A 68,922-nucleotide genomic window follows, 5' to 3' on the forward strand; every position below is an offset into this window, starting at 1 on the left:
GCCAAAGACCTTAAGAGGAGGGAGAGCTCCGGATATTTTTTCAGGAAGAGCAAGGTAGCTGGGACCCAGCGAGTGAAATCATAGGAGAGGATGTCCGGGTTTCGTTTATGGATTTTGTTGTTGTTTCCTTTTTTTTTTTTTTAACGAATTAATTACTTTTTAAAAACTTACAGAAAAGATTAAGATCAAATAGTGTCTTGGTTCCAGGTCAAGTTCCTGGACTCAGACTGTCGTTCAGAACTCATTTTCGACTTCCTGTAATCCTGAGGCAGCTAGTTCATGCCTTTGAGCCTCAGTTGCTTTATCTGTAAAGTGGGTATTGATAACACGATAGAGTTTTAGTGAGTATTTAGTGAGACAATGCAAAGAAAGCATTTGGCCAGGTGTGCGGCACGTACCCCACTAACTCGTTTTGGGGTAAGGTGGGACTTCTACACGAGGATAGTCATTTCCCCTTTAAGAACCCGATTGGGCGGGGAGCCAGCTTCCCCCGCACCCTTTCCAAATTTTCCAATCCCCGCTTGGCATTTTCTGCCCGAAGGTCTCCGATTGGACAATCTGCGCCAATCAGAGGCTGGAGCGGGCTCTGCCAATGGCCCAGCTCCGCCCCTGAGCGGGCCCTGCCCCCTGCCCGGTCAGCCCCGTTGCTATGGGGACTGGTGGGCGGCGAGGGGGGAAAGCCCCGGATGTTCGTTGGGGATTTAACATGGCGGCGGCAGTGGCCGCGGTGGCGGCGGCGCAAGAGAGCTGAGGGCGGTGTGTGGGTTTGGAATTCCCGGTCAAGCAGCTAGGCCGCGAGCGACTGCAGCGCCGAGCCGGTAGGATCAACGGTCTGGCCAGGGGATTGGGGAGGGCCGGGCGACGGCGGTGGGAGAGCGTTCACGCAAGTAGGGGGCGGGGCCGGTGGGGTCAAAGTTCATTCGAAGAGGGAAGGGTCGCCTCGGAGAGGTCAGGGGTCAGTGCTGCTGGGGACCGTGGTGTAGAGGAGATCCGGAGGTCAAACTAGCGAAGGGGGGCGTGGCAAAGGGGACCACAAAGTTCGAAATTTGAAGTGGGGCCCGTTCGAGGGGGTCGGGGCGAGTGTCAGAAAATGGGGATCAAAATTAATAGTTTGAAGGAAGGGTGGGCTTCCTAGAGTCGGAGATCGCAACCGTGAGGGCGGTGGGTTTGGAGGTTTACCCACAGCAGCCAGCGGAGCAGATGCATGAGATTTGGGGGTGAGGGGAGCACCTTTTGAAGGGATCAGATGTGGGGCGTGTCCAAAGGGGGCAAAGGTCCCAATCTGACAGATGTTATACCTAAGGGGTCAATAGTTAAAACCCTAGCGGGAGGCTTTGCTCCGGAGGAGGGGAGGGATGCCCGAGAGAGATCAAGGGTGCTTCCTGTCCCGGCAAAGGGGAGCCCCCTCCCACAAATAGTGAAAATAATGGCAAACACTCATAAATCACTATGTGTCAGGTCATTTCAATGCTTTACATATATTTAATCTTCATTGCAACCTTATGCGGTTGGCCCAGGATCATCTAATGAGTAAGTTGTGGGGTTGGGATTCAGACTCGAGTTCTGGTCCCAGAGACGTACTATGCTCTACTGCCCCTCAAATAATCACAATTCTGACTAATATTTAATGAGGGCTAACGTTGCACTCAGTGCTCTCGTTTCATTATACCACAAGTTTGTGAAGTGGGTACTGGGTAAACCCACTTTCACAGACAGGAAAACTGAGGCTCAGGTCCATCTGCAGAGTAACACGGGCAGTTTCCAAGCTGGGTCTGATGGATTCCCGAGCTTCTAACCCACAGTTGTTACACTGTAGACTGGAAGATCTGTTCCTGGAAGCAGGGGCCTGGGCAAGGCCGAGCCACTCCCTGGACTGGAATGGATTGTCTTTGGGCTCCATGGAAGGGTGTGATCTGGGAAGAGAAGTTCTCATGGACCCATGGGAGTAGGGTGTTTGTGGGTGGCCCAGAGTCCAAGTGAGTCTGATGGGCTTCTGACTGAGAAAGGGGTCCCTGAGTGGGATCCAGTACAAAGCCCAGTGTTCTCTGTACTTAAGACCCCAGTCTCTCCTGGTGGTCCCAGATCGCTCCCACCTCATTTCCTACAGCTCTCCTTGTCCCTTCTCAAGCTCCAGCCCCACCGGCCTGTTTGCTGTTCTTCAAGTCTGCAGGCATATGCCACCCTCTAGGTCTTTGACCTCCCCGTTGCCTCTGCCTGGAATCCTCTCCCTGGCCCCAGCCCCGTACTCACGGTCACCCACGTGCAGCACTTCTAGCATCACCTGCCTCTCCCTGTCCCTCACACACTCTTTATCTCCCTATCTGGTTTTCTCCCCAGGCCCTTGTGCTTACCTTGTTTGTCAGGGCACCATGTGTTGTCTGCCTCCCCCCACCCCAAGAATGTGGGCCCCATATGGCAGGAATTTCTCCATGTTATTTCTTCCCCGAATCCCCCCTGGAGCACTGTGGGGCCAGTGGAGGGTGTTTGGTGGTTGAATGTTGGACACTGGGCTGGGCGCTGAGACTCCAGCAGCAGACAAGACAAGGAACCGCCAGGCCTCCAGGGGCTCTTGGTGTCCCTTGGTGGGAGCAGACTGGAACCAGACCCCCAGCCAGTGATCCACAGCTACATATGGACCCCTAGGGTGCCCGGCCTGGGGGTGGGGAGGGCCCGGGGAGCCGGGGCTGAGGGGTAGCTGCCCATATCGGTGGGGCAGCGCTAGGGACTGGTTCAGACCCAGCTCCGTCACTCCCGGGCCGTGTGACCATGGGCCAGTTGCTTTACTTCCTGGGCCTCCATTTCTTCCTCTGCAAAATGGATATGACAGTGACCACCTCATGGGATGGCCGGGAGGGCGCAAAGCAGAAAGCACGTGACCCCAGACCTGGCCCCCACTCTGTGCTATGTTGGCATTAGTCCTGCTGCCTGGGGAAGACCTCAGAGATGGAGGAGGGCCCCTCTCCACCTGCCTCTTGGCTCTCCCAGGCAGCTGCGCCACCCCCTTTTGCCTCTGGCAGGGTCACCGGGTGGGCACACTGCCAGGCAGTTCTGTGAGGCCGGCCCAGCCTCTCCTCATGGTGCCAGCTTGCTCAGCATCCCGGGCTTGGCGCAGATAAGGACAGCTAGGGCTTTGCCGTCGGAGACCTGAACTCAGGTCCCTGCCCTGTCCCCAGCTGTGGGACCTCAGGCAAGTGCTTCCTTACTTGCCACTTTTGATCCTTAGGATACATTTTAGATGGGGGGGGGGGGCGGGCGGAGTAAAGCCTTCAATGAACAGAATCCCCCCACGCCTCCAGCATCTGGCCCCGGGATGGGACTCAGGGGGTGGATGGTGTTCAAGGCCCCGCTCCCTGCCTGCTTGCCCCGGTGCTGGATTTGGATTTGGTGTGTCTGTCTCTCTGCAGGTCTTCCTACCGTTACGACCTTTGAATTCATTCACAGATGATAGAGCCACAGCTCTCAGTCCTGGCTCCCCGCTGCTGTCAAAACTTTCAAAACTGCTCCAGCCCAGGCCCGCTAGGGAGCTTCTGACTTGGTTGGGGGTGGGGCGGGCCTCAGTACATGGTTCGTGGTTCTCGGGGCCAGCCAGGCGGGACCACCACTGTTCTACAGTTTGACGGCTGATGGAAGTGGTGTCTTGGGAGACGACTTGCTCTTTTCCACTCAGCATTCGAGTTTGCATTTCTCTCTGCGAGGACGTGCGTGTAGCTCTAGGATTCGATGTCTCTGCTGTGAGTATGTCTTCTTGTGCTTGTGCCACCTAGGACTTACCTGGTCACCCGTTGGTGGACATTGGGGTGGTTTCCCATTGGGACACTGTGACAAGGCCACATTGAACATTCTAGAGCGTGTCTCCTTGTATACTGTGGCCAGAGTCTGTCTTGGGCATGTGGCTCACTGTGGACATGCCAGGCCTTCCAGATTGTTCTCCTAGGCAGTGGTACCAGTCTGCTGTCCCACAAGGCTCCAGGGCTCCCCTCACTCCATGTCCTGCTTTGGGGCAAATCCGTAGGCCTTGCTGAAGTGGTCTACTCAGCCACGAGATGGTGGGCTTATGGCCCCTCCGGACTGGCTGGAAACAACTGGGAAGATGGTTCACGTGTTGGGCTTGGCGGGGACCTGACACCCACAGAGCCCCCACACCCAGGCTTTTGCCCTCGAGGACATGCAGGACAGTGACCACAGCTTTGACCCAGCTTTCCTCGGGAGGCATCTCTCAGGGCTGACAGTGGGTAAGGAAACTGTACTGACTTGAACCATGTACCGAGGCCCGTCCCACCCCTGACCAAGTCAGAAGCTCCCCGGTGGGCCTGGGCTTGAACCTCCTTAGGAAGGGGGCAGGAAGGAGGTGGAATGTGGAAAGGGAGGGGTCCCATGGGTGACCCACACAGCCCCAGCCCTGCCTGCATGGATTTTAGTATACAAAGGCGACAGACCCCTCCTGAGACAATGACAGCCCAGCAGTGAGCCAGGCCCAAGAAAAGGAAGTGGAAAGAATAGAGCAGGTAGTGGGTATGGGAAGTGCAAAGATCCTGAGGTCCAATTGAGCTTGGGATGGTCAAGTACTATCAAGGAGGCCAGTGTGGCAGAGTAGGCAGCGAGGTCGGGAAGGTGGGGAAGACGTGGCAGATAGGCCAAAGGCTGACAGGCTGAGGTGAGGAGCGCGGATTGCGTTCTATGTATAATGGGGAGTCACTGGAAGGCTTTCAGCAACATCTAGTTTCCCTTTCATAAGGATCACCCATGGTGCCATGTGGGGAGCGGATCGTGGGGGCGGCAGCAGGGAGACCCACAGGGAGGCTGCTCTAACGGTCCGAGCAGGAGACGAAGGTGGATAGGATGAGGGGGGCAGTGACGGAAGACGGATCTGTGTGCTGCCAAGATTGTGAGGTCTTAACTGATAGATTTCTTTTTTAAGATTTTATTGTTTTTATTTGAGAGAGAGCATGCACGCGTGTACATGAGGGTGAGGGGCAGAGGGAGAGAGAGCATCTCAAGCAGGCTCCATGCCCAGTGCAGAGCCCAGCAATGGGGCTCGACCTCACAACCCTGAGATCATGACCTGAGCCACAATCAGGAGTGGGATGCTTAACCAGCTGAGCCACCCAGGTGCCCCAGCTTTACCCATATTAACCCATTTGATCTCCACAACAATCTACAAGGTGGGTACTGTTGTTATCCCCATTTCAGAGATGAGAAAACTGAGACCCACAGAGGTATGTGACGCGTCTAAGGTTACACAGCAGGCAAGTAGGAGAGTAGGACTTAAACTCCAGGCTTTCGGACTCTAGGGTCACTGGCTGTGGTGGCTGCCCCCCAGTGATTTAGAAATGGTTTGGATAAGACAAGGCCACTTCCTGTCCAGTTGGTTCTGACCCAGGCTCCTCTTTTAGACGGAAGCTCCTTGGAGGTCTGGTCAACCTGGGGTGTTTCTGGGCACTGGGTCCCTCCCTCCCTCAGCGCCCCCCCACAACCCCTTCACTTTCTTCTCCACAGCCTCACCCCTCCTTGTCCGGCTGGCTCACAGTAAACCAGACTTCCTGGCCAGACGCCGGTCAGGGTGTCCCCAGCAGCTGTTTGTCCCATCACCCGAGCCAGGAGGCCACAGATGCTGCCAGCAGGAAGCAGCCTCCTTCCAAGTCACAGCCGGGGAAATGGGACCCTTCCCGCCCCCGCCACCCTTTCCGGGGCTGGGGCTTGTTTTCTGCCAGATGCCTGGGCCCAGAGGAAGGTGTTCGGGGGGGGGGGGGGCAAGGAGGGTCAGAGGGGAGCTTTCCCAGGTCCCAGGGGGAGTCGGTGATGGCAGATGTGACGGAAGCCACCACTCACAGCAGCCTGTCTCCTGGGGCCCTCTGGTCCTGCCCTGCCTTTCCCCGGGTGCCTCGGCCATCCTCAGGGGCAGTAGTAACTTCTCTGCAGGGGCCACGCAGTCCTCTCATGTCCCCAACCCGCTAGCTGGGGTCCATGGGGAAGAGCCAGAGCCTCCATGGGCCTCACATTCCTCACCTGTTAAATGGGCCGTCCGGAGGATCTTAGATCGTGCGGGGAAGAGCTCCCCGAGTCGCCTGGCACACAGTAAAGCTTGTGGTAACAATTTAATAATTCAACAATTTTAACAATTTCCGTTTTCTTGTGCCATATCCCCTCTGGGCTGCAACCTCCCCTTCGCCAGCTCCCAGCCTCTAGTGATACTGTACTCACCCGCGGCTCACGGCCCGCCAGGCGCGGGCTGTATGCCCCGTGAGCATCAGCTCGGCGGCTCTGCCCAGAGACCCTGAGGAGGAGGTGTTATTAACCTCATTTCTCTTTCCCAGCATTTTCATTTCAGGAAGGCACATTTTTGCCCTGGGCGCGTGCATTACCTAGTCCCCTAAATAATAATTGCGCACAGCATAGAAGGGTAGTATCCAGCGACAAAGACATCCCTTCCCCAAGACAGCCGTTGTTCCTGGCCTCTCTTCTCTGTTTGTCCCCACGCTCTGCCCCCTTTTGTTTCTACCCAGATGGAGCCCGACTTCCCATGTTTGCACTTGGCCTTTGCTGGCCACGTAAGTTTCTCCCAGCGGGGAAGTGGAGCATCTTCGTGTTGTGGAAAGCCCCCTGGGCTTCCTTTCCCCGGAGCTGGCCATCTGTGGGATTTGTACTTGCCCCAAGAAGGGGAAACCAGGGAATGGGCTGGAAGCCCCTCAGCAAATAAGGGCAGATCCAGGCCTGGGACCCAGGCCCGCGGGGCTCCAGTCTGGGGTTCCTAACCTGTGTAACACCGTGGAGGCCGCGCGCTGGGCTCTGGGGCCAGCTGTGTGGCTCCAGACCAGTCACGTCACTGCTCTGTGCTCTGGTGTCCTCGTCCACGGGATGGAGATGCTAACGGTGCCTCCTCAGGGTGGTTTTGAGGCCATATGGCATCGTCTTCAGGCAAAATGCATAGTAAGTGCTGACGCTCTTTGCCTCATTCTGTGTGATCGCTTTTAACAGGCCGCCTCCTTTGAGCTAACTGATCGGACCCTCCCAGCACCCCAGAATGTAGGTGTTACTATGACTCCTCTTTCGTGGGGGGGAGGTGGGGGGGCGCGGGGATTGCGACCGTGGGAGACTTGCCTGGGGTCACTCCCTCTGCCATTCCCAAACTAGCCTGAGGAATTAGAAGGCTCTCCCCATTGTCTTCCTTCTGGGCTTTGGTGGGGAGCACCTGACAGGTGGGGGCGTCAGGCCAGGGTCCGGGGACAGAGCGCTCCCTCTCAGGCCCTCCCTGCCCCCAACCCCAGGTGGCCTGCCCCGCCCTGGAAACTCCTGATAAAGGGGAATTGTGCTCCCAGCGGGCTTCCCCAGGCTGGTTTCAGCCACTCCCACAGGATGGGAAGCACTCTCCTCCCGCTCCCCTCCTGCCCTCCCCTCTTCTCTCCTCACTCCCCTCTCTGTCCTGTCCTCGTGGGGAACGAGAGAAAGTAGGACATGCAGGACATTCGGGAAGGCAGGGCTGTTCAGCATATCTCCCCCCGGGTGGACCCCCAGGCACTTCTGCCTCCTCTATCCCTAGAGTCCCCTCCTCTGCGGCCCACCAGGGCCTCCGCAGCCTGGTCCTTCCGAGAATCTTCCATGGCGGCCTGCCCCCCACCCCATGATCTGACTCTGAGATGCCCTGTTGTGTATATATGGTTGTGTACATTGATGATCCTTCTACTTTTAAACCTTTAAAAGTGTAACGTGCCTCCGGAAATGGGCCTAAGTGCACATATCGGTTTAACATCAGTGTGCGATGAACAAACACCTCGCCACGCTTAGGGGAAGAGCGAACACTGCGCCCTGGGAGCCGCATCCCCCCCTCCCCCGACACCATCTTGATCTCGGCCCCAGTAGTGATCACGACCCTGACCTTGGGGGTCACTGTGTCCCTGCCTTTCTGGAGAGTCCCTGCCAGGCGTGCATCCCTGAATTACTGAATGCCACCTTCCCTGCTTTCGAACTTCACAGAAATGGCTGCCTTCTTTCATCCCTGGTCTGTGGGGTCCAGCCACGTGGCCGAGTGTGTCCGTAGTCTGTCCCCCCTCATTGCTGTGTACTCTTCTCGTGTGAAAACAACCCAGAACTGTTCTGTCTCCTGCTGTGTGGGTGTCAGTGTCCTTGAACGTCCGCCCCGGGGCGTGCATGGAAACATTTCTCCAGGGAAGCTGGGGCGGGGGGTGCAGGGTGGCCCTTTGTGAGCTCTATCAGGCAGGAGACCGAGACCCTGCTCCCAGACCCACACGCAGACAGGTAAAATGAGCCGGACTCCCAAGCCCCCATTTCCCCCAGCTGCCAGTGACCCTTCCTATTAACAGGCACCATCCATCCTCTCGATGGGGCCAGCAGTCCCGTGGCATCCTGACTCCTCTTGTCCTCTTCCTTCGCGCAGCCACCGTGTCAGGAAAGCCACCTGCTCTACCTGCAGAGCTCCTCCCGTGGCAGCCACTGCTTAAGCCAGCCTCCTGTCTGTCCCGCCTGGACTGCCTCCCCCTTCACCCCTTCCCCCGTTGCCTCCCCCCCCCACCCCCGCCCGCAGTCTGTCCTCACATGAAGCCAGAGGGAGCTGGGGTCAGTTCGCATCGCTGCCCTGCTGGGACGCTCCTGTCGCTTCATCTCCCTCAGGGACGGGTCATGCGATCCTGGCGGAGCTTTCCTTCCAGCTTCCCCTCCTCTCCTGCCATGCTGTTCTTGGAACATTCCAGGCTGGGGCCTGCCTCAGGGCCTTTGGCTCAGGCTCCCTGGTCTGGGACTGGTCACTCTCCCTTTTCCACCTTCCCCAGGCTTGATTTTCTTTGTGGCTCTTACCATTGCTACTTACATTACATTACGATTCGTGGGTCAGTTGGCTTCTTGTCATCCCTGCCCCTCCTAACTTGGCTTCATGGGGTGGTGGGTAGGGGGGAACCCTTACTGTGTCCCTTGCTATAACCTCCGCTTGATCTGTATGCTCCGGAGTGGCCCAGTAAGTGCTGGCAGACTGAACGTGATGGGGAGGGGGCGTGAATGAGCCGGTGTCGCTGCTGCAGTGCATGGTGGGGACCTGCCCCGAGTGAGGAGGAATGCCACTGGAAGGGTGAGCCCAAGCTGGCTGAGGGAGGGGAGGGGGCAGCACAGCACAGGGGCCTCTGCGGAACTGAAGGGTTGCTAGCATTGCCCTCGACTCTGTGGTTCTGCGGTCTGGATTTGAACACAGACAGCCGCTCGGGGCCTCTCCACGTCTTGCTTGTCCTTCTCTAGAATCGAGGCCACCCGGTGTTCTAGGGCACCTCTGAAGCTCTGCTCCTAACATACTTACACCAGGGCCTGCAGTATAAACATGAACGTGATTGTTTCCGTTCTTCTCCTGCACACACTCCGGAGTGGCTGGCCCTTCGTGGCCTCTGGGGACACAGCAGTTGTTGGGTAAACAGATCCAGTTGCTACCCATTTGGTGTGTGTCTCCTGGACTCTCGGCCTTCTGGGGGCATCCCTGCTCCGAGGAAGGGGAAGACCTGAAATGAACTCGGGTCTGGGGAGTGATTAGTCCTCAGGCTGATTAGTAGGAAAAACTAATGGAAGGTTTGTACCTTGCCAGGCCCAGTGCCCCACTTAGTGCTCCCCTGCATCTGCCCACCCGGGATCCCAGAAGGGGGCTCTGAGCATTCAGTCCATTCCACAGACGGGGAACGGTGGCACTCGTGCTGAGTGGTGAGTGCTAGCCTGCCCAATGGGAGCAGATCTGGCCAGATCTCCTCAGGGTGCCATTTGCATTTCGCTGGTGGCCGGTTGGTCACTGTCATGTGGAGCAGCTCTTCCCCTGTCTCTTGGAACATCCGGAGCTCCTCCCGAAGATGAAGATGAGAGCTCGTTCAAGTCACTTGCCTATTTCCCATCAGGCTGTCTGCATTTTTACTTGTTACTTCTTCGAGTTAAATCCTAGGTTCTGCGTGAGAGCCTCTGTTTCGAAGTTGCTGTCATTCTTCCTGTCTGCTGCTCGTCTTTTCAGTTCCTTTATGGTGGCTTTTGATGAACAGAAGCACTTAATTTTAATGTGGTCAAATATATCACTCATAACCTGTAGAGGTTTATAATTCTGCCTCTCACCTTTCTTTGTTCTAGAATTGTGTGTGTGTGTGTGTGTGTGTGTGTGTGTGTGTGTGTGTGTGGTGTGAGGTAGGCATCCAATTTCATATTTGTCACCTGGATCCCCAGTCATCCAAGGACCATGTACTGAAAACAGGCTGACTTTTCTCCGTGGCCACCCTTATCATAGATCCCGTGTCTGTGTAAGTGGGTCTGGTGCTAGATGCCCCGTCCGTTTCTCTTTCTCTTTGGGCGTGTTCCGCGTACTACCACCCCGCTCTCGCTTCTGTCCTTGATAAGAAGCTTTGATCTTGGGGAGAGCAAGCACTCCTGCTTGTTCTTCTGCCCGAGTGTCCTGGCCGTTCTTGGCTCTTTCAGTTCTGCTTCAACATTAGACGTGCATCTCGTCACGCGCATGGACGCAACGCTGAGTCTCCCGGTCGATGGACATGGTCCATCTCTCCATTTATATGTCTCCTCTGATGTCTCAGGAGAGTGCCACACTTTTCCAACATCCTCCTTGCCCACTTCTTGGTGGCTTAGTGACTATTCTGAGGTAGTTTGTGACATGGCGCGGGGGAAGTCTGTGCCCTATCCTCTCACGAGGCGCCTTGCACCCTGGGTTGCCTTTGCCGGGTGAGGCTCACATGAGGGGCAGGAGCCCCCCGCCCTCCCCCCCCCAACTCTGCTTCCTCCCTGGCACCATTCCTAGTCCCTGGCAGAGGGTGGGCAGGGTGCCCGGAGAGGAGGTTGTAATTTTCCTGAATGATTTCAAGGGCTAATTAAAGGTTTTCCTTGACTAATCAGCTTACAGTTTAATTATCGGGGAACAGGCTCAGGGCTGCGGGAAGCATCTCTGGTGGGGTCTCCCCACAGCGTGGCAGGGAGGAGCCACGGCCAGGCCCTACCCTGTGGGGGTGGCAGGACCTGGGGATCCCCTGGCACTTTCCAGTGGGCCAGCTGGTGTTCTCCATCCCTGTGAAAGAAGAAGGGTGGAGGGCAGCATGTGTGGCCGGAGTCAGTGCATGCGGGGTGGGGGCCCCTTCTCTGCTTGAAATCCTCCCGTGTTCCCCACTGCCTGGGGAGAGGGCCCAAACCTGGTCCCTCCCCTGCTGGACCTGGCCCTGCCCCGGTCTGTTTGTACTTTAGCCTCACTGACCTTTAAGTGCTCTCCTCTCGTGTTTGCATCTTGATCTAAGGGTCCGCTCCTCTGGGAAACCTTCTTGCGTCACCCCTGCCCACCGGAGCAGGTGGTAAGCTCTGCGGGCTCCTTGTGGGCTGTCAGGGTCACTCACTCCACCACTGATAAGCACTCAGTGGAGGGGACCCCTGGACAGGGCCCTGTGGTCCAGCATTTGAGGTGGAGAGGACCCAAGAGGAGAAGGGGTTCAGGACTGGCACTTGGAGGAAAAGGCTGGGAGTGGGGATTCAGGACTGGGAGACCTCAGCCAGCTGATGCCTTCGCAGAGGAGGCTTCCCCCTGGACCAGACACAGGATGGGCTCCTGGGAGTTTGGGAAGGGGGAGGGGACCCAGAGATGGCTGTGCCAGGCCCAGGCTTCATTCCTTGGATTCCTCAGCAGGCCCCAGACTCCTGGTGGCCCAAGATGGGGGAGGGTAGGCAGGCAGAAGGGCCCCTGCCCCTCCCCGTGGGGGGGACCACCATACAGAACCCCAAGCCTAGACCATTTGAAGCCCAGTCTCTGGCTGTGGGGCCTGAGCATTGATTGGGGGTTTTGGGTCTTTTGGGTTTTTTTTTAAGCTTCCTGTGTGACTAGCTGGGATGAGAGCCCCTGGCCTCCAAAACCAGCATATGCGTTCACTTTCACCACGTTTGGGGTACTTTTTGAGGCTTCTGACATAGTGTGACTGAGCCACATCACCCCCACAAGCACACGGTGGCATTGCAGACAAGGCAGCTGGGGCCCAGAAGCTTGCAGGGGCCGCGCAGCCTATGCCGCTGTCCTGTCTGCCGCCCCTGGGTCCTCCAGGTTCCCAGTGGGCTGCCTTCTCTGTCTCCCTCCTCTCCTCCTCTCTCTCTCCATGTCTCTGCCTTTGGTCTCTCTCCCTTTTTCCCCTGCCCTCAACTTCTGCTTCTCTCCTGCTCCCCCCGCCCCTGCCCCACTTCCCCTGTTAGCCAGGATCCCGCTGTAGCCACAGAAGGGGATGGTTCCCACAGGCCCCAGGACGGGGGGGGGGGGGGGGGGAGGTGGGAAGGATGCCGGTGTCACCTTGTCAGCCTCTCTTGCTTCTCCTGGCACCTGGAGTGGGGGCGGGGGCACACCTCCCGCTGACATTTGGGGGCACAGGGGCCAGCTTTGCGACCTCGAGGGAGGACTGTCCACGCAGACCCTGACATGACAGATCCTGTGACCCAAGATCTTTCTTTGGGCCCAAAAGTCTGCTGGTGTCATCTGTGACCGGTCACCATCTCAGGCTCCGGTGGGACGGCCAAGGGTTTAATCCTGGCGGAGGTGCACGCTGAGATGTGAATATTGCATTGCTAGAGCTGATACTGTGGGAATGAGGGGGAGTGAGGCCGGGGCTCCTGGTCGTCCCCGCTTGCCGGGCTCACTGACCTCCTCTCCCACACCCGCTCGGTACAAAGGCTGCCCACCAGGGCCTCTCCAGCTCTGACAGAGCGCCTTCTCTGACCTCGGGCTAGGCCTGGGGCCCCACATTTCTCAGCATTGGTTCCCACAGGTTCCTTCCACCTCCTGGGGTCTCTGAAAGGAATGAGTGAGTTAGTGGCGTGTGTGACGCTCAGCACAGTGCTGCCATCATTATGTCATTATGGTCACCTTGACCATGATCACTGTTCATTATTAGAGGCAGGACCCGTGTTCGGATTCAGTAACCAAGGTTCACCCTGTGAGTGATCCATAACTCTTTGCTGTTAGAATTAGGTCACATTTCCTTTCGCAAAATGTTGAAATCATTTGTATAAATGGAAGTGTTCATTAATGCTTGGGAGAATAGTCTCATGCCTTCCCCACGTCTGTGTCCCCGTCCCCATCCCCATCGCTGTCCCCAGTGTCCCACAGTCAGCACCGATGACCAGGCTTTTTCATCTGTAACCCAAGCCCCACCTCCCTGATTATTTCAGAACAATTCCCATACATCTTGTACTTGAGCCATGAATTTTTCAAATTTTTCTTCTCTAAGAGATTAAAGTCCAAGAAAAACCCCACAATACTATTGTCACGGGAACAAAAGAGCTAGTGATTCTTTAAGATCCTCACGTTTCCCCAGTTGTCTTATCATCCTTTTCCAGCGTGTTTGTTTGATTTGGAATCCAGACAAGGTCTGTGCCGGGTGTTCCCATAAGTCTTCTGTAGGATTTCTTGTGTCTGTTTTTCCGTGTGCTTGCTGTTCGCCTTGTGTATCTGCCAAAGACGCTCAGACTTTGTCCCCTTGACTTTTCCATGGTCGGGATCCAGGCCGTGAATCCTTGTGGTGTCATTCAACTTGTTCCTCTGTCCCCCGTGTTTCCTATAAACAGGGACTCGGGTCTGGAAGCTCGATCATATTCAGGTGCTGTTTCTTTTACGAGTGGTGCTGTGTGTATGAACCTCAGGTCAACATTAGCATCTGGGTCACTTTTGAAATAAATGTAGGCGGTGCCTGGCTGGCTCTGTCGGTAGAGCATGCGACTCTTGCTCTTGGGGTTGTGAGTTCGAGCCCCATGTGGGGTGTCGAGATCACTGAAGAAAATAAATAAAATGTAAAATAAGATAAATAAATAAATTAATAAATAATAGTAATAAATAAAGTAAATTCCATTAAATTTTAAAAACTCAGTAGATGGGGAAAAATGCTTCCCTTGCTTGCAGTCATACCGGTACCAGACTGAGCAGCGGGGGGCCTGAGGACCGAGGGCTGGGAACTGCGGGGGCGCCCGGGAGGCACGGGTGGAGTGTCAGCCTCCAGCTTCCAAGAACCGTCTGTCGGAGGAGTACATGGCTTTGGGCTCCTGCTTTGCTGGGATCGTGGGCCCTCAGCCACGAGCCCCTTCTGCCCCCCAGCCACCCCATCCTTGACTCCAGCCGCTTCAGCTGGCCTGGTGGTTATCCTGCAGGACAGAGCTGCTCTCCTAAACCGGCTGTGTCTTTGACCAGCAGAGCTGCCCTGGGGAGCTTTCCCCTGCCCCACCCACTTCCCCCTCCAGACAGTGATGGGGGCAGCACCTCCCTTGGAGGGCTGTGGTCAGGACTCCAGCAGACGGAGAGCGGACAGAAAAGGGCGTGATGAGTGGCGCACGCTGTTCCTCCACATTTAGCACAGGCCTCTTTTGACCTCAGCTCCACCACTTTCCCCTCCTAGCCTCCCTCCTGGCCACGCTGGCCGCTTGCACATTCTGGCACATGTCAGGCTTGCTTCAGTCCTTGGGCCTTCGCGGCGGCCCTTCCCTCTGCCCTGATCTTGCTTCCCTGGCTCGCCCCGCGGCTTCCTCACGGCCCTCTGGTCTGACTCCAGCATCATGCCCCTCCAGGCCCTTCCAGTGCTCTCTGTCCTCTCCCTCTGGTTGCACACCCTTCTGTTGATTTGTGTATTGTCTCATTTCCCCCACGGGAATGTCAGCTCTGAGAAGGAGCCACTGTCTCCTTTACTGATCTGTCCCTGGTGCCTAAAACTGTGCCTGGCACACAGCAAGTGCAGAATACAGTCCTGGAGCGCGTGGACAAGCGAGACAGGAACATGGTTAAGTGAGCAGACTTGGGCCCAGGTCCGACCTACCACAGACTCCTGGCTCCAATACACACTGTGTGACCTGGGGTTGGCACCTGCCCTCGCTGAGCCTTGGTCTCCTCCCCGGCCACATGGGGGTGTTCACAGCCCCCTGCTCGCTGCCTTGTTTGGTGCCAGCACGGTGCCCGCACAGAACGCTTTGTAGCTAGTCTCGCCACCAACCTGTGTCTCCAGCGTCCGGCCCAGCCGAGCCAGCCAGGGGCTGCCCCTACTGTGGGGATACTTTAAATCTTAAATAACTCCTTCCACTCTGTGTGGTGGGCTGCTGGGGCCCCAGGGCAGGTCGGGGCAGGGACACCATGGATGGGTATGTTCCTGTGGCCTGACAGGCTCCTTGAGGAGTGTGGTTCCCACAGGACACAAGAGCGCCCAGGATGTGGAGAGGCATGGGGCTGTGGCCACGTCGGAGGGCTCCAGGGCTGCCTGCTTCCAGGCCTCCATCTCCCTGGTAGGAGACAGGCCGAGAGCTGCAAGCGGCCAAAGAGGACTGCTGTTCTGATGGTGGTAGCAGTTCGTGGCTCTCGGCTGTGCGTGTGTGTGCGTGCATGTGTGCATGCATGTGTGTGCATGTGTGCTGAGAGATAGGGCTCAAAAGAGAGAGAGACTGAAGGTACACGCGTGTAGAGACAAAGCTCCCAGCTGTCGGAAATGCTGCCCCTGGTGTTTGCTACAAGTGTCAAGTAGGACACACGTGGAGAATATATGTAACTCCCCGTTGAATTTCATGAATTTGAAATTTCATGAATTCATGAATTAAATTTCATGATTATCACGATCAAGTGTACACCCATCTAATAACCACCCAGATCAAGAAGACAGGCATCACCAGCACCTCAAAAGGCCCCTACTTCATGTGCTCTTTCCAGCTTTGGCAAATAAATTCAGCGCCCCCTTTTTTCCTTTTAATTGTCGCCTCTATTTTGGTGACTCATGAGAGATGTCCAGTTCCCCCAGGGGGACAGAGAGTCACCTGACGGACCCCACCTTAGAGGCTTTGACCAGCTGCGGAGCCCTCCTTATGCACTCTGCCCAGCTGTGGGAGAAGACACTCCTGCCCTGGTTAGAGCCCGCGGTGCCCATCTGCAGGTGTGCGCGCCTCCCCCCTGCCCCCGCCCTCGCACTTCCCTAAACCAGCTCCCACGTTGCTCAGCTTTTGATGGTACCAGACCACGAGCACTTGGCTGTCACTCACTCTGTTTTTCTCTCAAGGTTTCTCCAGATGGATAACGGAGACTGAAGTCCCATGCCCATAGGAATGTTCCCCAGTGTGGGTCAGAACCACATCCACCCAACAGCCAGATGAAAGCAGCCCAGCCCTGGTGGGGCATCAGGAGGGAACTCTCTGGGGTTGAAACTGCCGCCTCACGTGACAGTGGGCATTTTCTGTCTGATATAGGGCACTGCTGGCTTTCCCGGTCGCCAAAAGAGATTCGGTCACAGGCCCTTGACACATAAGGGGTCCTCCCCTGAGCACCTGTAAGGGATAAAGGGGGCTCTGGTATCATCCTGGGTCTGCCTGTCCCTCCATGTGGGAATGGATGGGGGCTGGGGGCCGGGTGATCTCTTTCTGGCCTGCGCCCTGGACCCCTCTGCTTCCCCTCTTAGCCAGGCTCGTCCAGCCTTTCATGGAGAGGCCCTCCGAGATGGAGAGTACTTGCAAAGGCTCTGTATGCGGAGGCTGGGTCTGCTTCCCGGCTCTGCCACCTACTAGCTGGGTGACCTTTGGCATGTGGTGGCTTCCCGCTGTGGGCCTCAGTTTCCCCACGATAAATGGGATTGTATAAAAGTTATTTCATTCACGTAGAGCACTTAAAAAGAGAGAGTGGCACTTAGAAACCTCATCATGAGTGCTAGCTGTGGGTATTATCCTCTGCCTCCAGCTCTGTCCTGGCGAAGGGCTGGTGACCTGCCATGCTCTTCCCTCATGGAACTTGCAGTCCAGTGACGGAGACAGACAGACACAGCACCGGTGGTGACAGCCCAGAGCAACTTCAGGGGGACCACAAACCACTGTCACGGCTGTGGTGGAGGAAGTCCAGAGGACTGGGCCTAAGAAATAAGGGAAGCCTTCCTGGAAGAGGAGACAGCTGAGCCGAGGGCAGAAAGGAGCAAGAGTTAGCGTGTGGAATAGTGTTCCAGGGAGAGTGAATAGAGTGTTCAAAGGCCAAAAGGTGGGAAAGGGTCTGGTGTATTTCATAAATTACTACTATTTTAAGTGAAACTTCTTATTTCGAGGTAACTGTAGATTTGCTGGCAGTTTTAAGAAATAACACAGAGAACACCCCTGTTTCCCCCATGGCAACATCTTGCAAAACTCTAGTTAGTATGAGACCACAACTAGGATAACGACATTGATATAGTCAAGAGACAGAACATTCCATCACAAGGATCCCTCCCAATGCCTTTTTATAGCCACGTCCCCTCCCTGGCATGTCCCTGACTCCTGGCAACCACTCCCCGTTTTCATAATCCTGCATTTCGAGAATATGAGGTGTTATGGAACAGTTTTCACAACCATAATGTGAAGAACTATAACAATAAGGAGAATTTAAGATATAAAATGAAGCATAAAAAGTTTAACATTTTTTAAAAAATGGTATTAAGTGGAGGCTTTTTTTTTTTTTTTTTTTAAACTCAGTAGCTTCATTCTCTGGAGATTTCATCCAGGTCATTGCCCGATTCAGTAGTTCAGTCCTTTTCTTGCTGAGTAGTATTCTGTGGTATGGACGTACCACAGTCTAACCATTCACCAGTTGAAGGACATCTGGGCTAGTTCCCTCTGGGGGGCGATGCAGATAAAGCCACCGTAAACAGTTGCTTACAGGTGTTTGTGCGAATACAGCTTTTTGTTTCTCTGAGACGAATAACCAGAAACGCAGTTGCTGGTGTAGAGAAATTGCCAGACCGTTCAGCTCTACCATTTTTCATCCCCCGCAGCAGCATGCAGATGAGCCAGTTTCCCTGCACCATCACCAGCATTTGGTGTTGCCACTGTTTTTTATTTTAAGCTGTTCGACTGGGTGTGTAATGATAACTTATCGTGGCTTTAACTTCCGCGTTTCTCATGGCCCGTGGTGCCTCCCATCCTTTCACGGGCCCATCTGCCATCTGGGCATCATCTTCGGTGAAATGCCTCCTCATGTCTTCTGCCTGTTTTCTACCTGGATTTTTAGGGGTTTTTACTATGGAATTTTAAGAGTTCCTTCTCTCTTCCAGATACTAGTCCTTTGTCAGATAAGTTTGCAAATATCGTTTCCCCAATCCATAGCGCCTTTCCCCGCCCCCTTCTCGTGGACTTCTACAGAGCAAAAAAATTTCAATTTCGATGAGGCCTGCATTACTAATTTTTCCTTTTATGGATCTTTTGGTATCAAGTCGAACAACTCTGTGCCTAGCCTTAGACCTGGATGGTTGGTTTGGTTGGTTGCTTTCAGAAGATTTTTTAGTTCTGGGACGCCTGGGTGGCTCAGTTGGTTAAGCAGCTGCCTTCGGCTCGGGTCATGATCCCAGCGTCCTGGGATCGAGTCCCGCATCGGGCTCCTTGCTCGGCAGGGAGCCTGCTTCTCCCTCTGCCTCTGCCTACCACTCTGTCTGCCTGTGCTCGCTCGCTCTCTCTCTAACAAATAAATAAATTTAAAAAAAAAAGAAGATTTTTTAGTTCTATATTTGAGTCTGTGCTCCCATCATAAGTTCATATTGCTACAAAGTGTGTGGTTTAAGATCAGGGTCTCTTTGGGGGCATGTGGATATCCATGGTTCCAGCGCTCTGGAAAACGCTCGTTCCTCCATCCAGTTGCTGATACCTTTTTTTTCTTTTTTCTTTTTTTTTTTGGCCAAAAGTAAGTTACCACAATGAGATACCACTTCATACCTACCAGTATGGATGTTCCCCCAAAAAGGGAGAATCACAGATATTGCTGGCGGCCTCCTGCATCGTGGGCGGACACCTAAACCGGTGAAGCCGCCGTGGAAAACAGGCTGGTAGTTGTTCAAATGGTTCAATACAGAACTACCCGATTACCTAGCAGTCCTCCTCCCGGGTGTACCTCCAGATGCATTGAAAGCAGAGACCTGGACAGACCCTCGTACCGGCGTTCGTGTTGCGTTACTCACTAGCTAAGAGGTGGAAGGAACCCAGCGTCTGTCAACAGATGGGATGTGACAGACATGGTGGAGCATCATTCAGCCCCAGAAATGAATGGGCTTTTGAAAAAACGCTACAATATGGGGTGGACCTTGACAACGTTACGCCTGGTGAAGTAAGCCAGACAGAGGAGAGATGTTTGTAAGCCCTCACTTATGTGAGATAGCTAGAATAGGGAAGTGCACAGAGTCGGGAGATCAGAGGTTGGGGCGGGGGGAGGGGGTTGCTGGGAGCAGGAGGGAATGGGGAGCCATTGTTCAGTGGCTGCAGGGTTTTTGTCGGGGATGCTGAAAAAGTCCCCTGTGTAGACGGTGATGTGCACGACCCCGCGGCTGTCTTTAATGCCGCTGAATTAGGCACTTTACCAATGGTCAAGATGATAAATATCCTGTATGTTTTAAGAAAGAAGAAAAATCAGTGTTTTTAAAACCAGCGTGTATATCTGTGGGGGTCTGTGGGCTCTCTCTTCTGCTCATTGACCCGCGTGTTTATCCACACTGTGTCATTACTGTAGCTGGGGCGGGGTGGGCAGGTGGGGGGGGGCAGGTGACACCTCCACCTTCTTCTGTTCCTGAACCGAGCTGTTCTAGGGCCCGAGGCCCTGTCATTTTTGGAGTTCCTCGCAGGCTCCCTCGTGTGGCAGGTGGTGCCGTAGGTTTACCCGGTTTCAGGGTCACCCCCGGCACCTGCCTCGTCCTCAGCCCCCGTATCTGATTCATCAACAAGTGTTGCTTTTCTTGGCAGACAGAGCTCTGGTCTGTCCCCCACCCCCCTCTCCGTCCCGCCGTCCCGGCCGCCTTCATCATTTTCTGGGAGCAGTGCTGCCTCCTGTCACTTGTCCCTGCACCCACTCAAGCCACCTTGATCTGGTCCTCTGCGGACAGGACAGCCAGAATTGTATTTCCAAGTGCAGGCCTGTCCTCGGCCTCTTGGCTGGCTCCTGGCCCTCTCTGGCCTGGATCCCCCGCACCCTCGTCCCTCCAACCAGCCCTTCTCTGCTGGGATTTCACATTTCATTGGTGGGATCCTCCAGGCAGGGACAGAGCTGCACCCCCTGCCCTGGGGGCATTTGGTGGCCGAGCATTGGAGTTTCTTTGGACAGTATGGGTGGGGTGTAGTAGGAGAAGGTTGTATGCCGCAGCCACCAAGGACCCAGGGAAGGGAAGGTGAAGGAATGAACCCGGAGAGGCAGGGAGAACTTGGGGAGTGGGGGTCCCTGGAGAGGAGATGGCTTTAGCTGTGCGGGCCCTGGTAGGGTTTCAGCAGGAGAGGGACATCAGTTGGATTTTACAAAGGTCTCCCTGGCCCCTAGAGGGAACTCGGCTTTGTGGAGACACTTGGCAGGCAAGGACGGCCTGGGCAGGGAGGCCAAGGGGCTGGGGCGGGGGGGCAGGCAGCCCTCACTTGGGCAGCTTGGCAGTCACGATCCTGGCCCCAGCAAGGCCACTTCTGGGCCCGTGGCCCATGGCCGCACTGGCCCACCCGTGAGGTGACATCTGCGCCCAGGTGTCATGGCCGTGCCATTTGTGAGAGCACAAGGCCGGAAACCACCTAGCTGGCCCTGTGGGAACCGGCTCCAGGCACAGTCGCCCCTCCACGCCGCTGCTCGAGCAGCACCACAAGCGCTTTCAGAGACAGAGTAGGCTTGGAAGATCACTAAGACGTAGATACTTTTTTCTTTGTCTTTAGCATTGTAATTTTAAACTGTTCGCATGCACGTTGAGTATAAAGCATGAATGTGCAGTATGACTGGTTACTCTAGAGAGAAAACCCACGCAGCCGCCTCCCCCCAGGTGAAGAAGCAGGGGGTGCCAACCCCCCCAAGCCCCCCCCCCAAGGCCTCCCCTGACTCTGGAGGCCCCACTGCCTGGCACTTCCCCTTGGTCTTGCCAGCTCTGTGCGCAGCCCCAAACAGTGTGTTTCATTTCGTCTAGCCTTGAGCTTTTTCTTTTTTTTTTTTTAAAGATTTATTTACTGACAGAGAGAGAGAGAGAGAGATCACAAGTAGGCAGAGAGACAGGCAGAGAGAGAAGGGAAGCAGGCTCCCTGCTGAGCAGAGAGCCCGATGTGGGACTTGATCCCAGAACCCTGAGATCATGACCTGAGCCGAAGGCAGAGGCTTAACCCACTGAGCCACCCAGGCGCCCCGCCTTGAGCTTTTTCTAAACAAAGTCACAAGACGTATCCTTTCACGTTTTCCTGCTTCCGTTTTGGTTTCATTCACCTGTAGCTGTGGGTCGTCTGTTCTCACTGTCGTGCACCATTCGGGGGAGCCAGGAGATCCCTGATCATCGTTGGTCCACCTCGGACCAGCACTTGGCTTGTTTCCAGTCTCTCTGGCTGATTCAGCCCGAGTTGCAGAAACGTCCCCATGCATGTCCCCGAGGCAAGCAGGCTGGATCTTTCCGCTCCATACCCAGGGGGGCGCTTTTCTAGGTTCGAGGGAGTGTGCCTGGGAGAGCATTCCCGAGGTCCCCAGTGTGTGTCCTCCCCTCCACTGGAGGCTGCTAGGCTCCTCCCGGGGCAGGGGTGCGGGGGAGCCAAGGACTGTTTTGGAGAAAAGCGAGGTCAGAATAGTGTGCGTGGTGTGCTGCCATTTATGTACTTAGAAGAGGTGTGCAAGCGTGTGTGTGCACACGCACCCATGCACACGCACATGTAGGCTCTCTCGGAAAGGAAAGAGGGGAGAGATGGAGCCCAGATGTGGCAGCTTGTTAATAGTTGAGAAGCCAAGTGACCAGCTTTACATGGGTTTATTGGTTTAGTCTTGGTTTGGGGGTATGTTTACAAAGTTTCGTAACTGTCTGTTCCGGTGTGAGATGATCCTAGGGCAAGCTCTCCTCCCTCCCGAAGCCTGGCCCCCAGGAGCACCCCTCACTTGTTTCCACTGCGACTTCTGGGGAAAGGGTACTTCCTCCTCCCCCCCCTCCCCCATCCCTCCCCTTGGGACTTGGTTTCCCTTGGCTCAAAACTGCCCAATCCTGACTGCCTCCTGAGCCAGAGCCCAAACCTGCCTGTCCGGTTTGGGAAGGTCTGGGGGCCCACCCACTTGGCTCCCGTGCTGGTGGTTGCCTGACCAGCGCTCCCCCACCTCCCCAGAGGAGGGAGTGGCCTGGGATCTAGGACTTCGGGGGTCTCCTAGACCTGCCCTGCTGTAGCCGCTGGCCCAGCCTAGGCCTGGCTGGGAGCCCCTGGTTGGATGGGCAGGTGGAAGGCAGAAGGAGGATTTCCGGGACCTTGGAGCTGGGGCTCCCGGGTCCCAGTGATAAAGTCCTCAGGGAGTTGGCTGCAGTGGGAGTGGTCTCAGTGGACGTGCCAGAGCCAGGGAGGGGGAAGGACACCTGCCTGCCTGGGCCACTTGCTGCTTCTCACGGACTCACCATCGACTGGGCACCTGTCCTGGGCCGCCTGTGAGAACTTGAGAACCTGGTCCCTGCCGCTCACAGGAGTTCTGTCTAGTTTGCTCACCGCTGAACTATCAGGGCCTCCTAGCGGGCTCGCCTGGCAAGTGCTAGGAGCTCAGGAAATATGTGACCGAACAGGGGAGCCGGACATCAGGAGGGCTCAGCCCTGGGATGGAGTCTAGAGGAGGTACCAGACCCAGCCTGGTGTCAGGGAGGGCTTTCTGGAGGAGAGGGTGCCTGAGGCAGGCCCTGAAGGGTGACTGGTGATGAACCAGGCAGCCCCACCTCCCTGCCCCCCAAGTCCCCTGTCAGGGGCAAGACAGACAGATAAGTACAACCCAGGGAGCCCTGACCTGGGCCCGGGGAAGACTTTCCCGAGGAAGTAAGATCTGGAGGGGGAGGGAGGTGTGAGGCAAAGGGGCAGCGGGGTGTGCACACCCCTTCTAGATGACTCCTGTCTGAGCATCTTTTTCCTCTGTCTGGAATGGGGGTTCTGGGTAGGCTAGCCTCATGCTCAGAGCAGCTGCCTGGGAAGCCTGGTGCCAGACCCCCCCCCCCCCGCAGGGTGCCTTGGGCAAGTCTCTCGACCTCTCTGGGCCTCAGTTTCCCCCATTGTAAAGTGAGCCTGTTAAAACACCTGTCCCTTAAGGGCCCTGCTGGGGGGAAATGGCTTAAAGCGTGTCAGTGCTAAGAGCAGGGCCTGGCCCGGGGAAAGTTCTCTGCGGAGTTGGGCCCCTCACTTTCAGGTTAGTGGCATCCTGGCCTGGCTGGCAAGATAGAGCCAGCCCTCCCACCTTTCTTCCTCCCCGTTTCCACCATTCACCAGTCCCACTTTCACATCTGGAGATGGCTCTGTCTGGGGTGCACTGTGACCTGCCCCGTGTCTAATGAGAGAGTGAGATGGAGTGGGGAGAGGCCCCCTTCATGCACCCTCTTGGGGTTCTGGCTGGAATTACCGGGTGGGGGACCAATCCGGCAAGCTCTGGCTCTCCAACCACCCAGCCTCATCAGAGAGCCCCCCCAACCCCCTCCCTCTGTCCAGCCCCCCCAGCCCCAACTGTCATTTCAAACCTGGCCGCCCTGCCAGCCACTCTCAGCCACTCAGCCCCATGTGGTGTGGCCCCTGCTGTCCTGGCTCCTGGTGCCAAGTCTGGCCCTGGGGGTGCATGGGTGCTGGCGGGAGACGGACCCTGTTAGAGCAAGGGCTGAGGTTCGTGTCCCCTGCTTCTGTGTCCCTGCCCAGCCCTTCCCTCTGCCAGGGAGTGGTGGCCCGGTGGCCCAGGCTTTCCGGGCTCAGCCCCTCCTTCCCTCTGTTCCGCCCTCCGCCCTCGCCCTCCATGGACTGGAGCCACAGGCAACCCAACTCCTGCCAGGGCAGGGCCAAGGCACCACCCACAGTCAGGGAGGCCAGAGTGTGGGGCCAGCGAGCTCCCCTAGGTGGGTGGCTCACATCCAGGGCCAGGGGAGCCCCTTGCTCCCCATTCCTGCCCTGCCAGCTGGAAGCCTGTCTGTCCACTGCCCTCTCCCACTGACAGTGGCCCCAGGTCCAGGGAGGAGGATGGCGGAGGTGAGCTGACCCTGGCCTCGGCGGGGCGGAGGGGGGAGGAGGGAAGGAGAGGGGAGGACTGCCCGTGGGAGGGTGTCAGCCTATGCTCGGGGACCACCCCTTTCTTGGTCAGGGCCAGGGGCGATGTCGCTGTGTTTCCGTGTGTTCCCAGGCAGGTGTTTCGTCTGCTGGCACTTACCACGTGCCTCTGCCCAGGTCCCTGAGTGCCTCCGGGGGAGCTCAGTCCTGGGGTCTGGTTCTAAGAGGGGTGACTCGGAGGGGCTGTGCCTTACTGGGTCACCCTGGATGACCCAGGAGTTGGTGGTGGGCGTGCCGAGGTCTGTTGTGGGGTCTCCTTTCCTCCTATGTGTGGATCTAGGGTGTGTGGGTCTCGTGGTCTAACACTGTGGCTGGGGAAGTGTACCTGGGTGTGTGTGTGAGGTCCTTTCCAGGCACGTCGAGCGGTTAGGGAGCGTCTGGGGTTGGCTGTATGCACACACGGGCCTGCGTTCTGAGCTGGTGGCTGGTGTGTATCATGTGTATTGCTGGTGTGTGTTGCGGGTCTCTTTCAGGAGTCCGCGCATCAGGGGTGTGTGTGTGGGTCTTTACACCATTTGTGGAGGGGGTCCTGGGTCCACGGCTTCTTCAGGGACCCAGCTGTGGGCCACCTGATTGTCCTGGCCTTTCTGTTGGGAGAGGTTCCTCTGAGCCAGGCCCCTCTTTCTGACTGCTTCCCTGGCATTCTCGCACTGAGGCCACAAGGCTCCAGTGGGCTCTGCTGGGGCTGGTATTCCAGAGGCGGGACCTAGGGCTCGGTGTGGGATGTCCTTTTCTGGGCCAAGGCTGCTGTGTGGCTTCGGTGGCTTCTCATGCTTCAGAATTGAGGACTCCTCCGTGTGTGTGTGCGTGTGTGTGTGTCTGTGTCTGTGTGTCTGTGTGTGTCTGTGTGTGGAGCAGGGAGTTGCATGGCGGAGGAGGGCTGTGCCTCTTTCCTGTTACCCCCCACCTTCCTGCCCTGCTTTGGGAAGAATGAATGGAGTCTGATCTGATTTTCCTGGTCCCTGGGGGCTCGCCCACACTCTCAGGTTTGTTGTGGCATCCATCCCTACCCTGGGCACCTCTGGGGGGTGACGGACGCCAACATTGCCCTTTGTGTCTGTGTCCTGTTGGGCCTGGCCGGGTGGGGAGGAGGCACCTGAGCCCGGGGCTGCTGGACTTGCCACCCAGCCTCCCTCGGGACTCGGAGCACCAGCCTGGCTGGCTCCAGGAAATACCTTTTCTTCATTTAGCCACACTATCTGAGCTGCGCCCCACCCCGTGTTGGGCAGGGCTGGGGACACAGGGTGGCTGGGATGGCCCCGGGCGCTACCCTCTCGGGGGCTCCTAGACAGCACAGCCCGTTCTGCTCTAATTGAAGCCCTGAGAAAGTAAGACAGCAAAGACCGTAAGGCTGGACCCTTGCACTGGACAGGAGAGAAGTGTGCGCAGTACCCTCTTCCGTTTATCTGTTCCTGCCCCTGTGCATTCAGCAGCAGCAGCAGCAATGGCCATGGTAGTGCCAGCAGAGTAACCTGTAGCGAGACCCGCTTGGTGGTGGCACATCTCTGCTGAGTACTTGCCCTGGCAGGGTCTGTGCAAAGGCCCGGTGCAGAGAGATGGTGCGCATCTGGCCAGAACATGAAGAGCAGGGCTGCTCCTCACGCCCCAGACCGTCGATGCCAGCTGCTTCCCAAGGCCAGGGTGACCCGTGGATCTGTGTCATCCCATGGGATTTCACACGGTACGGGGACCAGTGGATTTCCGGCAGCATCTCTTGCCACGTGACTTGCCCCTTGCCTGTAGCCACAATGGGCTGCCACGTCCTCACATTTCCAGCCGAGGCAGTGTGGCTGGAGTGGGCCTCCCCGGGGTGGGGTGGACCCAGGAATAGGATCAATGGGGGGCACCTCTTGTGGCATTTGGAGCATAGGCCAGCTTATTCACAAAGAGCCAGATTTGGTCTCTCAGGACTGGGACTGGTTCCTGTTTAGGCATGAAGGTCCGACTTTCAGGCAGTGTGGGACGGGCGCTGGGGATGCCTGTCTGCCCTCACCCCCACCTCGCTTGCCTGTTCCTCCTCAGGGTCCAGACTGCTCGCTTGGCCGTGGCATCGTTTATTTGTGCCACAAACACTTGCTGAGTGTCTGCTGCTCTAGATGCCAAGGATACAGCAAGGAAGACAAGGGCTCCAGCTATCAGGGAGCCTTTGCTAGAGGCCAGGGAGGAGAGGGGACCGATGGTCCTCATTTATTTGATGTCAGATGGTAATAAAGGCCACAGAAAAGTATAAAGTGGGGGTGCAGATTTTGTCAGGATCCACGAAAGACCTCTCTAATGTGGTTTTATTTCTTAGAGATTTTTATTTATTTATTTGGGAGAGAGAGTGCGCACGCACAGAGGGAGAAGGAGAAGCAGACTCCCCGCTGTGCAGGGAGCCTGATGCGGGGCTTGATCCCAGGACCCCAAGATCATGACCCAAGCCAAAGGCAGACACTTAACCTACTAAGCCACCCAGGTGCCCCTCTAGGAAGGTTTTATTTGCACAAAGACCCAAATATCAGGAAGGAGTGAGCCACGCAGCTCTGGGCAGAGGGAGTAGTAGGTGCAAAGGTCCTGAGGCTGGAACAAGCTTGAGGTGTCCACGACTAAAATGTAGGAGGCCAGTGCAGGTGTAGTGAAGTGAGAGGAGGGGTGGGGTCCCGAGGATGGCGGAGTGCAGCTGGGCAGGGCCGTGGTAGGGCACAGTGGGGAACTTTATCCCAGTCCGAAGCCCTGGAAGAACTGTTTGTTTAGTGTTGCTTCTGGTTCTCTCCTAACCAAGGCAGCCTTGTTCTGGTCATTGACAGTAGAGTTGTCTCTGCCCTCGTTCTTGTCCCATGAACTTCTGGGGTCCTTCGTCTGGAGCACAGGCCTTGGCTGGAGGTGGGGCTGCCGGCAAACCGGGGGTGGAGGGGGCAGCGACAAGGCCTTCTCTGCAGCTCAGCACGGGCACTTTGGTGACCTGGTGCTGGGCAGCCCCGGGCAGGAATTCCCCTCTCTGGGCCCTGTTGTTCTGGTTTGGGAAACAGGAAGGAAGAGGACTCTCCCCACCAACCCAGTCACCTAAGAATGGTCGGGAGGGCTCAGGGTGGCCTGGTTTGCACGTCTGGCCTGACGCTGGGCTGGAGTTGGCACCGAAGCACACACACACCCCCTGCACCCCACGCCGGCGCTGAGCCACTGACTTTGTGGGAAGCGTGAGGCACACTTATCACTGCGGGACGCATCAGGGGATATGAAGGGCCAGGAGAGGGTAGACGGAACGAGCCAGGCACTGGGGGTGCGGTGATGGGCAAGACCGGACCCAGCGCCCGCCCCCGTGGCGCTCTTGCTGCGGCTAGTATGGAAGATGGTGTCAGTTGTCAGCAAGTCCTGTCACCTCGACCGTTCCAGCATGCCCAGAGCCTGCCCGCTTCTCCCTCCAGAGCCCCCACGTGGTCCTGCCTGCCCCTCGGCTGTCACGTCCTCCGCCTCCCTGGGCTCCATGTGGCCACAGTCCAGCCTGTGGCTGCCTGAGTCAGGCCACGTCCCTCCCCTGCTCAGAGCCCTGTGTGGCCCCACCTCCCTCCGGGGAAAGGACGGAGCTGTCCCCGTGGCCCATAATGCCCTACGTGATCTGCCCCCACCACTGGGCCTCTTCTGCTCTGACCACATCAAGCACGTCCCCACCTGGGGACAGTTGCACTGAATCTTCCCATTCCTGGGTGTCCACGTGGTTCCCTCGCCCCTCCCCTGCTCGGGTCCCTGCTCAAGGGTCACCTTCCCAGCCAGGCCCTCCCTGACCTTTTCACTGACACTTACAGCCTCTCCTGGCCCTCAGCACTCTCTTGATCCTTGCTTTGTGTATGTTCTCAGCATTTACCCTCTGACTCACTAGGTATTTTTCAGATTTAGCTCATTTATCGACTGTCTCCTTTCCCCTAGAATGTGAGCTCTGTCCACAAGGGCTGGGATGCTCCTGGCCATTCTGACTGCCAGTAGGAGCCCCAGCCCCAGTCTGGCAGAGAGCAGCCCTCAGTAGCCACGAACAGTAGGCGGGTGTGTGAGTGTGATGGGGTCCTTTGGGGTGTTTGCCAAGGAGTGGGCTCGGGTACGTGTCGGGCCCAAAGCTCAGGATGGCATCTGGGGTCAAGATCCCTGGGGACTCCTGGAGAAACTAGGCTCAGGGCAGCGGGGCTGGGACAGAGATTTGGACTGGGGAGGGTGGGGTCTGTACAGATGGGCACCTGAGAGCTGAGCAAAGGTGTGGAGGTGGGACAGGTGTGGGGGGTGGAGGGGGGCAGTGAGGATTCTGCTGGGGGCCGGTCTCCCCTCCTTTGTCAGAGCACAGCCCCAGGAGACATAGTAAACTGAGGTGGGAAGGGGCTTCCCCGAGCTAGTGGGTAAAAATCTTGGCAGGAGCGCCTTGTTGGCTCTGTGGGTTAAGCCTCTGCCTTCAGCTCAGGTCATGATCTCAGGATCCTGGGATCAACCTCCACATGAGAATCCCTGCTCAGCGGGGAGCCCGCTTCTCCCTCTCCCTCCTGCTTATGCGCTCTCTTGCTATCTTGCTATTTCTCTTAAATAAATAAAATCTTTAAAAAATAAATAAATAAAAGTCTTGATAGAAGGGGGGACGGGAGCCGGTGGTAGCAGCCCTGAGTGCCGGCTGGGAACAGTGGCCTTCCTTCATGGTCCCCTTCCTGATTGAGTGTTTCATTTTGGAGACTGAACTTGGCACATCCCCTGCTCTTTCCTCGGGCCCCTGGGTTCCCCTTCAGTCAGCTCCCTGAAACTGCAGGGGAGCAAGCCTGTCTCAGAGGGGTGGGGGGAGGAGGGAAGGAGACGGAAGGTAAGGAGTTTTTGCGCACACGTGCACACACACACACTCCCCGGATGACTTTGTCCTACAGGTGCATCTCGCTTTTCCACCAGAGTGGATGTCCCTGGTGGGGAGAGTTAGGGGTGGGGTGGGGTGGGTGGGTATCATTTCTTCCCATGAAAACTTGGGAGGATGGAGCCAGCGAATGCAGGGGTGTCTAGAAACTTGGCAGCTTTGGCTGGGACAGGCTGGAAACTGTCCTGTCCCCCATGTCGAATAATTCAAAAGCCTTTTTCTTCATTGCAGTGAACATTTGAGAGTAGGGTGCGGAATGTGCCTGCATTCGTGGGATCAGACATGGGGCTTCAGAGGCATCTGTGGCCTGGCTGGTGGCTGGTGGCTGCACGCTGTCCCACCCCACCCCACCCCACCCCCCACCCCCACCCCATTCCCTCTGTCTAAGGTTGCTGTTTCACCCTCTCCTGGAGTTTCCCCAAGGACCTCCTGGGCAGAACCGGAGGTGTCTGAGCAGGGGTGTAGTGTAGCGGGTACAGACGAGTGCGTTCGTTCACCGGCGGTTCCTTAAGTGCCTGGTATGGGCTGGGCCACGTTGTAGACATTGGGGTATGGCAGGGAGCAAGACGGATGACAGGTGCAAAGGGAAAGGGGGACAGGACTGGAGCCAGGGATATTTGAGGACAGACGTGGGTAGAGGGAAGGAGGGAGGGAGCCATGTGCAGATCTGTGGGAATGAAGTTCCCGCGAGGGGGTGACCGCCAGTGCAAAGGCTCCTGAGGTGGGGACATGTCTAGGTTTTGCAGAACAGCAAGGAGGCCCATGTGGCTGGGGCAGAACAAGCAAGGGGCAGAGGTGACAGGCAGATCATGTGGGCCACAGGGCCACAGGGACGGGTTTTGGGGGCCAGCAGAAGGTTTAAGGAGGTCGATGCTGTAGTGGATCCAACTGGCTTCCAGGCCCAGCTCTGCTTGGTAACCTGAGCAAGAGATTTCACCTTCATGGTCCTCAGTTTCCACATCTGCAAGATGGAAATGAGAAGAGCTGCTCCCCCCAGGTCACAGGGAGTCTGTGAGCTGAGGGTCTGCATCTGGGCAGGGTTGTGGGGTCCCTCGCGGTTGGAGGTAGTGATGTCAGTACTGGGGCTGAGCCTCGGAGAGGTACATTTGGTGGCGGGGATGGACGTGTGGCCATCTTTTCCCCTGCAGATTGTCTTGCTGAAGGGGAACAGGAACCTCCACTCTGGGCTGCCTCCCACTACCCTCGGGGGGCTGGGACAGGTCGGATAGGAGATGGGGACCCTCAACCCCAGGAGGGGTCAGGGCAGAACCAAAAGGGCAAGTGGGGGGGTGACTGGCTGGCTCAGTCGAGGGAACATGTGACTCTTGATCTCGGGGTAGAGATTACTAAAGATAAATAAATAAATAAACTTGAAAGAAAGAAGGAAGGGCAGGGTGTGGGCTTGGGAGGGAGGGAGGAAGTTGCCCTGGAGGCGAAGGGGACAGAAGCAGTGGCGTCCCGCAGCCCTCCGTGCAGGCCAGGCAGGTAAGAGCGTGGGCTCTGGTGCCCACCTGCCGGAGTTTGAATGCTGGGTGCCCCGGACAAGGGGCTTCCTCGCTCCGGGCCTCAGGCTCCTGGTCTGTGAATTGGGGTTGGTCGGTTGTGAGGGCAGCCAGCAGAGTGCGGTGCGCACGGCCCTCTGATCGTCGCTGCCCTTATTTCTGAGGACTGGCCTGGAGCCGCAGGTGCACTCTGCTGCCAGGCGGTGGGCCCCGGGCGAGTGGGGTGTCCTGCACCTCGTTCCTCCTTGGCTATAATGTGGGGCTCACGGTGGCTGAGTCCTCGTGGGTCACGTGTGCGGGTGAGACGAGGGGCTCTGGGCGGGGTGCTTGGAAGAGGGGCCAGCACACAGTAGGTGCTCGGTGGGTGACTGCGGGCGAGTGCCTTGTGTTCTGTGACTCAGAACCCCAGGGAGCACGGTCCGACATTATCCTAACAGAGGAGGAAACTGAGGCATGGGCTGGCCAAGCTGCTGGCCCCAGGCCCCACGGTGGGCTCCCAAGGTGGCTTGGCTCCCAAGTACAGAAGGTGAGGTGGCCCGGGACACAGCAGCCAGACTCCTGGGTTCCAGGCTTGCTGGGGAGCCCCTGCGCCCCCTCTTTGCCCACCTCCATGCTCCTGGTGCAGGCACCTAGCTTTGTGTCACAACTGCTCCACCTTCCCTGCTGTGGGCCCCTGTAGGGTCAGGAGCCTGGGGACTTGGTGGGGGCGCCGCCGGCGGAGCTGCAGGCTGCCCCAGGGTGGAGCTGGAGCCCGAGCACTATAAACACGGTCAGTTCCTCTGTTTGTCCCTCCCTCCGTGCTGTGCCCAGAGGGAAGGGGTGGCCCGGGCAAATATCCGGAGGTGTGTCCCTCCATCCCCTTCCCCTGCGGGGTCACACGCCCCGAAGGCAGGATGCTGCCCGAAGGCTGGCTGCGTGTGTGGATGCCGCTTGGGTTTTATGGGGACGAGGGCTCTAAGGAGGCAGTCCCGGCCCCGCGGCCTACCCCGACCCCGTCTGGGTGCCGAGCTCCTCCCACCGCAGGGTCGCCCCGCCCTCTCCTGGGCTTAGTGAGGGGTCACGTGGTTAATCCTACTCCCCGGAGTGACTTAGTGCCTTGGGCTGTGGGCTGCAGGGTGGAGGATGGGTAGGGCCGAGTGAGAGAGGCCAAGGTGAGGGCTGAGGCCAGCCGTGCCAGGTGGGGACCCCTCTGGGAACCCAGCGAGGAGGTGGAGGTGAAGCTGTGGGATATCGGTGGGAGGATGGGGGAAGGTCTGACTGTGGGGACAAGGCTGAGGGCAGCAGAGAGGCTGGGGAGCCAGAACAGGGTGGATGGGGGGCCGGGGATGGAAGCTGAGGTGGGAGGGAAGGGCTGGAATGCGGGGGAGACACTGAAAGGGCTCCTGGCTGGGTTGGGGGCAGAGGAGGGGCAGAGGCAAAGGGCCCTCCAACCTGGCCAGGGCCGCCGTACCCCACATCCGGGCAGCTGGGGACCCCGGAGCAACAGGGAAGCTGGACCTGCTGGGGGAGCCCTGGCGGGACCTGGCTCTGGCCACCTGCTGCCCAGGAGGCCCCGACCAGTTGAGACAGGTTGTCTGCTGGGTCCCCACCCCCTCCCAACTGGGCGCTGCTGCCGGACCGGTTCTCCTAGATGGCTACCCACTGATGGTCCTGCCTCTGGGCCAGGGCTGGCTGCGAGTTTTCCTGACCTCACACAGCTGCCCCAGTGGAAAGGCAGAATGGCACGGGGAGGGAAGAGAGCCGGGTCTGGAGGGCAGCATCCCAGACGCCTGAGAGAATCCTCAGGTCACAAGACTCACTGCACTTGGGGCGGGCCCTGTGTTGGGCACCGTGCCAGGCTCTGGGGAGCCAGTCTGAAGCCGGCAAAGAGCCCAGCCCGATGCCTTTCCCCTCATCCTCTGGGTCTTAGCTCACACAGCCTCTCTTGTGGGAAGCCTCCCCTGCCCCCCGACCCTCCCATCCCTCAGGCTGGGTCTGGGCCTCCTTGACCCCAGCCTTGACCACCCTGGGCCGTTGGAGGCGATCTTGATCTCGGTCCCCACCGTATCCCAAGCAGCCACCAGCACAGGGCTGGGCACAGAGAAGTGAGGTGTTAGCGAATGAATGCATGCATGCGTATTTTCTTCCCATCTTCCAGATGAGTAACTCGAGGCCCCAAGAGGAGCCGTCACCTGCCGGAGGGCACGTCTAGCACAGCCAGCATCAAACCAGGTCTGTGGGACTCCAGGGCCCGGGTGTGGGACAGGGGCGTAGGACCCGGGGTCCCCCTCCCCCAGACGCCGCTAGGAGCACTCCGGAGTCACCACAGTGGAGCAGCGCCCGAGCTCCGTGCCCTGCTCTGCTCTTGTTAACCCAGTCATCCTCAGAGCAGCCCTGTGAGGGGGAGAGAGGTCATGTCACTCGCCCACAGTCCCATAGAGTGAGTGTCAGAGAGAGATTTGTGCTCTGGCCATTTGACTCCGCGTCCCCTCACCTCCCTGGTCTCCCTGGGGACACACAGCAGTGCATCTCCCCCGCGGTCCCTTTGGTTTTCCAACTGGCTTTCAGTGAGCATTTATACGGTGCCTGGTAACAGCCGAGGTGCCACCTGGAGACCACAGAGCCTAAAGGCGGGGGTGGTTGTGTCTGCTAGTATGTGCTGCACCCACTGCGCGACCCTGGTGAGGAACTCCCTTCTCTGAGCCTCAGTCTCTTCGTCTGTAAAGTGGGAGTGTTAGGGTGAGGCTCCCAAGGGCTATGCATAGGACAGGGATGAGGGAAGAATTGTTGAACAATCGCTCGGTCACTGAGCGTGGGCTACAGGCCAGGCACGGTACTGGGGATGGGGTAGGACACAGGCTCACTGGGCAGATGAGATCTGGCCTTTGGTGCTGATAGTCTAAGGGTTGGGGGTGGGGTGTAGACATCCAGCTGGTAAACTCAAGAATGAGCGGTAGAATTTCCAGGAGTTAAACGTGCTGTGAAGCTTTGTGACGGAAAGCTAGTGGCACACCTCCTTCACTTGGATTGGTCAGGAAAAGATTGACCAACCACTCTGAGACCTGAAGGAGGGGAAGGAGGGAGCCATGTGTGGATACTAGGGAAGAGTGTTCCATGAGGAGTCAGTGCAAAGGCACTGAGGTTTGAAAACCATTGTGAGCAAAGGGGGCGTAAGAGCAGAGAGGTGACAGGTGCAGGTCATGACAGAGGGGACTCTGAGGGCTCAGTAGGGGAGCCTGTTCACGGGTCCCTTGGGCCTCCTGTGGGGGATGGGAAACCAAGGAGGAGACGAGGAGGTTACAGGACTGGGGCAGGGCCCAAGGAGCCCAGAGAAATGGGCGGGTTCTGGTGAGTGGCCCCCTCCCGCAGGCCTGCTGAGAGGAGCCCAAGTCTGCGCCCTCGTGGCGCTGAGAGCATCAGCGCCATGTTTGGGAAGAAGAAGAAGAGGGTGGAGATCTCCGCGCCATCCAACTTTGAGCACCGCGTGCACACGGGCTTCGACCAGCACGAGCAGAAGTTCACAGGGCTGCCCCGCCAATGGCAGAGCCTGATTGAGGAGTCGGCTCGCCGGCCCAAGCCCCTTGTGGACCCTGCCTGCATCACCTCCATCCAGCCCGGGGCCCCCAAGGTATGCCAGTGCCCACTGTGGCCTCTCCTGCCCCATACCAACCCCACACGGCACCCCCAGGCCTTAAACCCACGCTTGACCCTGGGGCCAACACCTCCTTGCTGACCCCCTCCTACTGACAGCCAGCCAGACACCCCAACCCTCTACCCTAATCTTCGCCCCAGTCCTGACCTTTCACCCCTCCACCCGCCGATCCCTCCCCATGCCTCTCAACACTGACTCCCACCTTGACCCCTGTAGCAGCCCCCCACGCCAGCCTCTGAGTTGTCCTCCTCTCCCTAGGCTCTGTGGCCCCATCCCGAGTACCAGAAACTTGTCCTTGGGCGAGGGACAGATCCCCATGGTAGGGCCGGTCTGGGGGCACCCAGAGAGCTGCTGACCTGGCCTCCCCTGCCCCCGTCCCCCAGTCTGAGCCAGCTTTGTGGAGGAGGGGGACACCTGAGCTGTGCCCTGAGAGCTGAGGGAGGAGTCCTGTGGCAAGGAGAGCCTTTTAGCAGAGGAAAGAGTCCATGGGAAGCCTTGGAGACTTTTCGGTTTGGGGGGTGGTTTTCCGGCCATCTTGAGCAAAAGGAGGAGTTGGGATTTGAACCACGGTCTGTTTCCACAACCCAGGCTCTTAGACCCCCTTTGCCGTATGTGTGGTCCCAGCGCCCAGGCATGGCACGGTGAGGCCGGCTGGTGGCAGGGTGTGAGCCTGCCTGGCCTGGGTAGCCAGCCTCCGAGGCCGGACTTCACCCCAGGGGCAGTGGGAGCCAGGAAGGGCCCAGGGCCAGGGGCACGCAGCCAGGGTTGTTCTGGGGCTGGAGGTGGAGATGGGTGTGCCGGTCAGCCGGCCCGTGGCGGGGGACTGGCCTTCGGCTGACTCATCATCTCCGGGGCCCGGTGCGAGGACACTCACCAGGATGGGCTCCATCCCGCGGCCCCGCTGAGGTCTCGGTGCCTCTCCTGCAGGCCTTTTGAATACTTTGAACTCTTTCCTGCTGCTTAAAGCCGCAGAGACTTCACATCCGAGGCTGTATTTCTGGCTTCTGCTGACTAATCGCAGGGGCTGAGGGGGTGGCAGCTGCCTCCGCGGGCCGGGGTGCTGGCTCCTCTGTCCCTGCCGGCCCCACCCCGCCTGCCTCGCTTCCGTCCTCCAGCTGGCCCTGGGGCTCCTCCATGATGGCTGTGGCCTCCCTAGGGGACCCCTGGAAATCTAGCCCCTGCTTGGCCCGCCAGCCGTGAGTCCTGTTTGGGCCCATGCCTGCCAGGAAGGGCCACACAAGGGGCCTTGGGGACTAGCAGAGTCTTGGGGCCCCTGTGGGTACGTGTTTGCTGCCCCTGGCTGGGAATCTCCCCTTGGCTGGGTCTTCCCAGACCCTCCCGCAGCCCCCAGTCTTCTTGGCTTCTTATTCCAGCACTAGGGCCTGAGCAGGTGTCTGTCTACCTTGCTTCACAGGGTGCCCAGGCACGGAGGCAGCCAGGCCCCCAGGAGGCAGGGGGTGGGAGGGAGAGACAAGGGCAGGCGCCCAGGGGCCCTGTGGGCTGGAGGTGGGTTTCATGCACAGTGGAGGCAGTCGTGGCTTGAGGATGTGTGGCAGCCCTGGACCTCCATCGCCACCGGCCTGTGAGTGAGAGCAGAGGGCTGGGGTTGCGTGTTCCGCTCTTTGCAGCCTCCTCCCAGCCTGCCTCTCTCCCTCACTGGCTCAGCCCATGTTTCTTGAGCACGCTGTGCACACATACCTGACACCGTGCTAGGTACTGAGATGTAGCAAGAGCAGAACAGCAGGCAAATACAAAAGTTGCCCTCGTGGACATCACACGGGGGGTAGGTGACAGTCAGCTGACAACGTGCATCAGGGCAGCTGGTTTTGAGGGCTCCAGAGAAAGAGAAGGCAGGGAAGGGGAATGGGGGGTGCTAGGGGCTGGCATTTTAGACTCTGGGTGGTCAGCGGAAGCTTCCCTCTGAGAAGCTGAGTTCGGGCAAAGGCCTGGAAGAGGAGAGGAGGGAAGGAGCTGAGGGCATACTTGGGGAAGATGTTCTAGGAAGAGCAAACAGCCAGTGCAAAGGTCCTGAGGTGGCTCTGTGCCTAGTATGTTTGAGGAGCAGTGAGGAAGCTTGTGTGCCGTGAGCTGAACGGGAGATGGGGGAGTATTCCTGGAGGCCTTGACTCTATTTGAGGGAGGAGGCGGCCATGACCAGGATCAGGGTGCTGGGCTTGGCAGGCGAAGCTTGGGTGGATTCTGGGTGGATTCAGGGCACATGTTACATTCACCAGGCCACGTGGGAATTCCCATTTGCCACCACTGCTCCTGGACTTCGGGCTCAGTCCTTTCTGACTCTCCCTGTACTCCACCCTCGGCTTCCAGGGGGACAGAGCATGGGTTTAGGGTTAACAGCCCTGGCGGGCAGCAAGGGAGGAAGTCCAGGCCGGGCCCTGGGCCCAGCGTCCTGTAATTTGCAGCTCTCCAGGACTGATTATGGGGTGGCATGGGCTCTGCACTCCTTCCCTTCCCGCCCACAGGGCAGAGACCTGCCCCCAGGCTGGAGAATGGGAGAGAGACGGGGGGTGGATTTTAGGGGGACTGGCCAGCCCAGGGGCAACAGCCTGACCCGTGGGAGGTTACCCCTTCAGCTTTCTTCCTGCACCAGACCACTTGGGGGTGTGAGAGGGGCTGCAGGGGCCCCTCTGGTGCCACCCCCACCCACCCCGCCCCATCATCACCCCATGGCATTTCTTCATTCCGTCTCTGTCTTGTCTCTGTGTGTGTGTTGTGTTGTCCTGTCCTTGTGTGTCGGATACACGTCCTGTGTCCTCCTCTTCCTTGCCCGGCCCCCATCCCGCCATTGCCCTGGACCCCAGACCATCGTGCGGGGCAGCAAAGGCGCCAAGGATGGGGCCCTCACGCTGCTACTCGACGAGTTTGAGAACATGTCGGTGACGCGCTCCAACTCCCTGCGGAGAGACAGCCCCCCGCCACCTGCCCGTGCCCGCCAGGAAAACGGGATGCCCGCAGAGCCGGCCAGAGCAGCCCCAGAGAAGGCGGGCTGCCAAGGCCGGGGTGCCGGTCGCAGCGAGGCGGGTGGCAGCGGTGGTGACAGGCGGCGGGTGGGGCCAGAGAAGAGGCCCAAGTCTTCCAGGGAGGGCTCGGGAGGACCCCAGGAGTCCTCCCGGGACAAACGCCCCCTCTCTGGGCCCGACGTCGGCACCCCGCAACCTGCCGGTCTGGCTGGTGGGGCCAAAGCGGCAGCTGGTCGGCCCTTTAACACGTACCCGAGGGCTGACACGGACCACCCGGCCCGGGGTGTCCAGGTAACCAGTTCCCCTGCCCCGGGACCTCCCACCGCCCCTTTGTCCAAAACGTCCCCTGTTCCCTGCCCACCAGTGCCAGCCTATGCCCAGCCCACTGTCCATCTCCATCCTGACCGCCATGTGTCTGTCCCACAGGCAGGGCCCCTCTCCCTCACAGGGAGCAGAGCTGGCCCCCTGCCCCTCCACTAACAGCTGCCTGTCTCTTCTGTTGCAGGGGGAGCCTCATAGCCTGGCCCCCAACGGGCCATCGGCCGGGGGCCTGGCGGTCCCCCAGTCCTCCTCCTCCTCCCGGCCTCCCACCCGAGCCCGCGGACCCCCCAGCCCAGGAGTGCTGGGCCCCCATGCCTCTGAGCCCCAGCTGGCTCCTCTAGCCCGCCCTGTTGCTGCCCCTACCCCCGCCGGGCCCCCTGCCCCCGGGCCCCCCGGGCCCCGCTCGCCACAGCGGGAACCCCAGCGAGTGTCGCATGAGCAGTTCCGGGCTGCCTTGCAGCTAGTAGTGGACCCTGGCGACCCTCGCTCCTACCTGGACAACTTCATCAAGATCGGCGAGGGCTCCACGGGCATCGTGTGCATCGCCACCGTGCGCAGCTCAGGCAGGCTGGTGGCGGTCAAGAAAATGGACCTGCGCAAGCAGCAGAGGCGCGAGCTCCTCTTCAATGAGGTGGGCAGCGGGCCCATCCCAGTCCCTCCCAGCCCCTCCCAGCCCCTCCCGGCCCCACCTGTGCCCCCCGGCCCCACCTTCCCCTTCCTCCTGCTGCCCTCTGCCAGCTGGTTTGGAGGCCCATGCTGGTCCTGGTCCTGTAAGGGTGAGGATGGGAGAAGGCCGTTCAGCGCCAGGGTCCCCAGGCCTGGGTTTGAGCCTGTCTCTTCTCCTTACTCCTCACACGTCCCCAGGCTGTCACCCCCCGCCCCATTGCCCCATACCCACCACTGCCTCCCTGGAGCCCCAACTCCAGAGCCCCTCAGCCCTGCCCTCGTGGGACTTCCAGGTCCTTCATACCCACTGAGTCCCAAACTGGCCCCCAGAGTCTCTCCCCCAGCCCTGCCCCTCCCCTGGTTCGTCTCCCACCGTAGCCTGTTAGCAGCTGCGCAGCCCCGTCCTCTCCCCCCACCTCTGCCCTGGCGACCCCTGTTGGGTACCCCCTTGGCGTTCCCCACGCAGCAGCTAAAGGGCTCTTTTGGGCCTGCCAGCCTGCCCCTCTGCCCCCCTTTACTGACCCTTGCAGCTCTCCTGTCCCACCCCTCAGTGTCCTTGGGACATGGGCCTGGCCTCTGGCAGGCGTTTGAGGTCTGGCTCCCATCTAGGTCCTTGGTTGTGTCCAGCGTCTGGCTGGGGTTCCCGGTGGCATCTGCCAGCTTTTTACAAAGGCCAACTCCTGGCTCCTTCCCCAGAGGAATCTGGGCTGGCAGCAGCCCCTGGACTCCAATGCGGGATTCCCGGGATGTCAGGTCTGGAGGTGGTCGAAACTGCCTCCTCCCGGTCTCTCAGCTGTCCCCCTAACCCCTCCCCCGGCCCCCTAGTCTCCCTGCACTGCAGCCGCACCATGGGCTCTTTAGCTGAACCCCAGTGAGTGTCCCGTTCCCATCTCCCCCGGGCTTTGCTGCCAGGCCTTTTCTTCCCTGAACCCATCCCCCCAGCCTGTTACTCTGCCCTTGGCTGGTACCTGCTTGTCCCACGGACTCAGTGCTTAGACATTCTCGTCCGCACCCCTGTCCCTACACTGGCCCGGTCAGCAGGGCCATTCAGAGACCAACCAGCTCAGGACTGGTCAGAGAGCAGGATCAGAAATGGGGTACGGGGGCAGTGAACCCCCACAATGCAGGCATCAGGCCTCAAGCTGCCTTTGGGGTCTCCTGACCTTGGCACAGGGGAGGGCAGTGACAAATGACAGTGACAAGGAGCAGGAGTGACAAGTGGGCTGGGCCTTTGGTGTGGCAGGGCCCCAGCCCAGGCAGGAGGGGAGGCGGGAGGCAGGCTGGTGGGGTGACTGGGTTTGCGGCAGGGGCCGGTGGCACTGACCCCACCTGGTGCCCAGGTGGTGATCATGCGGGACTACCAGCACGAGAACGTGGTGGAAATGTACAACAGTTACCTGGTCGGGGACGAGCTCTGGGTGGTCATGGAGTTTCTGGAGGGCGGCGCCCTCACCGACATCGTCACTCACACCAGGTACTACCAGGCCCCAGGCTCCCTGGGGCCCCCACGTCCTCTCAGACCCCTCGGGGTGGGGGCCACGTCTCTGGCCTGGGAGGGCGGCATTCCCCTCGGGCCTCCGGTCGCTGACCCCCAGCCCACACAGGATGAACGAGGAGCAGATCGCCGCCGTGTGCCTGGCCGTGCTCCAGGCCCTGGCCGTGCTCCACGCACAGGGAGTTATCCACCGCGACATCAAGAGCGACTCCATCCTGCTGACCCACGACGGCAGGGTGAGGAGTGGGGCGGCTTGGGTTCCCTCTGCCTCTCCCTGGCTCCCCTCCATCCCTGACCCCCCAGCTCGGTGGCTTGAGGAGCAAGAAGTTTGTTCATTCCTCAGGCCAACAGCCCCGAATCAGGCCCAGTCAGCGGGGGGCTCTGCGCACGCGGTCATGGAGGGGCCCAGGCTGGAGGAGGCTGCGCCTTCGGCCCAGGGTGCCGGGAGCTGTGGTTGAACACTGGGCCCCGGGAGGCCGGGAGACAGCTGGGGTGCTGGCCGTGGCTCTTCCTCCACCAAGAAGCTGTTCCCAGCCGAGCACGTGGCCGTGGGCCATGGACCCCGCTCCTGTCTCCGCTTCTCCAGACTGAGGCTCAGACTCAGGCCCACGGATGAGCCCCCCCAGTGCCCAGAACCTGCATTTCTACTCCAAGAGTGGACGTGATTTTCAGTGGGAGGGAGTCCTTGACTGTCCCCAAGTTCTCGTTGGTGATTCGCCTGCCTTCCCCCAGGGAAGTGAAGCCATTCGGCAGAGATAGGGGTCAGGGTGGGCTCTCTTTCATGGGGAGTCTCAGTTGGAATCCCCGAACGCCTGAAGCTGTCCACAGATGTGTTTGGGGGACATCTGTGAGCCTGAAATTGTGTGCACGCCGTGTGCATACGTTTCATGGGAGTGAGAAGATCCGCACGTATCCTCAGGAATCGGAAGGGGGCCAGTGGCTCCCAAGCAGGTGGAAATGTGTGGTTCTGGGGACGTGGTTGGTAGCAGAGTAAGTCACAGCTGTCATCTCTCCGGGCCAGGGCTGCATTTAGGGACGCCGGGGCCCAGGCAAGGGCTTTGGGAGCCAGCTGGGGTCTCAGCCCCCCCTAGGCAACATTTGGAACCTGTAGGACTCAGGCCACTTACCCCAAAGGCTCCAGGGGAGACCCTGTCAGGAAGGCATCTCCCGGGTGATCTCCCATGGGGAGGTGACGCACCTAAGGGCCCCCTGCTGGGAGGAGGCAGAGGGACCCAGTGGTCTGGCTCTAACCTCTAGGCTGCCCCGTGGAGCCCCGGCACGTCCAAGGCCAGGGAACTGAGTAGGTAGACACCTCTGACCGCCCCTCACTGCCCGCGCCCCGCTGCAGGTGAAGCTGTCGGACTTCGGGTTCTGTGCCCAAGTGAGCAAGGAGGTACCACGGAGGAAGTCCCTGGTCGGCACGCCCTACTGGATGGCCCCAGAGCTCATCTCTCGCCTTCCCTATGGGCCAGAGGTAAGCCGGCGGTGGCCCGGTTGTCCTGCTGTCAGCACACGTTTACACTGTGACCATCTGGAGCCGCAGGAGTGCTGGGGGTGGAGTGGGGCTCGGTGTGGGAGATGGGTCACTGGGGATGGTCCTGTGGGAGAGAAGGGAGGCATGCGTGTATGCATCCATCCCTGATGAGCCTGGCCCGGTGCTGACAAAACCCGCTTGGATTTAGCTAAAACCTGAAAACTCTGGGTCCCAAGAACTGTGACGTAGGGGTGAGTGACAGGCTTCAGGCCTGGCATTCCTGTGCTCTGTCCCTTCCCAGCCCTGACTTGGTCCTTGTAGTCTTCACCCAGGCAGGTGCTCCCCTAGTCGGGGCAGAGCTGGCCTGGCAACTCTGGGACCCCATCCCCCTGCCTGTGAGTGCCGGGGTGCTCCTGGCTATTGCTGGTGAATGTCCTTGGAGTGGTTCTGATTGGTTCAGCTCAGGTCACGTGTCTGCTCGTGAGCCAATTACTGTGTCCCAACCATGCTGCTTAGGCAACTGGCCACAGGACCCTGAATGCTCCCTAGAGCGAGGGAGGGAGGGTGCTGGGTGGGCAGAACCCTTCTTAGGGCTCCCTGGGGGAGGAGCTTCTGGGTCTGGCAAGTTGGGTGTCAGGGTGTCTGGGGCCCAAGGACTCCAGGAGCAAGGAGGCAGAGGCAGAACCAGCCACCCCTCTGTGGCTTCCCCCAGCACCGGCCCAACGGGCCCAGCTCAGCCCTCCTGTCCCTTTCCCACTGCAGGTAGACATCTGGTCTCTGGGGGTGATGGTGATCGAGATGGTGGACGGGGAGCCCCCCTACTTCAACGAGCCCCCCCTCAAAGCCATGAAGATGATTCGGGACAACTTGCCACCCCGACTGAAAAACCTGCACAAGGTGGGCCCCCAGCAGGCAGGTGGTGTGGGGGAGGGGACACTGCCTCTCTGTTGGGCTCCCCGCCCCCTCCCCTATGGGTTCCCTGAGCCCTCACTGTCCCCCAGTGGTTGTGCCTCAGCTGGCTGGCATAGCCAGGTCTGGGAGAGGAGCCTGGCAAGAGAGGGGTGCTTCTGGGGCCCAGCCACTGTCACCTCCTTGCAAACCTTGAAAATGGAGAAGAAATGAGCCCCTGGGGTCTTTGATGTGTTTCTTTCCTTGGGACCAAGTTCTAGACACCTGGGCCCTCCTGGCCCCTACCCCCAGGCAGCAGATGTTGTCGGCCCATTTGACAGAGGCGGAAACTGAGGCCCAGTGGCAAGTGAGCAGCGGAGCTGGTGCTCAGATCCATCCCCGACTCTCTCCCCCACCTCCCCACAGGTGTCACCCTCCCTGAAGGGCTTCCTGGACCGCCTGCTGGTGCGTGACCCGGCCCAGCGGGCCACAGCGGCTGAGCTGCTCAAGCACCCGTTCCTGGCCAAAGCGGGCCCGCCCGCCAGCATCGTGCCCCTCATGCGCCAGAACCGCACCAGATGAGGCCCAGTGCCCTGTCCCTGAACCAAAGAGCCCCTTGGGTCACCCCTGTCCCACCACGGGCCAGTCGGGGGGAGGCCCCCACTCCTCCCCACCCGGGAGACACTCCATGTGGCACCGCCCTCTGTGTCGGCGGTGGCGGAGCGTGCAGGACCCTACTACTGAACTCCAGGTTTGATTTTGTGACTTGTAAAAAAAAAAAAAAAAACAACAACACAGGGACTCGCGGGAGCAAGTGAGGGTTCCCAGCCTCCCCACCCTCTGGGATGGTCCCTCCCTGTGTCTTCCTGTCTTCCAGGAAGGACAGACAGCCCCCCATCACTGGAAATCATCTGCAGTGGGGGCTGCTGTGGGTGGAGAGAACACTACGAGAGGCATGTGTGTGTGCGTGTGCACGTGTGTGTGCGCACGCGCGTGTGTGCACGCACACCCGTGCAGACGGTCCAGCTGCTCTGTCCTCCAGCCTGCGAGTGGGTATCTCTGAGGCCTTGCCTGACCTACAGCGCAGCCCCCTGGCCCCCCCCCCGAGCCATTGCGGGGGTCGATCATGAATGTCTGAAGAGTGGCCTTTTCCCCGAGTCCTGCACCCCCTCTCGGTGGCTGGCTGGGGAGACGGGGGTCAGGGCTTCCCGCCCATCCCCAGCCTCTGCAGATGACTACTGCACCTGGACAGCCTCCTCTTTTCTAGAAGTCTATTTATATTGTCATTTTATAACACTAGCCCCTGTCCCAGCCTGGGGACAGATGGTCCCTGCCCCCTTGGGGCGGCACCAGGGACAGAACCACTGCTCGAAGAATCAGGTTCCCAGCCCTTTGGTGCGGCCCCACTCTCCCCTCCCCTCCCTCAAGTTAGTTTTACAATTAAAATGTTTTCTTGTTTTGCGTGTGCCTATAGTGTGTGTAGGGCCCCTCCCTGTCCAGGTCATCTTGGTGTGGGACTTGGGGGAAGGACTCAAGGACAGAGAGAGGGCGGGCTGGCGAACCCTAGGATTCCAGTCCATCTTAGGGCAAGGGCCATGTCTGGGGGTGGTCGGGAGCCCCAGGTCGAAGTAGCCCATAGTGCCCCCCTGACGTGCGACCCTGGCCTGCAAACAGCCAGTCCCCCAGGGTCCGTGTGCTGCAGTGACCAGTTTGCCAAATCGGAGATTTGCCGGAATCTGGTTTTAAAGGTTGTTTGTCTTGAGCATGGTTGGTGGGTAGGAAGGATCCTTGATGAGCTGATGTTAGTAAATGGGTCGTTCAGAAAATCGGTCAGTGGGCAGGTGGGCTTTTGAGGACTCAACGGAGGCAGATGGACCTGGAACAGCCAGCCTTAGGGATACTCCACTGGCCAGATCCCTCCCTCCAAATCGGGGTCCCAGGAGGCTGAGCCTGGGTCCCCACAAGGGGAGAGAGGAATTGGCTGGCATCCTCAGGACAGTGCTGCCTCTGTGTTCTGGGCACCGAGCACCCCAGGCTGGTGTGAGCTTGGACTGTGTGCATCTCCCCCAGAACCCAAGGGGGGGGGGGGAACAGCAGCTCCCTGGGGACAACTGCAGCGTGAGCAGCGAACCCCACCACCCACTGGCACCAGGGACCTCCGCCTGCTGTGTGGGCGGGAGACGTGTGGAGATTCTGGCTCGGGTACACCGTCTGCGCCCACTCCAGAGCACGTCTCTCCACGGGCCCTGGGTCCCCAAGGCTGGGGTGCCGTGTCTGTGCCTGGGGCCGGCCACCAACAGGCACCGTCTAGATGGGGACTCAGAGGTCTAAACATCCCCAGGGAAGCAGCTGTTGCCATGTTGAATGTGTTGGGTGCCTGGGTGGAGTTGTTAAGCTCCGGGAAGAACTCTGCCAAAATGGGTATAAGGAGAAACAGAAAACAAGAAAAGACCAAAGTAACATCCCCCCCCACACACACACGCACCAAAGAAAAAGCCCTGGGCTTGAATGCTTTTACAAATGAGTTCCACCAGACTTTGAAGGATCACGCAATTCCTACCTTGTACAAACTGTTCCAGAGAACAGGGAAAGGATAGCAGCCCGACTCATTTTCGGAGGCTGGTACGCCCATGATTCCACAACCCAGGAAGAACAGGGTGGCACAGAGCCACCGCCCTCCCAACTGGAGGGCCTCACCTCCCTGGGCCCCTGGAGGTGCTCTAGGACGTTCCACTGCGGGTGAAGGATCTTTCCCCTCTCCCCCCCACCCCGGGGTACAGGAGGCCCCTTGCCAGGTCATTACCTGGTGGAGGAGCCAACATTCGGCTTCATGCGGACTCTACCATGATTGTCACCTTCCATCGCCATCACTGCAGTTTAAAGGATGGTTTTGGGTGGCCTGGAGAGAGCATTCCCGGAAGCCCCATACCCCCTCCTGCTGCCCCTGCCCATCAGGAAGGGGTTCCCACGGCATCCGTGAAACCCCTCTAGTTGTTTCGGATGGGAGATTGAATACAGGGGCTTGGTCACAAGAGTACCTGGAAGGCTCGGGGAGCCAACAGGGCCAGTAACCCGGCCTAGAGGCTAGAGGCACAAAAGTGCTCAGGGGCACCACCAAGACCCCAGAGGTCGGCTCGTGACCCTGCGGCCGCGGAAGCAGGAAGGTTCTTCCAGCTTCCCGCTCCACCGGCTCCAGGACCTCCTTCAGGCAGGACCCCACTGATCCCAGCCGGCGAGGGAGTGCGCGTCAGGCGTCGGCGGGACAAGAGCGCACTCAGAAGGGCAAGTGTGTCGGAACAAGAGCAGACACCTGCCCCAGCGGCCATGTGGCCCTGCGGACTGGCTTTGTCCAGATGGCACTGACCGCACCGCGTCCCACACAAATTAGTGAGTGTTACCTCAGCGGCAGCAGGGGGCGCTGTGCTCCAAGCTGCAAAGGCCCAGGAGGGGAAGCCCGGGAGGTACTAACCTGTAGATCAGAGGTGTGTTTACAGGGACCCAAAATGAGTAAGTGAAACAAGTCAGACCAGTGGTTCTCCCAAGCGTGGTTCCCGGACCAGCATCATCCCTGGGAACTTTATGGAAATGCAGATTCCCAGGCCACCCCCCGGGCTGAATCATTGGTTCTGAGGACAAGAGGCAGCCACGCCCCCTTAGGGACATGACCCGGAGGTTGCGGCTTTGCCTCATTGACCAGAGCTTCGTCACGTGACTGCACCCGGCACCAAGGGAGATTGGGAAACGCAGTCTTTATTCTGGGCGGCTGTGTGTCTCGTTAAAAATTCTTATACTGTAGAATTGTGATTCTCCACCTCTGCTAGATTCTCCGCCTTCATTAGACCTAGACTCCCCGGGATTCTCTGAAGAACCCAGAGGCAGACCCAAGTATATTCAGGATGAGCTTTCTATATGACAAGGCTGGCCCCCATGAAACAATGAGGGAAAAATAGATTGTTTAATAATAGTGTTGGGGAAATTGCTTCATTTTTCTGGAAAAAAGGAAAACGGGCTCCCTACCTAACACCACGACAAAAGAACCCTAGCTCTGTGCTTCCCAGGAAGGTAGCCACCAACCACATGTGACTATTTAATTTTAAATTAACAAAATAAAATGAAACAGTTCGGTCCCTTAGTAGCACTAGTCACATTTCACAACCTCCACTGTCACATGTAACCAGTGGCTACTAACTAGACTGTTTAGATATGAGAACTTTCCATTGTCTGAGTTCCCCTGGACAAGGTTTCTCTGATGGATTAAACATCCTCTAGAAGACAAATTATGAAGGTAATAGAGGAAAATACTTGAGGACCAGCAGCAGAGAGGGACTTCTTAAAACTCCAGTGGAACAAACTGTCAAAAAAAAAATTAATTGAACTATGTGAAAATGTAAAACTTTTGTTCAAAGAAGGACGTCGTGGCCAAATGTAATAGGCTTCAGAAAGGGGAAAAAAATTTTTGCAGTCTAACATGTATCAGATTTTTTTTTTTAATGAGAAAAGAGTAACCCAAATAGAAACATGGGCAAAGAATATAAACAGGCAACTTACAGAAGAAAAAAACCCAAAAGACCAATCAGGGTGTGCACAAGGGCTCAAACTTACCGGTAATCGGAGGAAGGCAAATTTCAACACGCGGTCCTTCTACCACGAGCCTGGTAAAAATTCGCGTCTGGTTTAGTCAAATGAATTATTGCATGTATGCATCTCGCAATAATTCCACTCCTGAATCCCTTCCCAAAGAAATCATGGGACCCTATGGGGGAGCACACACGGGGATATTCACTGCAGCAGTGTTTATGGGGTGGGAGCTGGAGGTGGCCTGTGTGCCGTTGTGTCTACTCTAGGGCAGCAAATGGGAGACACAGGGGCCACACGCCAAGGACTCTCGTGCAGTCCTCAGGAGCCAGGGACCAAGTGTGCCCATGGGGAGGGAGAGCCAGACCAGTGATGGGGAAAGTAAAGTCAGGATCTATACCAGGCCACGTGTGTTGATTACAAATTAGGGACATAAAACAGTAATACCCGTTTTTCAAGATTTAAAAAGGTGACTCATTTACATAATAGAATGGCTCCCTGTGGGGAAGGAGGAGAGAGAGGGAATAAAGAGGAAGAATAAATGAACATGAGAGGAGTCTCGGGAGGAATAAAGGCCTTGAAGGTCACGCTGAAGGTCTGTCCTATGAACAAAGGCTGTGGATTGGGGCAAGGTCACGGGTATTTAAAGGAAAATTATCCAGGTGATTTTTTTTTTAAGACTTTATTTATTTGACAGACAGAGATCACAAGTAGGCAGAGGCAGGCAGAGAGAGAGGAGGAAGCAGGCTCCCCGCTGAGCAGAGGCCTGATGCGGGGCTCGATTGGGGGGGGCTCCATGGGGGGGCTCCATGGGGGTGCTCGATGCGGGGGCTCGATCCCAGGACCCTGAGATCATGACCTGAGCCCATGGCAGAGGCTTTAGCCCACTGAGCCACCCCAGGCGCCCCTATCCAGGTGATTCTAACGTGCAACCGAGATTGAGAATGGGAGCTTGGCTGTGGGGGCCACCCAGGGCTTTGTCCACCACCATGTCACTGCTGGACTGGATTTTTCTTTTTTTTAAGATTTTGTTTATTTATTTGACAGACAGATCACAAGTAGGCAGAGAGGCAGGCAGAGAGAGAAAAGAGGAAGCAGGCTCCCTGCCGAGCAGAAAGCCCGATGCGGGGCTCGATCCCAGGACCCTGGGATCATGATCTGAGCCGAAGGCAGCGGCTTTAACCCACTGAGCCACCCAGGCGCCCCTGGACTGGATTTTTCTTAAGAAATCCCCATTTTCATGTGACAGTTCTTGAATCTTAAAGATAGGCAACCAACCCAGTGTGCCGAACCGTGTCTGTGGGCCCAGCAAGATCAAGGGCAGAGCTAATATATCTCTAGATCGTAAGTGGGGGGAGAGGGCCAGGTTGGGGGGCTCAGTCGGCTGAGCCTCCGACTCTTGATTTCGGGTCAGGTCAGGATCTCAGGGTCGTTGAGACGGAGTCCCGAGTAGGACTCCAAATTCAGTGGGGAGTCTGCTGGAGATTCTCTCCCTCTGCCCCTCCCTGCTTCCCTCTCTCTCCCAAATAAATAAATAAATCTTTAAAAAAATAGTAAGACAGTGTCCAGGGCTTCGCTGAGCACCTAGTTTATCCCATTTAACCCTTTCGTGCTTTGAATGGTGCCCCCGCCACTGCATGTGGGACCTGTAAACTCAAACCTAGGTGGATAAAAAGGGCCCTGCCTTGAGGCTGTGATGAAGGATTTTGCTGGCTGGGGGCGGGGCAGCAACGTCCTTAGAAGAGAAAAACAGGGGCGCCTGGGTGGCTCAGTCGTTAAGCATCTGCCTTCGGCTCAGATCATGATCCCCGTGTCCTGGGATCGAGCCCCACATCGGGCTCCCTGCTCGGCGGGAAGCCTGCTTCCTCTCCCACTCCCCCTGCTTGTTTTCCCTCTGTCACAGTCTCTCTCTGTCAAATAAATAAATAAAATCTTAAGGAAAAAAAGGGGGGGGGAGAAAAGCAGAGGGAGGTTTGCGACGCCCAGGGGAGGCGGACACTGGAGGGCTGCCGGGTGGATCGAACAGTGCCGGCAGCTCCCAGCCGCCAAGACGCCAAGAAGTCTCCCCTCAGAGCTTCAGATGTGGCAAGACCCTGCTGACACCTTGATCTCAGACTTGGGCTTCTAGGACGGAGCGACATCACCTTTCTGCCCCCCTAAACCGATGGGTTTGCGGCGATTCCTTAGGGCAGCTCTAGGAGACACACACCACCCGCCCAGCAGCTGTTCCCTAAGCAAGCACCTTCCTCAAACCCATTTCACAGCGGGGGAGACTGAGGAATGAATATATGAAGCCACCAACCTGAGGTCACACAGCCGGCAGAGGGAAGAGGCAGGACTGGAACCCAAGCACCCCCCCAACCCCTGCAAGTCTCTGCAGATCCTCAGGCCACAGCCTCCAGGACTGGGCAGGGCTCCCCTCGTTACCTGACGGGCCACAGGACCCAATAGGAAAGTGTCAACATGACCAGGGCCAGGACCCTGAAAGGAAGCTCAGAGAAGGCTGGGAGTGAGTCAGGACAGCATCTACAGAAGTTTGGGGCCCTGCCAGGTTAAACAAAGGTAACCTCTCTCCCTTTCTTCTTCTTTCCTTCTCTTCCCTGTTCCTTTGTCTCTGACTTTCTCTGTCTCTCTCTGTCTCTCCCTTATTCTATCACTTAACCACACTTAGCGTTTGAGCAGTGACCCAAACCCACGGAGCAAAATGCAGAAGATTCCAAAGGGGTTAAGTTGCAAAATCAACCTCCCTCCCTCCCCCATTCCCTGCTTCTCTTCTCGGAACCCCTCCCCAGAGGTGGCCCCTGGTAGAAGTTTCTCGCATCTCCTTCCGGGAATGAATGCACAGACCAGGAAAGACCTACATGCATATGCAGATTGTGTCCCACTTTGCACAAATGTTAGCATAATGTCCACATCCTTCTACGTCTTGCTTTTTCCTCCCTAACACTGTGTCTTGGTGGTGCTTCCTTGTTGGGAATGACAACAGCAACTTCCCTCCTGTCAGTGGCTGGAGTAATCCTCCACGGAGTGTGTGAGCTCTGAGTTATGGAAACAGTCCCAGTCCATGGACACCGGATGCCGGAAAGCTGGCGGCTGCCGGCTGTTTTGACCAATGCCACAGTAGAGATCTTGCATATATTTTATATTCGGCACATGGGCAAATTTATCTGGTATACATCCGCCTTGTCTCCTCCCCCACCTGCCGCTGGACTCCGCTCTGGCCTCTGCCCCAGGTAATGCCCTCTCAGTATCTCTAACCTTCTAGATTCTTCCCCGCCTCTCGTCAACCTCGTCCTGGTCTCTTTCTCTTTCTCTTTCTTTGGCTTTCCTCCACACCACCGTCCCCTCTTCCTCTTCCTCTTTCCCTCTAACCCCCTCCCATTTCCCTCCTTCTCCCCAACCTCATCCCTGCCTCTCTGTCGCCCCCCGTAGGATGAAGCTGGATCACCACCTCCTCCACCAGACGTCTGTGGTTCGTACTTGGGGGAAGACAGCACCCAGCCCAGCTTCTCCCATCCCCTGCCTCCCGCCCCGACCTGGCTGGGCTTCCTCACCCCTCTGCAGTCCCGGTGGAAAACCCACTATTTGTTTCCCAAAGCCCCCAGGTGCCTGCCCTCCAGAACCCTGCCATTCTCTCTCTACCAGTAGGACTGGGCGCTGGGGAGGGGTGATACTGGTTTTGGAGTGGAAGTCGTGGGAGCTAGACTGGACGTGCTTTCTCGACCAGACAGAGCCTCCCCTCCTGCCTGGGGCTGGCCTTCTTGTCCTCCCTGCTCAGCACACAGAGGAACCAGTCTTTGTCAGACCTGAGCTGGGGACAGACAAACAAACAAACAAACAAACAAAAACCCCAGACCCGCCCAAGGCTCTGCCCTGGCAAGGCTGACATTCTTATGGGATGACACAGTTCATGACCAAGTGAACAGATCCACATACTCATAGGTATTTATAAATCATACTAAGTTCAAGAAAGAAAGAACGGGGTGTGACGCTGGAGAATAGCAGGAGGGTGAGAAATTGACCTTGGCTGGGATGTATTTTTGTGTATGGCGAACAATCGCAAGGTTGTATTCTCGGGCAGAATAAAGCCAGAAGGGTGTGTGTTATGAAGAGGTGACATTTGAATGGAGATGAAGGCAGCCACAAGAGCATGGAGAGGAAGGCTTGGTAGGCACCGGGGCAACGTGTGCAAAGGCCCTGAGGTAGAAAGGAAGTTGGAGGGTCAAGGACCAGCCAAAATTTGGGATTCCATGAGTGAGAGGAGAGTGTGGGTCACTGCAGGTAGCCCTGTGCAGGGAAGAGTTAGCCCCAGGTTATAGATGGGAAACTAAGGCTTGGAGAAGGAAAGCTCTTCCCCCCAAGGACACACAGGGTCAGGGTGGGGACTGTTGAGCTCAGGCAGCCTAACTTACCCTCTGAACCACCAGGACAGTGGTTCTTAGTGCGGGATTCCCAGACCAGCATCATCTCTCGGCCCACCCCAGAACTACTGAATCAGAAACTCGGGGTGGGAGCAGGGTTTGGAGCCCAGATGTCTGTGATTAACAAGCCTTCTAGAGGATTCTGACAGCCAGTCAAATTTGAGAACCATGGAGCCAGGCTCTTCTGCCTTCCCAAACATTGCTCCCATCCTCAGAGGGATCCGTGTCCACTGTGGGTTGAATGGCGGTCCCCAAAAAGATACGTCCACATCCTAACCCCCAGAACCTGTGACTGCTACCTTACTTGGAAGGGTTCTAAGGAGAGCAGACCCATGGCCAGATGGCTGATAAGAGGGATCACCGGGGGAGGCAGACATTAGCATGAGGAGCCTGGACTCCAAACTGAGCTGGCCTGCCCAGGGATGCAGACTCTGGGGGCCAGGCTGTCAGGGTTCAGATCCCAGTTCGGCCACTTCCACACTGTGTGACCTTGGGCAAGTCACTTTACCTCTCTGTGCCCCCATTCCCTCACACTAAAGTGGGTTTAATAATAACAATACCTACGATAGTGGGTGCATTTGATTAACGCACATGGAGCGCAGGTGCCCAGCTGGTTCGGTCAAGGGAGCAGGCGTCTCTTTGTCCCAGGGTTGTGAGTTCGAGTCCCATGATGGGGGGTAGAGATTACTTAAAAATATCATCTTAAAAAATAAAATACATGGAATTGCATAGAGCGGTGCTTGGCCCAGAGTGAGCACTCCACAATTGTTATTATTATTGTTACTGTTATAACTCATTCATTTCTTCACCTGGAGACATGGCAATGCCTCCCAGGTCTGTCTCCACCCTGACCTCTCTCTGAACTCCTGCCACATACATCCAGTCACTGCCTGGCACTGTCCCTTTGGATGTCCTATGCTTAACACATCTTGGATGGAATGCTCAATTTCCTGTCCCCCCACCCCGTGTGTTCTGCCCTCTGTCTTCCCCTCTTGCATAATGGGGCCACCTTCTGTCCACTGCTCAAGGCCAGTCAAGAGGACACCCTGAATCTGTCCTCTACCAGCCACTCCATGATCTCACTCTGGCCCTGGCCACGCTTATCACCTTCCTCACTGTTCCCCGGACCTCTTCTCAGCCAGAGATTAGTTACATTTCCTCCTTTCCCATCTTCACTTAGAGTGCATTACACTTACCTACCTCCAAGATAAACCTAGGAGCTGCCCCATTGTCTCGTGTATCTCATTTCCCCTACATTCCCTCTGCTCCGGCCTCCCTGCTGTTCCCCAAACACACTAAGCTCGGTCCCACCCCAGGGCCTTTGCACTTGCTGTTCCTGCTGCCGGAACATGCTCAACTCTTTTGCCTTCTTCAGGTCTCTGCTCAGACATCACCTCCTCCGAGAAGTCCTCCCTAACTACCCTAGTTAACAGGCTTCTGACTCCTTTTCTCTGTCCTCACAGCCTGTTCTTCACCTCCAAAGCATTGATGCTGTTTGTCAATTAACGAGCTGCTCCCTGACTTTTTGAAATCCATCCCTCCCTACACAAGCCCAGAAGCCCCATGGGAACAGGAATCTGTCTGTTCTTTCACCATTATATCCCTGATGCACAGGGCTTGGGGTTGTAAGCAGTAGTATTACTTAATAAGTATTATTACTTATTATTCCTTAATACTTAAGTATTTGTTTAAAGAATAAGAGGTAGAAAGGCGATGGGAAACTAGGGATCCTTGTTTTCTGTCCCTATTTTCTTCTTCACACGAATAGCAGCCTATGCGGCCCACTGTTGGACATCTTGCTCTTTTCACTTAATAGGCTTGAAGATATTTTCTTATTAGTATGGAGACAGAGTTGCTGTATTTTTTTTTGTTTGTTTTGCCTTATTGAGGTATAACTTACATGCAAGAAAACACACCCGTTTCAAATGTATAGCTTGGTGAGTTTTGACAAATGTTCTCCCATGTAACCACCACCATAAAGACAGAACTCCTGGGGCGCCTGGGTGGCTCAGTGGGTTAAGCATCTGCCTTTGGCTCAGGTCATGATCTCAGGGTCCTGGGGTCGAGCCCCGTGTCTATGCCCCATGTCTGTGCCTGGTGTCTGCGTCCTGTGTATGTCCCTCACCTGCCCTTTCTCTCTCTCGCTCTCGCTCTCTTGCTCTCTCCCTCTTGAGAGCGTGAGAGAGAGAGAGCGAGAGAGAGAGCATGTGCTGGAGTGCAAGAGAGAACAAGCCAGGGAAGGGGGGGCGGGCAAAGGAAGAGGAAGAAGCAGACTCCCCACCGAGCAGAGAGCCCAACACCAGCTCCCAGTTCTCAGTTTGGCACTGGTGGGAAGATGTGTCGTGTGCGCCCCTCTGTGTGGACACGGACTCCCATCTCTCACCAAATCCAGGGAACAATGGGATGGCCCCCCTGGTGCAGGATGGGAGGGCATCTCTTTTTGCTTGTTTGTTTTTGTTTGTTTTTTTAACTACTCTACACCCAACATGGGGCTTGATCTCACCACCCCGGAGATCAAGGGTCACGCGCCCCGGGTATCTGGTTTTATAAGAAACTGTCAAGTTCTTTTCCAAAGTGGTCCCACCATTTCTCATGCTCTGAATGCTTCGTGACCCATGAGAATGGGTGGTGTTACGTCGGTTGGCCGGGCCTCAGCCTGTTCTGAAAACAGGTCCCCACGCTAGGACCTTCCCCACTTGAAGCTGGAGGGAGGGAATGTCTGAGATCCAGTTGGCTTTGCAGGGCCCGGGTTATGCCCCGGATTCCTCAGATTTAAATGACAATACTTCCCATAGTATGGCAGGTGCAGGAGAGGTGGCTTCTTAAGTTTTCCATTCTGGGGCCCAGAGGGACCTAGGCCAACTCCAGGTGGGACCTGGGAAGACACATTTTGAGTGAGCATCCTGGGTGAGTCTGACATGCTGTAAAGCTTGGAACCACTGAGTCTGGGGTGAGGGGCATGGAGGTGAGAGGGAAAGTCGTTCCAGGTAGAAAGAACTTTGGGAGCAAAAAGATGGGAAAGAACAGGTCAGGAAAGCAGGGACCAGAAATCCAGGCTTCCAAAGGCAGCCAAAGAGCAGGGATTATTCCCCTGAGGGCACTGGGGAGCTGTAGTAGGTTTAAGTGGGGGGAGTGACTACTTGGGTTTGCCCTCTGACTGCATCCGTGTGTATGTGTGTGTGTGTGTGGATGGGTGTGTAAATGTGTGTGTGTGTGTGATACAGAAGGGGGTGAGGACCCCAGGAATTCCGGAGATGATGGGAAATGTGGTGTGGAAACCATGGCAGGCCAGGGAGGGGTAGGGGCCAGGTGGAGGGGTGCAGACCCCATTCTGCACGCTCTTTGCTCCAGGCCACTCCCTGCCTTGGATTCTGACCTGGGGACAACTGACTCCCTCATCAGACACTCCTGCTCTGGTTCTGCCCTTCCTCCTCCTCCCTCACCCCTCTTCCTGCTACTCTGGCTGCGGCTATGGGGAAGACAGGTGGGCTGGTGGCCAGCCATGGGTGTGTGTTTGTGTGTTTGTGGTGGCCGGGGGAGTGTCTCCAGTTCTGCGTGTGCTCTGAACTGGGTGAGTGTTTGGGCGTCTCCTGGGGACTTCCTGGGGCATCTGGGCTGCAGCCCTGGGGTGCATTGGGTGAGTTACTAAACCTCTCTGTGCCTGTTTCCTCATCTGCAAAATGGGTATGGCAATAGCATCTATTTCCTAGGGAGGATGTGGAGAAGGAGGTAATTACTCAGGACCATGCCAGCCCACAGGGAGCCCTCAATTACATGAGCAGCATCATTCGGGCATGAGCTCAACTCTGAGTGTCCCGGGCATGTTGTCTGCGTCTTGCAGGAATCTGGGGCAGGAAGTGCGCCTGAAAGCAAAGGGGGTTATCTAGGGCAGCAAGGGAGCAGGCCTGCGAGGGTGGCCTCTGTTTCCTCCTCTGTGAAATGGGAACAAAAGCAGAGCCCCACACAACCTTGGTGCGGGGGCAAGCAGGACGCTGGAGCGCATGTTCGCACACGCCTGTCTGCTGTTACCTTTCCTTGGTCAATAAAGTGTGGATAAGAGTGGTGCCCACTAGGGGCGCCTGGGTGGCTCAGCGGGTTAAGGCCTCTGCCTTCGGCTCAGGTCATGATCCCAGGGTCTTGGGATCGAGCCCCATGTCGGGCTCTCTGCTCAGCAGGGAGCCTGCTTCCCTTCCTCTCTCTCTGCCTGCTTCTCTGCCTACTTGTGATTTCTGACTGTCAAATAAATAAATAAAATCTTTAAAAAAAAAAAAAAAAAAAGAGTGGTGCCCACTTCCCTCTCCGTTGCTGGAGGATGCCTGGAACTGGGAAGCACCTAGAACAGCACCCACTGAGTACCCAGAAAGCGCTCACCATGGAGGTTGCTGTGGGTAATCCATGTGGAACCCCACGCCCGTGCTTCCTGGGCCAGGTGTTGGGATGTGGCCGGGGCAGGATGCGGCCCTGGGCATCTGGCCCTACAGGTTCCTGGTCACCCTACTTCCTCTGCACCCTGACCTCTTGCCCCCACCATTGCCCCATCCCTCACTCCCAAATCACCAGGACCTCTGAGGGCAGAGGCTTTGGCAGCTGTGCCCTCTTCCCCAGCCCCCTGGGGGGAGGGAAGGGGTACAGACACCCCCCAAAACCCAGGTGGGGTTACTGCTCCCCTATCTGCTGCTATCTCAGTGCCTCCCTGGGGGTCCCCCCATCTCTGTGCCTCTGAGTGTCTCTCTGCCCTTCACTTCGGTGGAGGAAATGTTGGGGTCCCAAGGGCGTGTCCCAGGTGATGGCAGAGGAGGAAGTAGCAGAGACAGGACTTCCCCCCACCTCCTACCCCTGGATGAAGTGGGGGTGGGGACGAGAGGGGGTCTTCCTTAATGAGCCTCTTAATCCTGCCACTCCGGATCTTAATGAGGGGGAGGGACCTCATTCGAGGGCAGGGAGCCCTGACATCAGCTCCTTGGTCACACCCCGTGCCCCGCCCCCCCGCCCTCAGCGGGGCCTGGGGAAACTGGGGCAGGAGGCTTGGGAAACCGAACAGGGTCTGGGGACCCGGACTCCTGGGTCCTGGCGGAGGAGATGACCTGCGCTCCTGGTCTGACAGAGCAGGGACCTGAGGACCCGGACTCCTAAGTCTGAGGGTGGAGGGCCTGGAGACCCAGAGCCTTCGCCTAACACACACCCCCCTCCAACGCCCGCTGGCGCGCCCCGCCCCTCCCGCCTCCAGTTAACCCCAAGCCTGCGGAGGAGCTCGGGACAGTCGCCCGGAGCCCACGGATGGAGGAGGAAAGCGACCGACACGCTCTCGGAGGCGGGATGGAGGCCGACGAGCCCGCCAGCCCCCGGGAGCCGCCGTCGCCGCCCCCGCCGCCGTCGCCGCCGTCCCCCGCTGCCCCCGACACCCCGGGGACCCCCCAGCCCGAGCAGCCGACGGAGGCCTACGCCCGGCAGCTGCTGCTGGAGGAGTGGAGGCCCCCGGGCGGGAGCCTGGAGCTGCCCCCGCGCCTCACCTGGAAGCTGCTCTTCCTGCGGCGGCCGCTCTACCGCAACCTGCTGCGTTCGCCCAACCCCGAAGGTGCGGGAAGGTGCGGGAAGGTGCGGGCAGGTGCGGCACCCCGACCCACCGACCGACCGCTGCCCGGTCTCCACCTTCTGCCACGTGCAGTTGCTCGGACCGTCTGTCTCCTCATCTTTCCAACTGCTCCCTCGTGTCTGTTCGCTGGGCTCAACCTGTTTCTCTACACCCTTTCCTGTCTCTTCTGTCATTGTGTCCCCCTCCGTCTCCTTGGGGCTCTCTCTTCCTGCCCCGCATCACCCTCTCTTTCTTTCTATGTCATATGTCCCTGTCTCTCCCGGTGTCTCTCTCTCTCTCTCTCATCCTGTCTGTCGGCCTCTCTCTCCCTGCTTCCCTCCGCATGTATTTCTGTCTCTTTCTCTAGGTGCCTCTCGCTCTGCCCCTCTGTTTCAGTCTCACCAGGACGCCCTCCTCCTCCTCCTTCCCTCCTTCTTCACTGCACCATTCCTTGGCCCCAGGACATTCTCAGGACTCTTCTGGGCCCTGACTCACACATCGCTGGCAGGCAGCTGTGTCCTGGCACAGATTCCCGCCATTCCCGCCCTTCCCGCGGAGCCCTGGGGGGGGAGGGAGACAGGCCCAGGCTGAAGGGCTGGAGGCAGTTTCAGCCCGCCTGAGGCTCCGCTCCCCCGTGGGTTTCAGGCATCAACATTTATGAGCCAGCACCCCCTACTGGTCCCACCCAGCAGCCCCTGGAGACTCTGGGTAAGTGCTTGCGGGCTCGGCCCACGGGGTGTGAATGGCCCTGTGGAGTGGGCAGGTTCTAACCCTCTGCTCCTCCACCGGCCAGGCAACTTCCGCGGCTGGTACATTAGGACCGAGACGCTCCAGCATGACCGCAGGTGGGTGGCCGAGACCCCTGGGGCCCTGCCCCAGTCTCTCACCTCAGGGCCTGGAGAAACTGCCTCTGTGCCCCTCTGGGCCTCAGTTTCCTGCTCCGTACCCAGGGTTTGTCATAATAGAGAACATTCCTAAAACACAGCGCAGGGTATGGCTGGGCCCAGCTTGCATATAGTAGGTGCTCAATAAATAACAGCTGTCACCGTTACTCTTCTCCACCTCTTCCCTGGGAGGGGGAAGGCACCCAGGCCACCATCTGCCCTCCATTAAGCTGAGCCCTGCTTCTGCAGGTTGGGTGGGACAGAGTCACACACGCCTAGGTTGGGAGCCCCGCTCTGCCACTTCTTTGCTGCTTGACCTTAAGCGAATGACTTCCCTTCTTGAGCCACTTTGCTCATGTGCGACATGGGGTTCAGACCATCTGGCATTCAGGGGGGGAAAGGAGGGAGCTGAGGCTATAAGGGGGGAGTAAGTGCTCAGCCCCCATCCATGGGTGCCCTTGGTGTCTCCACGAGGGCACCATGATCGAGGTTTCCTGTTCCCAAGAATCCTAGCAGCTCCCAGATCTCGCCTCCCCCGTGCTCTCTCTCACAGCTGGACGGTGAAGCAGCAGTGTGTGGACCTCCTGGCCGAGGGCCTGTGGGAGGAGCTCCTTGACGACGAGCAGCCAGACATCACGGTCATGGACTGGTATGCGCCTCTGCCCAATCCGCTGGGCCCTGCGGGGTCATGCGCAGGGCTTCCCAGAGCGCCAGCCTCACCTGTCCTCCCCTGGTGTGAGCTTGTCATGAAGACCCTCATGTCATGGCAGGATCCAGCCCCGCCTACTGTTCTAGCTCCTTCCCACTGAGATTTCCAGTTTCTGAGACGCACCTCGCTGGACATCGTTCCTTCATTCTTGGATGCTTGTCCCCCTCTGCCCTCTAGAAAAATTCCTCCTTATCCTTTGGGGTTCTGCTACACGTGGCTCTGCCGGGAAGCCTTCCCAGACCACCCCCCACCCAGACCACCCCCTAGCTGGCTCAGAAGCCATATGCTCCAGGGCCCTGGGCTCCCCCATCCCAGCCCTTAGCATTCCGGATGGTCACTGTCTGGTGACAGGTCTACTTCCCACACCAGGCTATATGACTCCCACAGGGGCACCGTGGGGGGCTGCCTTGGTCAGGGCTGTATTGCCCACGCTAGCCATCCCGGGTGCACAGAGAGGAAGCCAGTGAGCATGTGTCACACAGTGTTAGGGCCGGGGGACAAGGTGGGGACACGGGAGCTGCGGTGGCAGCTGAAGGTCTGGACCCTACCCCCAGGTACGAGGACAGCCGGCTAGACACGTGTGTCTACGAGCTGCACGTCTGGCTGCTGGCAGCTGACCGCCGCTCAGTCATCGCACAACACCACGTGGCCCCCCGATCCTCTGGGCGGGGCCCCCCCGGCCGCTGGCTCCAGGTGAGGCTCTGCCCTGGCCACCAATCCTGGCCATGTGTCCAAGTCCCAAGACCCCAGAGAGGGCGGAGGTAGGAGAGGAGGGTTCCCGGGTCCCTGACGGGACTTCTCCCTGACCCCGCCGCAGGTGTCCCACGTCTTCCGCCAATACGGCCCTGGCGTGCGCTTTGTTCACTTCCTGCACAAGACCAAGAACCGGAGGGAGCCTGGCGGGCTGCGGCGGACAAGGGTGACAGACTCCTCGGTGTCTGTGCAATTCAGGGAGTGACTGGCTGTTCAACTCCTGGCCTGTTCTGACTCTTTGTCTCACTTAGCACCTCCCTGATCTCTTAGCACTTCCCTGACCCTTTGCATCTCCCTGACCCCTTAATATCTTCTTGTTCCTTTATCCCTTTGGACCGCTTAGCATCTTTTACCTCCCTGACCCTTAGAAGTCCCTGGCCCTTAGCACCTCCTGGCCCTGTAGCTCTGCCCTGTTGTCTTCACACTTCCCCTGTGTGCAGCACGCTCCCCCCACCCCCCCGTTCCCTTCCCACCTTCAGGACCCTTCAGTTTCTCTTTGGTCACTTACCACCTTCCAGGCCCCTGCTTCCTGCCTGGCCCTTGATTTCCCACCTGACATCTTCACACCCCCTTGAATGGCTGACTGGCATTTCTTCTGCGCTCTCTGAGCCCTGGGAGGGCTGAGGGCAACAACCCGCTTCTTCCCAAGTTAGTGCTCCACAGACAGTACGCGCCTCGTAAATCATTGCTGATTGGTGAATCAGTTCACAGGCCTGAGGATGCCGAGCATTGCCTGGTCTTTGCTTCTCAGAAGGACACCAAGTTCATACCCCACAGACACGTCCTGTAACCCTTATCCTCCAGCACATCGCAACGCCCGTGCCGTGTGCACCTCCCACCACGACCTCTGGTCTCTTTACTTAGCTCCAGTTTTCAGCCTCTTGGCCTTTCCACTGACCTCTCTGCTCCAATTCTGTCCTCTCAGATGCTCCTCACATTCCCCTTCCAACCCCAAATTCCCACCTCCCCCAGAGCTGGTCCCCATACCTCTCCTTCCCACAAGACCCCCCCATTCCTCCAGAGTCCCCCCAAAGCCATCAAGGTCTCCATCAAGGGCCATAATCGCTGGGGATGGTGGTGGGACACATGATAAACTTGAGCTACAATTTTTTTTTTCATGTGTTGGGGAAAGAGATTGAAAGTCTGTAACAACCGCGAAGTCCCGGGCTCTGGCCAGATCCAGCAGGAGACCCTGGTCCTAGCCTGGGTCAGGATCCTTGACTGCCTCTTGCTGTTCCAGGCCTGACTCCTGGGAGGGGCCTGGAGGTCCCTGGCAGGCAGAACAGCTTGGGGGGAGGGGAGGGATTGGAGGGATTCAGGGAAGGGTTCTCTACCAAAGAGTGTGGGGAAGCATTTTAGTGGTATCACTGCATGTCGCACACATGTCCCGTGGATGTATATCTTTGTGCCCACCTAAACGGATGGTGGAATCTCTCAGTATGGACCCCCCTCCAGCACTGTCCCAGGTACGGGCGGATGCAGGCCTGACCGCCCTGCTCTCTCCCCCACCCCACCCCTGTCCTGTGTGGACTTGGGTCCCAAGCACGAGTAGATGGCAGACAGGGATAACGTCACAAGGGCTATATTGCAGGGAAGGTAGGTTGCGGGGGACAGGCAGAGAGTTCTCTCCTCCTGGGACTTGGGGACGTCAGCAGACCCCAGAGACAAGGCCAGATGAGGGGCTCTGCACCCTGTGGGGGTTGGAGAAGAAGTATCCCTAAGGCATCAGTAACACCTGCAACAGAATAAAAATGATCACTTGTGGGGGTGCTAGGGGCTCAGAGATCCAGAGGTGGGGGGGTGGTTCTAAAAGGCTGAGATGGGGTGGAGGGCTGGGGCTGGGCTCCAAGCTCACGAGCTAGGTGTCCTGGGGGCCCTTGGAGCTCTTGTGGAGGGAGAGGGACAGGTGAGGTGGTCTTGAAGAGTGCTAGGACCAGATTCAGGGTCCCACGGTCTGTGAGCTCCCATATGTGAGTGCACAGTGGGTTGGGTGGGGGTGCCCAAAGTTGGATCTGGGGGTTCCAGAACCTTAACAGGGACTTTGGGACTGGTTTCCAGGGCTGTGCCTGATCTAGAGGGTCTACATGGGCAGGAACATGAGGGAAGATAGGGTGTTCCTAGAACGGGCTCTTGGGGTGGGTCAGTTTAGAGTCTGGGAGTCCCAGAGCTGGCTCTGGTGGCTCCGGGATCTGGGACCGACTGGGTTTGGTTCTGGGGGCTCTGGGGTGAGAAGATTGGTGGCTCCCCATCTGCAAGCTAGGCCTAGGATGGCAGCTCTGGGTGGGTCGGCAGGTGGAGAATTCAGGAAGGTGGGAGGCAGGTGCTCCCAGCATGGAGGCCAAAGGGCTAGAAGGTGGAGTCAACTTCCGAGTCTGGGAATCCCGGAGTTGGGTGCGAGAGCTCCGAGGGGGCATGGGCTTGGGGGAAGGGGTGCGGGTAGGAGAAGGGAGATCTCCAGGATTGGTCCCAGGGACCCCCCAGTGGGGGTCAGGGGTCGAGGGGTCTGGGGGCCGGGCTCGCGGCGTGGACGCGGAGGCGAGGCTGCGGGCGGAGGCGGGGCCGGGCGGGCACCTGCAGTAGAGCGACGCGATGGTGTTGGACCAGTCGCCGAAGATGCCCTTGCGGAACTCTTCGAGGCGCGGGTAGGCGCCGGCCGAGAACTTGCGCGTCTTGCCGGCCTTGCCGCGGAGGGACCACACGGTGATCTCGCAGCGCGGGGCCACCACCAGCGAGGAGGCGACGTTCATCCAGTCGGAGGGCAGGAAGGGCAGGTCGGCGCCCGGCTCCAGCGACAGCTGGGCGCCCCCGCAGCAGTTCTCGTAGTAGGGGTCGCTCTTGTCGTAGAGCCTGGCGCACGTGCGCGTCCCGTCGGGCTTCTTGAGGTCCGCGGGCGTCGGGCAGGCCGCTCGGACGCCAGGGACGGCCGCCAGGGCCAGGGCCAGGGCCAGCAGCAGGGGGCAGAGCGGGGACATGGCGACACTGCAAGGCCGCGTCCCCGCGCGCTTTTATGAGCCTGGCCCGTGGGAAGGGAGAAGCTGCGAGATAAGGACGCCCTCCCCACCCCACCCCCTACCCTCCCCGGAGCGGGGAGACCTTCCTCACCTACGTCGGAGACCCACAGCGGATGAACACATGACGGACACACTTGTGTACAATTTAGCAGCTTAAGATTTCACGTGGCAAACGGTATAAAAAAAGAAAGAAAGTCAATTAACAGGACTTGAGGACGAGTCTCTTGCAATACAGAAGGGAACATAGGGTTAATAGTATAGGTGAGAAGAGCTCTTAAAAACTGACAGGGATTGGAACAACCCCCCTTCCAAATAAGGAGATGCCATTGGAGGCGGAGGGGGAGGGGCTGGGTCTCCAGGCCGGGCAAGTCCCGTCGTTGGGACGCAGAACCTTGGGAAAGAAGAAGCTGGAGATAGGGGGAGAGAGGCCCCGGAGGGGAAGGGAGAAAGGAGAGGAGAGGAGGAGTTGAGGACAGAGATCACACTACCCTCACGAGCAGGAGAGCTTCCCAACCAAGGCTGGAAACCCAGAATATGTGAAATAGACATATTTGCACAACTCTTAAAAACCACTGCAAAGCAATGTACAAAAGGCTTGGGGGGGACAATTGCAACACTGGGACAGGATATAATTAATAGCTATCATATATAAAAGAGTGCTTACAAATTGACAAGAAGATATCAAACAATCCCCCCCGCCCCACTCCGCCTCCAAGAAAGACAAGCCTTGGAGGGGGAGAGAGAAGGAAGAAGAGGGTGCACCCCCTACTCCCACTTCCCAGGAGCCGGGGGATTTTCTTAACAAAGACTGGAAATCTTGAATTTATAAAAGAAACAGAGGACCTACCAAACTGTATAAAATGTAAACTTTTTGTACAGCAACAAACACAGACTAGACGATTCTTGTAATGCACAATAAACAGTTACCAATCAGTGAGCAGAAATGCCACAAGCCAAAGGAAAAAATTGAGGACCAGCCCAGGAAGGGACGAGAGGCTGGGACCTCAGAGTGGGTTAGGGAGCTGGGCATCTGGGACCCCGGCCAGGGCCCTTCGGAGACTCTTTGGAGTTCCTGGCCTCCTGCCAGATGAGCATTGAGTCAGGCGTGGATGAACCGATGAGACAAACAGTGGGCCAAGTCTGTGGCTCTGTGGGTAAAACCAAATCTGGGCCTCAGTTTCCTCATCTGTAAAATGGGTGGTATTTTCTTCCTGTACTATAGGGTTGTTAGGAGGATTACAAAGGATCATAGAAAGTACAGGGGGAATAAAGGAACAGCCTCTGGAGCCAGGCTGCCTGGGGCCAAATCCCAACTCCTCCTTGAGCTGTCCGCACCTGACTCCACCTCCGGGGCCCAGGGAGACAATGTGGTATCCACCTCAGGACACTGGTAGAGGAGGTAAGTGAGTTGATCCACATGACACCGCTAATAGTAGGGCCCCTGCCAAGCGCCTGGTGCACATTTGTCACTGTCGTCATGCCGGCCCTTAGTGTGGTGCTCAGTAAATGGAAAGCAGAGCAACACATCAGCAACGATCTGCTGTTATTCCCTCCCCCTCCCCCGGACGCTGTCTCCTGCCTTGGCCTGGGTCATGCGGTTCTGAAGAGCCAAAGCCTGGAAACACCTGGAAGTAGGTGTAAATTTTGACTCTGTCACCTTGCTGAGTGACCTCAGGCAAGTGAACTCACCTCTCTGAGCTTAGGTCTCCTCCTGCCTTCAATGGGATAACAGAAAACGATACTAGAAAACTATATAAAGAAATCTGGAACTGGGGCACCTGCGTGGCTCAGTCGGTTTGGCGTCTGACTTTGGCTCAGGTCATGATCCCAGGGTCCTGGGATCCAGCCCCCATGTTGGGCTCCCCACTCAGCAGGGAGTCTGCTTGAAGATTTCTCTCCCTCTCCCTCTGCCCCTCCCCCACCATTCTCGTGCTCTCTCTCTCTCAAATAAGTAAAATCCTTAAAAAAAGAAAACTATAACTGACATGATAAAATATTATTCATAAACATTAGGAACAATCCACATCATTGTTATTCATAAATATAAATACTTAATATTTAATACAGAAAGAAAACAGTATCGATAGAAATGCGTAAAGCACCAAGTCCAGTGCCTGGTACCTGGAAGTTACTCTGGAAACAGGAACTGTTATGACTCTTCTATGACTCCCAGATCCTGGATCCTGGCCTGGCTCTGTCCCAAACCAGACCTGGCTCCTTCTCCCTCCTTCCGTCTTGTGAGCCCCTGAAATCTAATCTCCAGCTGCTAACTTCCCAGCCCGCCTCCTTGACCTCAGGGCACAGAGCCCTCACCCTCCCAGCTCTGCATGCCCAGACTCAGAGATAGAGACAGGTAAGTGCAGTGCGGTTGGAGAGGGCCATGAGCATCAGACACTGGGACAACATAGGACAGCAAGGAGACCCTGCTAGGGAGAAGCCCCAGCTACAGAAACACAGGACGCAGGTGGCCACAGCACACATGGAGACCCAGAACGAGCGCACAGCCTCCTCAATCAAGGGACACATACATGGGCAGGGGGACACACTGTGACACAGTCAGCCACTGACGGTCACTGAGTCTCACTCGTGAGTCCTAGAGAACAGCACACACTGAGTGCAGACACATGCTTGGTACACAGTCCAAGAGAAAAACCGTCCCAGACAATGCACACCCGACAGAAACACACCCACCACCAACCCCCAGCCGTCCACCACTCCCACCCCACACCCCATGAAATCTCAAAAGCACAAAAGCCCATACATACATCTGTCCTGCCAGCAGGAGCACCCACAAGGCATCTTTGTCCAGAAGCAGTCCTGTTACTGTTTATTAACACACACTGGGCAAATAGTAGAAAAATAAACACCTTCCTTTTTTTTTTTTCATTTTTTTTCTTCCAAAAATGGAAGAATGTCCTGCCCTTGAGGAATTCATGAGCCTTTGAGAAAGTCAGACAGTAAATCAATAATTTCGAACACTGTGTGAAAAGAGTTAAAACGGGCATGGCAAAGGACTCTGGGAATACACAGGGAAGAATACCAGGGTTTCTTTAATATCCGCTGATATATTGTGATTCGTATAAGAAGGAAAACATCTTCTTTTCAGATCGCACGACCTTGATGCCACTTCTTCCAGGAGACCATAAAAAAAAAAGGAGACTGGTATGCGCATGAAATTGCCACTAGCAGAAAAAGAAAGTATTCGTCTGAATTAGGACAGTCCCCAAACATCAACAACGGTATTGGGGGCACATAGTTTCAATGAAAATGCAGTCTATTGCATAAACACCAGAAAATACTCAGATCAGTACTTAAGTTCACACCGGATCATGGGAACTCACCACACTTCTGCATCACTATGGCACTGAATGGGGTCATTTCTATATAATCCTTAAGGGCTAATGGGACCCTCCAAAGCAGCCATTACTGTGTGGTTTGGAAATAGTGATTCTAGAGCGTGGTCTCTAGCTCAACGGCACTGGCATCTCCTGGGGAACTTCTGGGCGCCTGGGTGGCTCAGTTGGTCGAGTAGGGTCCTGGGATCGAGTTGGGCATTGTGCTCCCTGGTCAGCAGGAAGTCCGCTTCTCCCTCTGCCCCTCCCTCTGCCTGTGCACGCTCTCTCACTCAAAAATAAATTTTATTTTATTTTTTTTTAAGATTTTATTTATTTATTTGTCAGAGAGAGTGAGCACAGGCAGACAGAGAGGCAGGCAGAGGCAGAGGGAGAAGCAGGCTCCCTGCTGAGCAAGGAGCCCGATGTGGGACTCGATCCCAGGACGCTGGGATCATGACCTGAGCCGAAGGCAGCCGCTTAACCAACTGAGCCACCCAGGTGTCCCTCAAAAATAAATTTTAGGGGCGCCTGGGTGGCTCAGTGGGTTAAAGCCTCTGCCTGCGGCTCAGGTCATGATCTCAGGGTCCTGGGATCAAGCCCCGCATCGGGCTCTCTGCTCAGCGGGGAGCCCGCTTCCCCCTCTCTCCCTCTGCCTCTCTGCCTACTTGTGATCTCTGTCTGTCAAATAAATAAATAAAATGTTTTAAAAAAAATAAATAAATAAATTTTAAAAACTTAAAAAAAGACATGCAAATTCTCAGCCTCACCCAAGTTGTTTGAATTAGAAACTCTAGGGGTGGGGCCCAACAATCTGAGTTTTAAATGCCCTCCTGGGGATTTGATGCCTGCTGGAGTTTGAGAACCACTGGGGTAAGGTGTTGGTCTTCTGAGGTTTCCTATGTCACTGATTGTTTATTGCATCTAGAATTTTCTGTAGTGACACCTCAATGTGCTCATCTCCTGTAACATGGTGTTTCGTATAATTTTCCTGATTAAAACAAATCCCATTAGCAGTAGGAAAAGAGACATGTCTTGGGAGTCCCAGCTGGAGCCTTGGAAGACAGTACCTGGATTCCAAAGACCTCAAATGAACTTGAATCTTCTCTAACACAGACAAAAAAGGTCGGTCACCATCTAACTTCAGGAGAAGCTGAAGATCTTACACCTGCCCCAGGTGAGGCGCCTTGTTTTCAGGTCTCCCCGGGTCCCATGGCCCCGTAGTGGTCTGGGCCAGAGCTTCTTCCCCTTCCCTGCGCCGCAAACCCCTTGGGGCCGGGGAGGGTCTTGTTAAAATACAGATGTCGATTCACCAGGTCTGGGTTAAGGATCTAGGTTCTGTATTTCCTGCTGTATTCCCAGGTGCTGCCAGGCTGCCGGGGGCTGGGCGGGGGGAATGGGGCACTGAGTCACTGAGTAAGTGGCTCCCCCAATTGAGACGGATGTAGCAAAGGTACAGCGGCAAATCGGGCACCTGCCACCAGGAGGGCGTGGCAAGAATTCAGAGGTGGGCAAGGCCAGGGAGACGCTGGGGAGCGGCTGCGATTGAAAGAGAAAACTCCAGTGAAATTTCAGAAGGAAGCCTGTGGAGGAAGCGAAGTCTGAAACTCCTCGGGGCTGAACAACTTTGACCCAAGAGTCGCTGCAGGTGCGGGCGCGGGTGCGGGTGCGGGCGCGGGCGCGGGTGCCAGTGCGCGGTGAACCCTCTGCCGAGCCCGAAGCTGGGCGGGGCTTCGCGGGCCGCCCTCCGGGTTAGGGGAGGCTGGGAGCCCTCGCTAGGTGGCGCCAGAGCACGGAGATTCCTCGGTTGGACGGGGCGGGCTAGAGCCCAGGTTCAAATCCCGACTCTGCCAATTACGTGCCCCGTGCTTCCTCGTGCGTAAACTGGGCATAATACGCAAAAGTTAGTTATAGCTAGGTTTCCCTTTTTATTGCTTACATTAGTCGCTGCTACATTCTTTTTTTTTTCCTTGATCAGTTTTAAGATATAATTGCAGCCGTTTTGTTAGTCTTTTCAAGTTACCGGCAATAACTAATGTTTAGCTGTGTAGATTCCTCTCTATTGGATATGCGGTTTTTTTCTGTAACTTGATCTTTGTCAATAAGAATATCATTCGTTTCTATTGTGCATTCGGATTCTTTTCTTTCATTCTACTCGAATTTTTGTGTGTGCGCGCCATTCTTGTCCTAGCGTTTTGAGATAGATGTTTAGTTTGCTTATATTTGACCTTTTTTCTTTTCTCACGTTTGTACTCAAGGCTTTCCACTTCCTTTGTAGGAGTGTTTTTGGCTCAAGTAAGATAATAAATGTAGCATGCTGAGATCGTGGCAGGCACACGGAAAGTGCTGGGTACGTGAACTGTTAGTGTTGGTGTGGGTTTTGATTATTATTATTAATCAGAGGGCTTAAAGACAGAGAAAGATACAGGGGAAGAAGCCTGAATCAATTACGCATTGGTTTTCTATTGCTGCCATAACAAATGATTTTAAACTTGGTGGTTTATAAACACAGATTTATTATCTGACAGGTCTGGAGGTCAGGAATCCAAAATGGGTTTCACTGGGCTAAAATCAAGGTGCCTGCATGGCTGAATTCTTCTGTAGAGGACAGTCCATCCCCTTGCACTTTCTAGTTTCTAGATGCTATTTGCATTCTTTGACTTGTGACCCCTTCCTCCTTCAAGGCCAGCAACACAGCATCCTCAAACGTTTCTCTGATTCAGACTCGCTCTTCTGTCCCCTCTCCCACTTTAAAGGATCTTTGTGATTATACTGGACTCACTCAGATAGCCCAGGATAATTTACTTATTTTATTTTATTTTTTAAAAAGATTTTATTTATTTATTTGACAGACAGAGATCACAAGTAGGCAGAGAGGCAGGCAGAGAGAGAGAGGAGGAAGCAGGCTCCCTGCCGAGCAGAGAGCCCGATGCGGGGCTCGATCCCAGGACCCTGAGATCATGACCTGAGCCGAAGGCAGAGGTCCAACCCACTGAGCCACCCAGGCACCCCAATAATTTCCTTATTTTAAAGTCAGCTGATTAGCAGCTCCTTTTTTTTTTTTTTTTTTTTTTTTTGAAGAGAGGGTTGGGGGTAAAGGGAGAGGGAGAGAGAACTTTTTTTTTTTTAAGATTTTATTTATTTATTTGACAGAGAGAGCACAAGTAGGGGGAGCGGCAGGCAAAGGGAGAGAGAGAAGCAGGCCCCCCACTGAGCAAGGAGCCAACATGGGGCTTGATCCCAGGACCCAGGATCATGACCTGAGCCAACAGCAGACGCTTAACCAACTGAGCCACCCAGGCGCCCCAAGAGAGAATCCTAAACAGGCTTCGTGCCCAGTACGGAGCCTGACACGGGACTGGATCTCACAACCCTGAGATCACAACCTGAGCCGAAATCAAGAGTCAGACGCTTAACCAGCTGAATCACCGAGGTGCCCCGATTAGCACTTTTGTTCAATCTGCAGACTTAACCCCTCTTGCCATGTAACATAACGTATTCATGGGGACTGGAGATTAGGACATGGACTTCTATGGGGGACAATTATTCTGCCTAGCACAGATTAGCATTGAGTTTTACTATCAATGAGGAATACTCTCTCTTGTAGGAAGAGAGGAACCACCCAAGCTCTCTAGGGCTCCGGTGTCAGGACCCAACCTCCTTCCATACTGTTGTTCCATCACCAGTATGTGGCTTCCTCCTCATGGTCCAAGATGATTGCTTGAGCTCCGTCCTTCACATCCACATCCCAGACAATAGGTGGAGAATGGGAGGGAGGGAGGAAGAAGGAATGACTCACCAGAAGTACCAGAGGATACTGCTCTCTATATCCTGCTGTCAGAATTTAGC

The 68,922-nt window shown here is 57.0% G+C and overlaps 2 protein-coding genes across 6 annotated transcripts; both read left to right on the top strand.

Annotated features, from left to right (window-relative positions):
* Positions 1-684: 684 nt before the first annotated feature.
* On the top strand, positions 685-43,271 carry PAK4 (p21 (RAC1) activated kinase 4). 5 transcript variants are annotated; one of them, XM_080827688.1, is made up of 10 exons: positions 685-818; positions 32,501-32,574; positions 33,712-33,970; positions 36,814-37,263; positions 37,478-37,924; positions 39,300-39,433; positions 39,564-39,690; positions 40,803-40,928; positions 41,691-41,825; positions 42,243-43,271. In XM_080827688.1, exons 3-10 carry the CDS (start codon positions 33,767-33,769, stop codon positions 42,396-42,398), a joined length of 1,779 nt encoding a protein of 592 aa, XP_080683814.1. In that variant the 5' UTR covers positions 685-818; positions 32,501-32,574; positions 33,712-33,766; the 3' UTR covers positions 42,399-43,271. The 5 variants fall into 5 exon arrangements, with proteins under 5 accessions (XP_080683814.1, XP_080683818.1, XP_080683815.1 ...); XM_080827689.1 differs by lacking the exon at positions 685-818 and adding an exon at positions 23,752-23,928; XM_080827690.1 differs by lacking the exon at positions 685-818 and adding an exon at positions 31,467-31,514.
* Positions 43,272-55,844: 12,573 nt separating this feature from the next.
* NCCRP1 (NCCRP1, F-box associated domain containing) lies at positions 55,845-59,877 on the top strand. Its single transcript, XM_080829092.1, has 6 exons — positions 55,845-56,387; positions 57,030-57,092; positions 57,178-57,229; positions 57,822-57,917; positions 58,532-58,670; positions 58,795-59,877. The coding sequence occupies exons 1-6, from the start codon at positions 56,090-56,092 to the stop codon at positions 58,933-58,935; spliced, it is 789 nt and encodes a 262-aa protein (XP_080685218.1). The 5' UTR covers positions 55,845-56,089; the 3' UTR covers positions 58,936-59,877.
* The last annotated feature ends 9,045 nt before the right edge of the window (positions 59,878-68,922 follow it).

Source organism: Martes martes (assembly GCF_963455335.1).
Source record: "Martes martes genome assembly, chromosome: 17".
In the NCBI taxonomy this organism is placed as follows: Eukaryota; Metazoa; Chordata; class Mammalia; order Carnivora; family Mustelidae; genus Martes; species Martes martes.

Bases quoted from the DNA above. Each gene is read 5' to 3' on its own strand.
- PAK4 (XM_080827688.1), top strand. From the start codon at position 33,767: ATGTTTGGGAAGAAGAAGAAGAGGGTGGAGATCTCCGCGCCATCCAAC. The intron at 39,691-40,802 runs GTGAGGAGTGGG...GCCCCGCTGCAG, and splicing joins TGCTGACCCACGACGGCAGG to GTGAAGCTGTCGGACTTCGG. The intron at 40,929-41,690 runs GTAAGCCGGCGG...TTCCCACTGCAG, and splicing joins GCCTTCCCTATGGGCCAGAG to GTAGACATCTGGTCTCTGGG.
- NCCRP1 (XM_080829092.1), top strand. From the start codon at position 56,090: ATGGAGGAGGAAAGCGACCGACACGCTCTCGGAGGCGGGATGGAGGCC. The intron at 56,388-57,029 runs GTGCGGGAAGGT...CGTGGGTTTCAG, and splicing joins GCGTTCGCCCAACCCCGAAG to GCATCAACATTTATGAGCCA. The intron at 58,671-58,794 runs GTGAGGCTCTGC...ACCCCGCCGCAG, and splicing joins CCCCCGGCCGCTGGCTCCAG to GTGTCCCACGTCTTCCGCCA.